Source organism: Hermetia illucens, chromosome 2, assembly GCF_905115235.1.
Source record: "Hermetia illucens chromosome 2, iHerIll2.2.curated.20191125, whole genome shotgun sequence".
Lineage (NCBI taxonomy): Eukaryota > Metazoa > Arthropoda > Insecta > Diptera > Stratiomyidae > Hermetia > Hermetia illucens.
The window spans coordinates 172,496,227-172,568,315 of record NC_051850.1 but is presented as its reverse complement, the minus strand read 5'-3'; the positions used below and the strand labels follow the sequence as shown (position 1 = coordinate 172,568,315).

At 45.1% G+C, this 72,089-nt stretch overlaps 2 protein-coding genes across 4 annotated transcripts; one reads left to right on the top strand and one right to left on the bottom strand.

The window, feature by feature from the left end:
• Positions 1 to 35,068: 35,068 nt before the first annotated feature.
• On the bottom strand, positions 35,069 to 54,339 carry LOC119648379 (dentin sialophosphoprotein). Of its 2 annotated transcripts, none has more exons than XM_038050111.1 (6): positions 53,955 to 54,339; positions 53,746 to 53,890; positions 53,620 to 53,679; positions 41,921 to 41,986; positions 35,573 to 36,765; positions 35,069 to 35,368 (listed from the first exon to the last, which is right to left on the bottom strand). In XM_038050111.1, exons 1-6 carry the CDS (start codon positions 54,135 to 54,137, stop codon positions 35,129 to 35,131), a joined length of 1,887 nt encoding a protein of 628 aa, XP_037906039.1. In that variant the 5' UTR covers positions 54,138 to 54,339; the 3' UTR covers positions 35,069 to 35,128. The 2 variants fall into 2 exon arrangements, with proteins under 2 accessions (XP_037906039.1, XP_037906040.1); XM_038050112.1 differs by having other exon boundaries at positions 35,196 to 35,348.
• Positions 41,962 to 55,895, top strand: LOC119648380 (ATP synthase subunit b, mitochondrial). Of its 2 annotated transcripts, XM_038050113.1 has the most exons (4): positions 54,398 to 54,555; positions 55,008 to 55,339; positions 55,403 to 55,591; positions 55,658 to 55,895. In XM_038050113.1, exons 1-4 carry the CDS (start codon positions 54,528 to 54,530, stop codon positions 55,835 to 55,837), a joined length of 729 nt encoding a protein of 242 aa, XP_037906041.1. In that variant the 5' UTR covers positions 54,398 to 54,527; the 3' UTR covers positions 55,838 to 55,895. The 2 variants fall into 2 exon arrangements, with proteins under 2 accessions (XP_037906042.1, XP_037906041.1); XM_038050114.1 differs by lacking the exons at positions 55,403 to 55,591; positions 55,658 to 55,895 and adding an exon at positions 41,962 to 42,564 and having other exon boundaries at positions 54,411 to 54,555; positions 55,008 to 55,126.
• Positions 55,896 to 72,089: the final 16,194 nt, after the last annotated feature.

Sequence of the window (72,089 nt, the reverse complement as noted above, 5' to 3'; positions counted from 1 at the left end):
TCCCCCCTCCAATTCGCCAGGAATTATTTTGGGGTTGCGATCTTTGCGTCTCTCGGCAATCTATTTAGTATGTTGCAATACTCTGGTATTGTCATACTTGGGGCGGCATAACAGCTGTAAATCTAGGGGTCCTCGATCTTAACCCTGACAAAATCGTGTTCCCAGTGCTTCGTTGCTTGCTCTAAGGGTTCATTATCAACTCAAGCCCACAACGCAGCCATTCCACTTATATCAGTTTCCCAAACGCCGTTAATGAAGGCTTTTGTATTGTTCGCAGACAATACCAACATCGATTTCCACTTTATACACTTGCTGTGCTAGCAGGTCCTGAGCTGCTTGGCAGTGATTTAGATTCAGCTGGATGACTCTCATTTACGTAGGGTATTTAAAGTGATCCTGTAGACTGGACACTTGGGACTACCCGTTATGTGGTTGCAATCGCGATCTTTGATTTCCCTACATAGAAGGTAGCGAGAGTTTTTACTGCAGTCCTCCACCAAATGATTTTCCTCTCCACATTTTCGGCACAGTTTAGATTTATTAGTTGTGTTAGTGCAATCCTTTTCCATATTTCGGAATCCGAGGCATTTAAAACACTTTTTTAGTGGAATTTGCTCTCGTAATCCGCACACGACCCAACCGATGCGGATTTTATCAGCAGACAGTGCTTTTTTAGCTAAGGTCATAGACATAGTTAAGGTCGCTGTCTGCTTTCTACCGTACGCTCTCCTTAGACTCTTGATGTTCGTTTCCTGCACGTCCTCCAGTTTCTATTGGTGTTCAAGCGCTATATCAATTTCTTTCTTGGTAGTGACCTCGTCAAGATCTTTACACTCTATCGTAACCATGGCCGACTTGAGCGGACGGTCACTTCTTCGCCGAGTGAAGCCTCTATATTCCTTTATAGGTCAACGCGATCCTTCTTTTCCTTCGATAGTTCGAACAGCAATATTCCCTTTTTGTGTTCGCCTAATTCGTATTACATTGCGATTGGATCAGCTCTAACCCTTCGTAAAATATCAACATAGGACATACCCTTTTTTGCTATTATTGCCAGCGCTTCTCGAAGGTTTCGTTTTGAAATCATTTTCCCTGCTTCACGCCGCTCCTCCCTTGATTCATCCTAGTCCAACTTAGGCTCGGATCCCTTTGGCTGTTGGCTCCTTTTACTCCAGCATTGTCCGACATTATGGCGGGGGATCCTTCTTTTTTTTCTCCGTCCATCTGGCTGACAGTCTGTCTGTCTGTCTGTCCATCACACGCATTTTCCAAAAAGAGAACCCCTTTTTTCGTGGGCCAAAAAGTGAGAGAAAGTTTCTCTCCAATTGGTCCAGTTCGGCATCAAATCGTTGGCGAACTCAGGACTCGCTCAATCCTAAGACAAAATTTCCAATTTCGAAGTCCTGATCGTAAATTTTTCGGCAAATCTATATGCAGTGAGTTCGAATAAAACGTTAAAATTTGAACGATAGTCTGGTGTCCAGTCAATAAATTCTGTAAAATATTTTCCCAGTTAACACATATTACCTACACCTCAAACTTCTACTCTCCCACACAAAAGGACCTTCGATATTGAAATAAACTTCCGCACACTCGCTACATCATTTCCACTGGCTCAAGTAATATAAAACATACAAACATCATTACAGTCACACGCCTTCTATCCGGCAGAGCCACGTTATAAGTAGGAATGCCCATTATGGATAAAATAAGAACGAGACGAGGGTGGTAACAAAACTCTCTCAATTCCGGGAAAAAAAAATATAAATGATATTTTGTAACTGGAACGAAAGGGGAGCCTTTCAGGCGAGAAATGTGTAATTTTCATCTTTTCTTAGTTCACTAATACAGATGCATATCCGCAAGGACTTCTGGCAATGAAGATAGAAGAAAATTTAATAGGAAAAGGCATGGCTAAATACAAGTGGGGTCGGATTGGGGAAAAACAAAAATTAAACACGTCGAGATCCTATTTTTGTGCTATTGAAAGTCCGTAGGGGTAGTTATGGTGTAGCTCCCTAATTTATAACTATCGATTTTTTCCATTTCTCTCGATTCAGCATCGTCCCGATCAGTTATATTAATCGACTTCCGGATCATCGGGCCTATATCCAAACCACTCAAATCTTTCGCCACCCTTACCCCACCCACATGGACTTTCTTTTCATCCGAAAAGAGAAAAAGAAAATCTAATGAAACAAAAAATTCTTTTAGTTTTCATTACATAAATTCAATATCTCATATATGTGGAAAGATATGTGAGTTGGGTTGGTATGATGATATATTGCCAGCTTATATGTTCCGAATTTATATATTACGTGGAATTTGTGTGAGGATATATTTGATGAAGTCGAGCTTCACCGACGTTGGCTAGAGAAAAGCAGGCAGAAATGGACGAGAAATTGTGCTCAGTTTTCGCCTGTACGGGCCGGCCAAGTTTGCCTGATCCAAACTTGTAGAATTTTATTTTGAAGAGTATGTACGTGTGTGTGTATGATGATGGTTATCCCAGAGTATAATAATCAAATATAATTTTTTTTTGCCTTATACTACGTTTCACGGTTATAGGTTGGTGTGGTGCTGTTATGCCCACATCACGTATAGACAGATACTCGCCACGGAGGCATGTTACAAGGTAGAAAATACATACCAGGTCTCCGCATCCACTATCTCCTTACTGATAGTTGAGCATTCCCTCATCTTTCTTTCTCTGTACAGAAACGACTATATCCAGTTGACCGAAAATAAGATATCATCTCGTCATTTAATATTTCGTTCATTATTTTTATGCTTGCTGAGAAGGGGGCTAACATGATAGCAGCCTACCTACCACCCTCTTCCATTCTCATATTTCTATTTTAATATTCCGCAACACATCTAGATACGAATTTGCGTAGAATGTCGGAAAATCCAGCAGGGTGTATTCGGCTATGAGATGAATCTTTACTATTAAGAACGGAGCGAGGAATATTTAGTGCGGGATATACTGACGTTGGATACTAAATCGCTTATCATCTTTTTTTTTGCAAATGCTTTGGCTTGAAGCTGTCGGTTTGGATCCTGTATCGGACTTATGGACATCTATCTACCCAAATGCTCAATCTGTGTTTGGATTTATTTTGGATTTTGCCTCATTAATGTTCGAAACATGCTTCAGTTAGTTTTCGTGTTCAGGAACATGATTTTCCATGTGTCCATTTGTTGAGTAATTATTATCGGATGAAATGAATACTAGTATGACTGGAGCTCACGAGGCAATTGTTACAATTGTTTTTATTAGAAAGACATCAAATGAAACCCACAAAAATAGCTCCCACTAATCGCTCCCACTTTCACTACCCTTAACCATCTCCTTCTATAAAATGAAGGGTTGATCAAGCTTACACATTTCAGTGGATTTGGGGGTAGGTAAGTAGGTATCAGTGGCCGCTCCGAGGAGCCCAATTAGTGCTTTGGTGCGCCGTTTTGATGCCACAAACTCCTAAGACCGTGACTGTTGTTATGGGAGCAGGGAGGCAGAGTCCAGCCGATTCAGATCTTCAGAGCCAGCCCGTAGCATTCACGAGGAAAAGTAGCTCTCCCACCCTGCAGCTAGAAATCTCTCTGAGGTCCCCAAAGAATGGTTTACCCAGTGTCCGCAGTCTGGCTCTAGTCAGATGTGGACAATCGCAGAGAAAGTTCCTGAGAGTTTCCCTTCCTTCTCCGCAGCTACGGCAATGCGACTTGTAGGGTATGCCGTGCCTAGCGGCATGGTCCCCTATGGGCCAGTACCCCGTGCAGACCGCCGTAATCTTGAATGCATTTGCACTTGTCTGGCACAGGAGCTCTCGTGATCGGACTATGTTATAAGCGGGCCAAATTCTCCTTGACTTGGCACAGCTTGTAAGCCTTTGCCATCTCAAGCCCGCGGCTGCTAGATAGTGCGAGTAGACTCGGCCCCCGAGAACCGCCAGCGGAACACCGACTGTATTCGCCGAGGGACTGCCAACAGCAGAGCCTTGCCTGGCCAATCCGTCAACCCGCTCATGTCGTCGTTGAGTACAAGGCCTTGATGGCCGTTCCACTGTCGATCAGAATGGCTATATTACGCTTGGGGCTCGAATCACGCTCCAGCCATCGACAGACTTCCAATATAGCCAGTACTTTCGCATGGAATACACTAGCGATACACCGTGTCTATTCGAGAAAACCCCCGCGCCGACTCCATAGGCCATCTTTGATCCGTCCGTAAAGAATACTGTATCATTGTCTTGCAATACGCCGCCGGTCCCCCTTTGCCCTGGTTGGAAGGTCCACAGCAAAGTTTCTCGTGAAGTTCAGTTTGCGTGTGACATAGTCCGTGGGGGATGCCCAGATTTCCCGAGGCATTTCAACTAGGATGTTGCTGTGGCCGTAGGACTTCGCTGCCCAGCATCCGGACTCACGTAGTCTGACGGCACTGCACGCTGCAACATATATATTGTGGAGGTCTAGGGGGAGAAGATGGAGGAGTACATTGAGAGCATCCCCAGTAGCACCCATACACGCGGTTCTTTGAATCCTATTAAGCTTCGTTCTATTGTATTTTTTTTCAAAGCCTGCACCATACAATAGAGCTGTACGTCAGGATCGGACGCAATACAACGGTGTACATCCAGAGAACCATTCTCGGCCGGAGACCCCATTTCCTTGCAACGGCTCTCTTACAGGCATAGAAGGCTATACAGGCCTTCTTAACCCTCAGTTCTATGTTCAACCTCCAATTTGGCTTAGGATCCAGGATTACACCGAGATACTTTACATTAGAGGAAAGAACCAATCTTTGTTCATTCAGCCGTGGTAAATGGAATTCAGGTATCCTTGTCTTGGTGGTGAATAGCATCAGTTGCGTTTTGGTTGGGCTTATGCTGAGTCCGCATCTTGCGGCCCACAGGCACACCTTTCACAACGCTCCTTCCATGATGTCGCTCATAATGGACAGATATATCCCTGATACTAATATCACCAAGTCGTCGGCATACGCCACCACCTTCACCCCGCTACTGTCCAATGTACGTAAAATTTTGTCCATTACTATTAACCAGAGCACCAGTGAGATGGCGCCACCCTGGGGCGTGCCTCTTTTCACAGCTTTGGTCAAGTGGTTGCCTCCCAGATCGGACTGGATTATCCTGGTACTCAGCATGGATAAAATCAAATGCGTGGGATACCCCTCCAATCCAATACCGGTCAAGACTTCCTTCACGGTGTTGGTACTGACGTTGTTAAAAGCTCCCTCTATATCCAAGAAAGCAGCAAGGGTATACTGCTTGTACTGCAGCGCCCACTCAACCGTGCCAATTACCTCATGTAGGGCGGTTTCTGTGGATTTTCCTTTGAGGTAGGCATGCTGGGACTTAGAGAAAGGCGTTCCCTCCATACTCGTCTTTAAGTGAATGTCCAGGACGCGTTCTAGGGTCTTCAGACCGAAAGAGGTCAAGCTGATTGGTCGAAAGTCCTTCGCGGACTCATGACCGCGCCTGCCCGCTTTCGGTATAAAAACCACCCGTGCGCGCCTCCAGGACTGCGGTACGTATCCTAAAGAGATGCAGCTCCCGTAAATATCAACAAGCCACGGTACAAACCTTTCCTGCTGCTTCTGTAGCATGACTGCCATTATGCCATCTGGGCCTGGAGACTTGTATGCGGAGAAGCTGTTTAGAGCCCAGCCGATCCTATCCTCGGTAATTACCGATTTGATAGTCTCGCTCAGCTGGGGTTGCCGCAAACCCTCCAAGCAAGGTTCTGACTCACCGTCCTCCTCGTTGGAGGGAAAGTGCGTTTGAATCAGCAGCTCCAAGGTTTCGCTAGAAGATTCCGTCCAGGAGCCTTCCGACTTTTTAAGAAAGGATGAGCTGTTATGTTCCTTGGGCAGAGTCTTATTGCGCCTCGCGGATCACTAGTGCTTTCGATGTTCTGACAATAGTCCAGCCAAGACCGCCTCTTGGCGACCCTGATGGCCGACTTGTACTTCTTCAGGCAGTCCTTGTATGGCTGCTATTATTTTTGCCTGTAGCAGATGTTGAAGATTTCTCTGATCAGCTTCCTGAGGCTAGAGAGATCTTCATTCCACCACAGTGGCAAGGTGTTTTTGCTGCACTTAGTAGGGCACAAGACTTTAAAGGCGGTACTGAATGCCTTCTCCAGAGCCCCGACCTTTGACTCCAGTTCATCTGTCGTGCCAATCTTACCAATTTGCGCACCGGAGAGTTTGTTCCTAATTACCTGACCAAACTTTCTCCAGTCGTCCCTCCTGGGGTCTCTGCGGCGAGATCTAGACTGAAGAGTATCCAACTGTGATCAGAGAAGGATGTCTGGTCAGACACTCTCCAGTTCTCCACCCTAAGAATCCCATTGTCGGTTATTCGGGTGATATCAATGTCCTCCGCTCAACCATCATAGTTATCCGAGCAGAGGAAATGGAAGGTTGGTGTACTGCCCCTGTTACACATCGATAGATTTGAAGTAATAATAAAATCAAAGAATGACTCATCTCTTTCGTTGATTTCGTGGTTGCCCCAAAGTGTATGCCTTGGATAAGCATCGCAGCCTATCAGCAGGTTGGCTTTCTTTGTTGCTATGGTGTTCGTCAGATGTTATAGTTCTTCTGGCGGAGCTGGTTGGTCATGAGCCATGTAAGTCCTCCTCGCGAGGAAATATACACGTTCTGTGCCCCCGCCTGCTCCAGCTTGACCACGACTAGGTCACTGGAACTCAGGTCCGGGCACAGGAAAGCGTGCAGACTCTTTCTCGCAAGAATACATGTTCTAGATCTATTCTGATCAGCGTCTCCTGTGCTGTGGAATAAATTCAAATATTTGCTTTGGAGCCCTTTAATAGTTCGGTCGCTTCCGACCCAGGGCTCCTGTATTAATGCGATGTCGATGTCTTCCTCTAATAGGAATAACCGAGGCGCACTTCGAGTGCTGCAGATTTATCTGCGTTCTCTCAACATGATCTGCTTGCGTGGGGAGTTCGTCAGTCCCCGTCGGACCGTCGATCGTCATCTCCTCCAACAGCTCGTTGGCGGCGTCGATTGGGTATAGGTCGTCGTCCGGTTTTGCAGAACGGAACACTTTTACCTTTGCATTCCTGACTCCGAATCACACTTTATAGTCGGCCTTTTTCAGTGCCTCCAGGCACTCCTCGTTTATACGGAGTAGTACAGGCTGGCTGTTTGTTTGAGGTTCCTCATCCTTGATAACAACCCAGTCGTCCATGGGAATCCCGGGGTTCTGAACGCGCAGGAATTGGACGAGCTTGTCCTTATCCATGCGGATCTTCGGCAATCAGATGCGAGCGACCGGTCTCCTGGGAATCTCGTCGTAAGGGATAATCTTGAGCTTAACGCCCTCCCAGGCGTCGCTGATCTTAGCGCCACACGTAAGCGGCTCCTGGCCACGTCGCTGGAGGGCTTCGCAGTACATGGTCCGTCGGCTGACGGTTGCTGTGCAATTTCCTTCGGATATTGCTTAGCGTCTGCGCTCTTGCCCACTCTACTCCGCTTCTTATCTTGCTCGTCTTGAGATCGATTGCTTTTTAGAGCGCCAGACGTCAGCCAGGCGTTTGTTATTCTATTCATCAAAAATCGCCTGGTATTTAGCGAGGTCTTTTTCATCCCGCTCGTCAATAGTACCGTCCTCCTTATTCTTAGTAATCTTGCTGAGAATATGCATGACCTTCTAGTACTGGCTCCTGAACAGGATACCCGTAGACCTTCGCTTCTTAGCCGGTTTCCGGCGACCGACATTCTTGTCGGTTTTCGCTTTCGAGGGATCCCCCGACGCTGAGGGCTTGGGGTTAGGAGTACTAGGACTGGTTCTCGCTACACCCAGCTTGACGGCAGTAGGTTCCAGGCTAGAAGCCACTAGTCCGTCTGCCGCCTCGCTCCGGGAGGTCCCTGCGGTTGGTTTCAGCACAACGGTGTTACGGCTGGCACCGAGTGTACTGCTCTCGACGGCTACTGTCTCCTGGCTGGAGACCAGCAGCTCGTTCTCCGATGATGCGCCTGGCATCACCCCCTCTTCTTCTATCGTCGTTTTTTGTTTTTGTTTTTTGATAATTGAGTCCATGTCTTGATCTTACGAGTAGTCCGGCAAGAATGTCCACCCTGGTTGGCCCGGCCACCAAGGTAAGGGTCTTATTTGAAACTGAAGGTGTCCAAAGTATTCAGAGTTCGCATACTAAAGACCAAATTCCCCATTGGCCACGCAGCTCTCGGCGTATACCGTTGCACCTTGGCTTGGGGTCCTATTAGCACCTTCTCCGGTGCAGGGAGGACGATCCCCGGGCTCTTGCTTCACTCCATCCCCCCGTCAGATCTACTGGCCCTTACACCTGACCAGCAGACAAGCAGACCCTCGTCAGTTGGATGAGCCTACTCCCAGCGTGGCCCTACACACTCTTGGCCCGCCCGAAGACGGTTTCCAGCGACCACCACGCGGAGGTCGTGTGAGGACTTGCCGAATTATGCAACTTTAACATGATTAACATGATTTTCCATGTGCCCATTTGTTTGTTATTATCGGATGAAATGAATACTAGTAAGACTAGAGCTCACGAGGCAATTGTTACAATAGTTTTTATTAGAAAGACATCAAATGAAACCCACAAAAATAGCTCCCACTAGTCGCTCCCACTTTCACTACCCTTAACAATCGCCTTCTATAAAATGAAGGATTGATAATGCTTACACATTTCAGTGGATTTCATCAGGATAAATTGTAGTAATTTATACTAAATCCAATTAAATGCATAGTACGGGAATAAATGCATTTAATCTTCTTTAGAAAGATATAATTGTTACTTCGCTTGTTATTATGCGTTCTTCAGAACGCCTGCCAACAATAAGTGACAAAAATCCGTTCGATAAACTTGCAATTTTTCCAAAAAATGGTAAATCCGGACGTAAATTCTCCCTTACTTTTACCCCATTACACAAAAACTGTAAAAATACACACCAGCTGTATCGATTCAATATATATAGTAACATTAATGCCTTAACGAAAAGCAAACATACCAAACGACAATACGAATAGTAAGAGAAACTTATTTAGAAAATAATAGGTTTTAAGGGAACGTGTTGTATTTTTCAGTTTCACCAATACCTTCTATTTTCCATTCAACAATTGTCGTGCTCCCAAAGTCCCCTTTCCATGTTGACATCAAGCGCGTCAACCCTGTCGACCTAGTGAACCCGTGCCAATGTGCACCCATAGGTCTAAATTAAGGGTGAATTTTACGTGAAGCGTGGTCAGCGCACAGTTTCAATCATGTAATACTTTAAATCCGCACCGACTTGTTAAATCCTTTCCCAAGCGAAGCGAATCAAACCATTGACAACCCCATAACCCATGTAATGTGCACCCCTATTTCGTAAATTGAAGTTTTTCCCAAAAAAACAAGAAACTCATAAATTGATTGGGACACTTTTTTGGGTGAAAAATTCCAAATTTTTAGAATAAAAAAAAATGAATCTATAAATTTCATTTCAGGACAGTACAATCTCACCGATTAGATTGTCTACGCACAATTTAATCAAAGGCAGATGTTTAAAGACCGAGCGAGGAACGATAGGGTTATGGAAACTCTAACAGAAATTCTATAGAAGGGGTTAATAATCATTAGTGTGTGCACGCACATGCATCGAACCTACCATTGAATACAACTTTTACAGATTTTTGGAAAATAAGTAAATTCGAAAATTTTAGGGTAGATTGTTTGGCTCAGGGTGCACAGCAATCACGCATTTTAACATGCGTTACGATAATATGGGGTGACATGTGCTCTTTGAGACATTGTGTATGAAATAAAATCCTTTCTAAATTTCTAGAGGGGACGTAAAGGCTATTGTTGGTTAAGATAATCCTTTACATAACCATTCAATTCGAAAAATTTTAGGCAAAATAGTGATTTTGTCAGAAAATTTCGGTTGATTTCGTTTCCCTAATTTTCAAGGTTTATGTATATGGACAGTGCGATAATATCCCTATTTACCGGTGTTCGAAAAGGAATAAAGCATGTGTACATCTTGTTCAACGATTTTCGTAGGCACGATACGTGGCCTTGTGTTTGGCCCTAATCTTCGGAAGCGAAATAAATTCAGCCGAAACACAGATCCCCCCCCCCTCCCAGATTAATAGACGGAAGTAAAATTCTTAAAAAGACGCTGCTACGCTTGGGTACAGTGTACATAGAATTCTCAACCACTAAAACCACCCCTACTCGTTCGCTCCTATCCCCATAGAGACACCGTGAAGTATCACTCAGTAACTAAGATGTCGATCTATTTACGCCGTTACATCTGGGCCACGCATTCGACGTGCTTTACGGGATAATTTAAGCGCCTAAACACCTCTAACCTCAGCATCCCCTGTACGAAGTTCTGGAGTCCGGCTTCTACGGTGAAGGCGTCGCTCAACCTTTTTCTCTTCTCCAGGAATCTCGGAGAATAGAATATAATGTGCCCCAAGTCGAGTATAACGCCCCATTCCAGACAACCGGAATAACCGTTCAATCCGAAGGGGTACAACCTATAACCACCGTATCCTATAAAGAATCTTGTGAGACGATGATTCAATTTATTGCATCTTCTACGGTTGTCATAATCCACTATTTGTGGAGATAGCACATCAATTACACGCAAGCGCCATCGCTGTTAGTTCCTGGCAATGTGATTTAACTTATCCTACAATTTACTGAAAAAGCTGCACCCCTGTTCCGCTGCTCTACACTACGATATTCTATGGCGACCTACTTACCGGCCATAATCTGCAATGGAGTTTTCGCCATTTCTCAATATATGACCTATCCACTGGCACTTCAGTCTCCTCATCAACCGCATCTTATACTTATTGTTTATGTCCAGAATTATTCGATGCCACAGCCTAAAGATAAATTAATGAAAGTTAGGACCTTCTACGTAAAGTTGGTGGCCATTTTCCGTGTACTACTCCCACAAAGCAACACAGAGCGAACATTGGCGTGGAGCTGGTTCAAATTGATGTACAATATCACCTTTAGAAAACCTTTGCTGAACTAGATCTCACAGATGCTCATGGAAACCATCGTTCTCCTCTATAATATAAATCTTCATTAGTGGGTTGCATTGCCGCAAGAATCAGAGGGTTGCTCCCCAGAATTCCACTATGTCACTTCACTTCCATCCAGAACGCTTAATCGACATCACCAGAGTTCTCTCCCTAGTTGGAAAAAATGCGCATTTTGGGGCCCTCGATAACGATGTCAAGAAATCGCACATTCTACAAATCAATCCTAAGCCACATTCGATATTCAAAGATTGTAGCCGTAACGTCATCCCTAATCGAGGTATTGCTGCTATTTCGGTTGCAATAGTTCGAGCGAATGTTTTGAGTGAATTCTCAAAGGGTGAGTGGTGCCTCCACTTGACCTATTTCTTCACATACGGGATCAGTGTATGAGTCAAACCGTCCTTTCCCGAATTATTTCAAAAATGTTGCCGTCTTCTGTACGTTCTCGTAAGTCCGCAGTCACTTCATGCCCATTCAACTTCCACTTCTAGTACAAATAGGGTGCGTCATTGGCTAGAAGATCTAATTCCCACGAAGTCTCACTCTGCTTGACTTAATGTTGTCCCATTATTCATATTCAGCGCGATGTCTATCGATCCCACTCAGGCAGGAGTCGCGTGTAGAGATAGACTTTATCACCCCTGTCAAGAGGAAACGGTATCGCTATGGTGACTTCCAAATTTTCAAACTTTCCCGAAAAGAATTTGTTGTGGATCTCATCTCCACTACACTATTGCCTCTAGGGTCATTAGATTCGTCAATATCCAAATTTCGCACTACTACGTGGATGTTGTATAATTTTTCCTGTGACACTTTTTCGTCCCCTTATGACGAAAATGACTTTACATTCAAATAGTTCCACGTCCTCGAGGTTTTTCACAGCTACTATCGCTGACATCTCATCTGCAAATACGAATCTCCGCTGGAACTGAACCCCCGAACCCTCTCCCGATTAGTTGAACTGTGTAGCCAATTTAGTCAAAGTGCCCTTAAGACAACCCCAGCTGGTCGAGTTAAAGACATTCCTGGCATATAGTATCACCATCACGCAGCACTTTCCAACAACTACACACTACGACCGTTATATCACATCAACGGTAGAACGAGTTCGAAAAAATTCAAATTGTCGGTCACATCCAAAGTCCTACAAACAGGAAGAGCCTGCCGTATATCGTTTTCTGCAACATCGTCCCAATGGTGCCCGTCGAAGAGATTGATATGAAAAGGGCACAGCAGGTGATTTCTTTATGGATGGAAAAGAAAATTTAAAAAAGCGCTACTACTCCAAGCTGCAGCAATACATGGGATTCTCACCCACTAAAACCATCCTCACTTTTTTGCCCATATCTACACGAATCACCGTGAAGCATTACTTCGTGGGGAGGATTCTGTTCTCTACCAACAAGATTAAATCACGCGTCTATCGCACTTTCCGAGCTCGATCTAGTTCCTGGAGCTTTTTTGTATTGCAGTTATTATCACGTTTGCCACACTCCAATTTGCTTCCAACCTCAGGATCTCCTCTAACCTTTCTGTTTCGTCCGGGAATCTCGAATAGTGGAACGGCCCATTGGGGATAGTTAGGGGACTCCCCTAATGTGCGGTGATGAAAATACTTCATGTAACTATTCTCAGTGTTCTCGCCATATTTCAATAAACGCGATCAGTGAATGGCTCCAACCACCGATCCCAGCTTTTCGGAAGTCAGCAAACACCTCGAGCGGATTCGCTGTCCTTGATTGTTAGAGAAAAAGGCCTCATTTGCTGGAAGATCCAAGGTGATCACCCGCTCGATAATACGTACTGACTCACCCAATGCTGGCCCTTATGCACTGCGCACCCTCAACGCCCGATCTACCGAACTCATCTTTTTCCGATTCAGCACCCAGACAGGAGCCGCGTATTGCAAGATATCATAGTTTCCCTGACACCTGTAATGAGGAGCCGGCGACTATAGTTTTACCCACGATATTAGACATCATCCTTTTTTGAGAAGAACTAGGCCTTGTTGGCTTCCCTGCTTCGTAGTATAAGCGCTCCTTAAAATTCAGGAAGACATCGATAATTATCTTCGGGAATTTAATGATCACTAACGCGTATTGTGTTGTTTGTTTTTCCTACGATTAATAATACAGACGGCATTTTCCTTTTCGTCCGCCAGATTTACTTCAACCATTCGTAACCATGGTTTGATGGCGTCAATAATTTCACTTCCATTAAGTTGCACATCCTCGGCGTGTTTGCAACTATAACCACCGCCAGTTCGTTTGCAAAGCCAACTATGCCATACGAATAATACGTGATGTTTCACAATATAGAACCTTAACAATGTATTATTTTGATACGCCGTCCATGTCTTAACAGAGAAACCTCACCAGCCACTACACTATTAAGCCGAAATGCCCAGTTGACCGAATTAAAGTCATTCTTGACAACTAACAACGCTACCACGGAGTACTTACCAGTAGATATTGTCTCCTAAATCAGATGATCGACTGTAGAATGGGTTCACCAAAACCCATACTATCGCTCTGATAGACTACCCGCACACCCAGCATAGGCATGTATCTTGGGTGCTTCTTATTGACATTCCTTGCTCATAAAACCTTATAAAAAACGCACCACAGATTCAAATTAACTTGAAAACACAACCACCTACAGGAATTCGATTTACTTTCAGGTATGGCCTTTCTAAGAGAAGAATTCGGTATCCATCATAATGAACGGAACAACAACTGGTACCGAATTTAAACCTGCCCTAATGAGGAGCTCCAAACGTCCCGGTTTTGCGCCCAAGTCCGTCGTGTCGATATTCCTAAAGCGGTCTGGTATCCTAGCGCACGCCCCATGTAGGGGACAAAAATTGTTTAGAAAACTTTTTCCTGGAAAGTGGCTAAGAGTTCGACAGGAACCCAAATTTCCCCAGTCCAAGGTCCAGGCATGCAAAACGTCGGCATATATTTTAGGGCTGTGGTCTCTGACACTCAACACTAAGTCGCCTAGCATATTCTCATATTGTGCTGTAGTTCCCTTAGAAGGTGCTTAAGAGCTTAATTTAATTTTTACTCCTAGAAAACTGGATCACAGAAATTCCATTGTTTCCCGTATGACTTACCTTTAAACATCCCTATATTCCGGCGATGCTAGACGTGTCTTCAGTACAAGCAGTGCTACCGCAATTTTAGTACGGTTCGCATATTACCGGCATATCTACATTCGACTCCTGAATGCTTTGCGAGTTATTTAACTGGCTCGCAATAATTGACATTCATTTGTATCAACCTCATTTAGCTGTAACTGGCGGTCGTCCATTCGCTTTTTCCATTTGCACATCATACAATAATGCATGAAGAGATGACCATCTTCTCCTTACTTCCTGCACTATTTCAACCTATCATATTGACTGGTGCATATTGTTGTTGCAAAATGGCCTAAATCGAGAGAGGCATCTGCTCCCAGACTCTGGTCACCCTTGCCTATGGTGATCAGTTTAACCACTCTTCCACAATTAAGCAAATAATAACGGTTTATCTATCCCCATATACAGAGCCGTAGAGTTTAAATCCGGGCCCAGGGTAAAAATTATGCAAAAAAACGGTGGCCAGGTTGGAAATTAAATGGATCTGGGATGAAAATTATGCGAGGCCCTTCTAATTACCCCTTTCTTTTATTGAAATTTTAATTCCGGGCCCCGAAGGAAACTCCGCACTTGAGGGGAACTTCCTCCTTTCCAACCCTCACTTGTCAGGCCTGCCCATATGCCTTCCGTGTCCCTTTTCCATATAGCACTCTTTTTCTAGTCCCTATGATTAAATTATTCATTTATCCCAAGACAGATATATTCCCACAATGTAATCCTGTCTACGTCCTTGCACTAGGTCAATATCTCTTGCTTCCAGGCTTTAACTTGCGCTTGCTCTCCTAACACTTTTCCACCTTGTTCTGAAAATTATCGACCGTAGTACTTCCTGAATCCAACAACAAATCTCGTCTAGCTGTGTTGAACGTATCCTCTCTAGTTGCCTGTCAAACTTCAAGTTCTTCCGAAAAGGATTTGGTGTGGATATTATGTCCACTCTTGTAGCATTAGGTGCCACAGTAGCCAAGTCTTACACCACTGCAACATTGAGGTCACTGGGGAGGGCGGGGTTGCTCATTTCCGAAAAACCACCTATACTAGGTTCCCGGAATCCTGTATGCCTCAAAAAAGACTTTCTTTCTCCTCCTTCATATATGCTTGATTATCGTAAGTGTCATTCTAATAACTAATTTTTATCCACAGGTGGGCGTTTTATTCCCACCTACCGACCCTACGCATAAGCATACTAATGTGCTTACATCTCCGGGCGCATACATGAGCATATTTATCCAGGAGTGTTCCCTTATCCGAACGAAGGAACGCATCTAACGACAAACCAGACAAGCCAGATCAATTGAAACCTTGCCTAAAAAGCGTTGCACATAAAATTCATACGTTGAACGGAACACCCACCATCTAGATGGCTTTTTCGAAGATCATCGGCCGGACGCATCATCACACTCGCGTGCCGGCTTGCTTAGCAGTCGGTGCAGTGGATCACCGGTCTCAACTGGCAAGCCTGGCAGAAACACCTGTTCCGACCACCGAATGCCTGTGGATTGTTTAGGCGTAATTGATAGGTCTACCGGAGCCTGTGTGGCTGGCTTAAAGATACAATAGACGGTTTTCCTGAATCTTTCGGGAAAATGCGCATGATAATCTATTCTGGAAAAACAAACTCCTTATATACCATACTCTTAACATCGAAAAGGACAAGCAGCTCTGCTGTTGCCCGTCTTTGCCTTGTTTTGTTTGGAGGACGGTGAGGTCTATCATTCAGCCTCGGGCGTATAATCTTATCTGTATAATAATTAGGTCTCGATTTAAATACGTTCCAAAAGTTAATTCGCGAACATCACTCAATCGATCCCTTGCTCGTCCTTTGGAGATCAGACTCAAGCTGGCACACCATTTCATAGTTAAAATCTCTGTTATGATGATTGCATAATCGCTACTTAAAGACAAATTGGGTGCGATCTTGCTAACCCAATGTGGCTACTTAATGGATATCCAGAGCGGCTAATTGATGAATATCCAAAGAGGGGGTTGCGGGACACCTCTACCCGGTCTTCTTTAGAATACTTTCAAAGGCCTTGTAAAGACAATGGAATAGAGACCCTAAAATTGTCTGTACCAATTGATGAGTATCAGTATAATTTTTACCTAGTTTGGTGCAAACTTATTCACGTGCTGTTGTTGAATCATATTCTCCATCGGGGATGAACTCATCCCACGATTTTCCGAGAGGCTTGCGCTGTTTCTCCACTCGCGAGGGATAGGATAGTGGGTTCCATTGCATGACATAGATCACGGCGGTGTCGTTCCCCTTTCTCGGTGTGTGACCTATCCACTCCCGCCTTTTGTTCAACAGTTTGAGTAAAACATATGAACAGAAAAAATCCAAATTCATAATAAAATCTACACTATTATCACCATTTTAGAAAAACTGTTCAATAGAATCAAAGATAACTGTTTTTTTTTGTATGTATATTCCCCAAGTAAAGTTATATAGATTTATTATGCTGATAATTTCCACTTTATCGGCTAGTCCATAATACTATAACTTTCAAAGTGAGAGATACAAGTGAAAGCAAGATTTGCGGATTGTAGAAACATTCTAAGATATAGAAAATCGATATGCAAAAAAAGAAGATTTTAAGAAAACAAAAATGCAAACATAAAAAACACAAAACACAAAAGCAACCTATTGAAAATTGCGAAACAAAAACCTCTTAGACTTAGTGAATGAGCATAAAATCAAAATTTGTTGACGAAAAAACATATATTTATTGAAATTATTATATATAACAAGAAAACCAACATGAAGTAAAAAATCCTATTTATAGTAATTCACTGTAACGAAGCAGCTGAAACATTTTCCAATAAAAGTTTTGGATGGATTATGGAAATTATACAATACCTTAAATTTGTAGTAAGAAATATTTCAAACATTAAGTGCGAGAATCTGAACAACACTACTCCAATAGTAAATAGGAAAGCAAACAAAAAAAAGTAAATTTGAGAAATTATATATATAATAGAAATAAATATATATATCGGAGGCACAAAATCAAAATTAGTATTAGTTACTTTTAGGCATAAAATATTATATATAGAGAAGATAAAATAAATTGAAAATCAGCGTGTTTTCGGAAAAGATACAAAATACATATTAGAAGACATGAAGAAGAGAATGGTTATAATGCGAGAAGATGTAATGCATACAATTTTACAACCAGTAAACAATATGAATGCAACAAAAAAAAAGACGTAATTTATAAAAAAAGACATTATATTCCTGCATACAATTATTAGGCATGGTGATGGAAACGTAAAGAAAAAATTTGAAAGATTTGTCTAAATAAAATTGTATTTATGGAAAATATATTAAAACTGCAGAGTATTTGAATTTAATTTCCAAAGGGTAGATGACGGTGGTGATGATCAGGTAAGTAAGCACAACAGCACCCATTCCAACTTATAGTTTAAACATGTTTGCAACAACTAGTATAGAATATTTCTCTATTCAGCAAGAGCGCATTAACTAGCAACCCCTATGATTGGTTAGCTACAAATACAAGATAAACCCCTTCTGTAATTCCTTTTTAAGGTGTTATGTAAAACAATACCTTATTAAAACCGGTTTACTGTCTCTCTGTCTGTCTGACTTTTTTTTTTTTGTGGAGGCGGAAGTCTTCAAAAGACACTGGTCTGGACACACCAGCGTGTGGGATTGTTACCCACTAAAAACACCCCGACTCCCTCCCTGCTCCGCGGAACCACCCTAAGGTATTACATCACGGGAGAGGTCTCCAACTTAAACCTGTGCAGGTATTGGTAATATCCTCCGTGCCCCGTGAGAAACTGGGTGAGATTATAAATTATCTCCAACCAATCCTTGAAGGCAGGAATGAACCTGTGAGTCCATCGAACCTTTCCCGAACGTTTCCACCGCTCTTGTCATACATTTATGGATCTATCAGCCTTCTTCGTCTGTGATGAGGGAGAGGTTGGCTTCGCATTGTATATGTTCGCCATGTCATCTGCCAAGATATCAATCAACATCATTCCAGAGATGACGAATGCTGCATCATATGAAACAGTCCTGAAGGCAGAGCATACCCTCAGGGCTGTCCTCCTGTAGACTGTACTCAGTTTGTTAGTGCTACCTGACATCCGCAACGCCGCCCTTCAAACTGGAGTCGCATAGAGCATGATTCAGGTCACCACCCTGGCTATAAGCAACCTAGAGGTATGCCATGGCCCTCCCATTTTCGGCATCATCCTCGCCAGGCCCATACTAGCAATGGATGATTTATAGCGAACATACTGTACGTGTTACTTATAGCTGAGCTTCCTGTCTATCACCACCCCCAAGTATTTGATGGTCGACTTGGAAGTGATAAGCTTCCCCATTCTAATACAGGCATAATTTCTCTTCCGGCGCTTAGTGATGAGGACCGCTTCTGTTTTTTCCTCCGCAAGTGTCAGACCACAGCTCTCTAGCCAACTTTTAACAGCACTGATTGCCTCGCTTGAATATAACTCAGCATCTTCGAGATGTTTTAACCCACTACTGTGACTTCCTCCGAAAGGGGAAGATTAAGTACATCGTTGTACATGATGTTTGACAGTAGTGGGCCCAATACGGAGCCTTACGGAACACCCGCGGAAACAAGGTACTCCTGGGGTCCGTCATCGGTGTCCTACCAGAGCCTCCTTTCAGTTAAATTACTATCGACGACAGCAGCGAGATAGGCGAAAATACTAACCTTCGCCAGGGATTTGCGTATTAAATTCCAATTGGCCGAATTGAATGCATTTTTCACGTCCAGGACTACTACCACGTAATATTTGCTGGTACTACCCTTTCCGTGGATTGCATCTTCGGCTTAGCCAGCAACAAATTTGATGGCATCAATGGTTGATCTAGCTTTACGGAACCCATACTGCCGATCTGAAAGGCCGCCTTGGCTCTCAACAACCGGGAGTAATCTATTATAGATTACTCGCTCTAACATTTTCCCCACAGTGTCCAAAAGACATATGGGTCGGTATGAGGATGGTTCAATTGGACGTTTACCAGGCTTAGGCAGAGGTACCAACTTCTGCCGCCTCCATACCGCTGGAAATATTCCCTCGGACAGGCACGCTTCAAATAACTCAGCAAACATGTCCGGTCTGGATTTCACCGCAAGCCTTATTCGGTACTCCGTCCAAGCCTGGCGCTTTATTGTCTCCAATTGTACCGCAGATGTTCAGCAGTTCGTCTCTGGTAACTGGAGGAATTGTCGTCACATTCAGAGGTGGTTGGAATGTGTTGGTGCCCTCCTCTTGCTGGGGGAATAACCTCTGGATGATTTTCAGCACGTCCGCTTCTGAGCAGAGCTCGTTAAAGCATTTCCTTTTGCTTCGCAGGATGGCAAGCTTGAGGGTTTTGCGGGCTGCCTTATAGGCGCACTCTTTCTGCCCCTGATCGACCTACTGCTCTCTAAGCCGCTCTTCTGGCTCGGTAGCAGGCTGATCGAAAGCCGGTTAGTTCATCATTCGACCAGTAGCTTGGTCTTCTACTGGGGAATGAGCACCTCCTAGACATGGACGCGTCACATGCTTTGGCGATGCATTGAGCCAGATGGGCGGCTCTTTCCATAGAGGCGCGTGCCATGTTGATCTAACCACACTTCTACGAAGGTCTGCTCATCTAAAGATTTTGCAGACCAGCCTGAAGTCTTTTTCGGTTTCGGTTTCGGATCTTTGCCCTCTGGCTGGACATATGTCTCAAAGAAGATTACGTGGTGATCGCTGTGGGTGTAACGTTTGCTGACGCACCAGGACATACCACGCGCCAGGGCTGACAAAGGTCGGGTCTACAACGGAGCCTGGCCCCCCTTTCTGTGTTTACAGCCCCTTCGTTAGTCAAAACTATATCCATCTGTACAAAAGCTTATAATAAACTGCGGCCCCCCTTTCTGTGTTTACAGCCCCTTCGTTAGTCAAACTATATCCATCTGTGCAAAAGCTTATAATAAACTGCGCCCCCTAGCAATTAATTCTCCCTACTACTACCCCTTTCTAGGGCCCAAGCATTGAAATCACCAGCAATCACCTTTGGACTTCGTCCCCTCGCATCGAGAACAAGATTGTCAAGCATTTGCTCGAATTCGGACAGCAGCAAATTTGGTGAGGCATAGTAACTGTATACATATACACACCTTATTTTCGCCCACACAAAGCCGCTGGCTACCTGACTTGCAGTACATTGTATGGCCTGTCGGCCGCAAGCTCATATCGCCGCTCCACCAGTCGAATCTGTGACCCATGTCTGTCTGTCTGTCCGTTACACGCATTTTTCTCGTAGACGGTTATAGCGATTGACACCAAATTCGGTAGAAAGGTGGGAACTGATGTAACTGAGTTACATCCTTTTACGTCGAATTCAAGAGGTCCCCATATATGCGAAAGAGGGATGTAAATTTTTTTTCATCAAATATAGTCATGCGGGGTATCAAATTGAAGGTTTCGGTTAGTGCTTTTCGTGGCCGGTATTAGTTTTGACATTTGTTGGAAATGTGGGAAGTGCGGAGACTTGAAAGTGATCATTTCTCTAAGGGGGCCATTCCCAGAAACTAACCAACCCAAAAATCTGAAAAAAAAATCAGGAGGCTGCCACTATATGGTGCCTGGGCTCCGAAGTACCTTCCATACCGATATCTGTTCAAATAAAGTTAATAATAGTGTATTACTATAATTTTTAGTAATTGGCTACAAAACCTCCCTTAAGTTCATTCTACTAACAAAGTTATAATAGGTCAAAGTTGTCACTTCTTTGCAAATTCAAGACTATGAATGTCAATATCACCCGAAAGTGAATACTCTCACATAATATGGAATGGGATATATTACATGCTACGTACTAAGAAATACACAAAACCTTTCGTACCTGAAGCGTCCAGCTTCCGGTTTCCCGACTTGTTTCTTTTTGAGGTAGAAATCTTCAAAAGACACTGGATTTTCGTTCACTAAAACCATCCTCGACTCCGCCGTGGCCCCTCGGAACCACCGCAAAATATGACGTCACGGGGCAAAATTAGCTCATTCTAGCTTCGTCTCCTTTCCTCTATTCACGGCATATATAACTGCCCTTTTCTCGTCTGCTCTATCTTTCGGAACCATGTAGACCGCATCCCAATCCTCCTGGAATGCTAGCATTCTACGTACCAATTTTTGTGTTACTAGCAACTCCTCAAGAATTTTCTCTAGTTTCCTCTTTTCTTCTATGAATCTACGACAGTGAATAATCGGGTGAGGTATCCAGGTTAAACCTGTACAGGTGCGGGCGATATCCTTCATACTCCGTCAGAAACTGAGTAAGATTATATTTGATCTTACCGTGCCTCTTTCCAACTACTCCTTGATGGCAGGGTAAGCACGTGTGTTCGCGGACCCTTTCTCGATAGTTCCCAAAGTTCTTGCCATCATCGTCTGCGATAAAGGAGAGATGGACCCGATATTATATATATTCGTCACGTCATCGCCAGGATATCAGTTGGCATCATTCCCGAGGTGACGAACGCAGTATCATCTGAGACAGTCCGGAAGGCAGAACACACCCTTAGGGCTGTTTTTCTTTAGACTCAGTTTGTTAGCGTTAAATTCGACCTGCAGTGCCTTTCCCCAAGTTTGATTTGCATGGAGCAAGATCGAGCTGGTCACTTTAGCTATTATATAAGCAATCTAAAAGTATACCGTGACCTTCCCACGTTCGGTATCATCCTTGCCAAGGACGATGAAGAAGAACTCAGCGGTCCGTGTCCGGTCTGGATGGTGACTGGTTGTATTACCGTAACATTCTGAAGTTGTCTTCTACTGGGGAATGAGCACCTCCTAGAGTCACCACGCTTTTCTGTTACGAACTTGAGTTCCAACAACCTAGCCGTGGTCAGGCTGAAGCAAAAAAGTAAGCCAACCTGTTAATAAGCTACGACGCCAATGCAAGGTATTCAGAGAACTGGAGAGTGTCTGACCAGAGATCCTTCTCAGATCATTGTTGGATACTTTTCAGTCTAGATCTCATCGCAGAAATCTCCAAATCCTTCACAGACCCCAGGAGGATTGACTGAAAGAAGTTTGGTTAAGTAATCTAGAACAAACTTTCCGTTGCGTAAATTGGTAAGATTAGCATGAAAGATGAACTGGAGTCAAAGTTCAGGGCTCTGGAAAAGGCATTGGATACTGCTTTTAAAGTCGCGTGCCCTGTTAAATACAGCAAGCAGACACTGCCACTATGGTGGAATGAAGATCGCTCCAGCCTCAGGAAGCTGACCAGGAAAATCTTCAACATCTGCAACAGGCGTAAATATCGGAGTTATATCTCCTTAGGATACGTATCACAGTCTTGGAGACGTGCACGAGTGGCTTTCATACCGAAAATGAGCAGGCGTGGTCATGAGTCCGCGGAGGACTTTTGACCAATCACCCTCACCTCTTTCGTATTGAAGACCCTAGAGTGCCTCCTAGACATTCACTTAAGGATGATTATGGAGAGAACGCCTTTCTCTAAGTCCTGGCATGCCTACCTCAAAGGAAAATCCACGGAAATCGCCCTCCACGAGGTAATTGGCACGGTTGAGCGGCCGCTGCAGTACAAGCAGTATACCCTTATTGCCTTTTTGGATATAGAGGAAGCTTTTAACAACGTCATCAAGGAAGTCTTGACCGGTATTGGATTGGAGGGGTATCTCACGTATTGAATTATATCCATGCTGAGTACTAGGATAATCCAGTCGGATCTGGGAAGCAACCACTTGGCCAGAGCTGTGAACAGACGCACGCCCCAAGGTGGCGCATCTCACCGGTGCTCTGGTTAATAGTAATGGACAAAATTTTACGTACATTGGACAGCAGCGGGGTGAAGGTGGTGGCGTATGCCGACGACTTGGTGATATTAGTATCAGGGATGTTTCTGCCCATTATGAGCGACATCATGGAAGGAGCGTTACGAAAGGTGTGCCTGTGGGCCGCAAGATGCGGACTCAGCATAAACCCAACCAAAACGCAGCTGATGCTATTCACCACCAAGACAAGGATACCTGAATTCCATCTACCACGGCTGAATGAACAAAGATTGGTTCTTTCCTCTAATGTAAAGTATCTGGGTATCCTGGATCCTAAGCTAAATTGGAGATTGAACATAGAACTGAGGGTTAAGAAGGGCTGTATAGCTTTCCATGTTTGCAAGAGAACATTTGCAAAGAAATGGAGTCTCCGGTTTGTAGTGCCTCCGATCCCAACGTACGGCTCTATTGTATGGTGGCAGGCTTTGAAGAAAAAATACAATAGAACGAAGCTTAATAGGATTCAAAGAACCGCGTGTACGGGTGCTACTGGGTCTCTGCAGTCCTGCCTGGCAAATGCTCTCAATGTACTCCTGCATCTCCTCCCCCTAGACCTCCACAATATATATGTTGCAACGTGCAGTGCCGTCAGACTACGTGAGTCCGGATGTTGGGCAGCGAAGTCCTGCGGCCACAACAACATCCTAGTTGAAATGCCTCGGGAAATCTGGGCATCCTCCACGGACTATGTCACATGCAAGCTGAACTTCACGAGAAACTTTGCTGTGGACGTTCCAACCAGGGCAAAGTGGAAGACCGGTGGCGTGTTGCAAGACTATTATACAGTATTCCTTACGGACGGATCAAAGATGGCCTATGGAGTCGGCGCGGAGAATTTCTCGCATCCAAGCCGTATGGTCTCGCAGGTTTCGCCAGTGTATTCCAGGCGGAAGTACTGGTGATATTGGAAGTCTGTCGATGGCTGAGCGTCGTTCGAGCCCCAAGTGTAACATAGTCATTCTGACCGACAGCCAAGCGGCCATCAAGGCCTTGTACTCAACGACGATGTCTTCCCGGCTGATGGGGCAGTGCAGAGACGCGCTGAACCATCTGGGCGGCACGCTCAAGGTCACTCTCCTCTGGGTTCCCGGACATAGGAACATAGAGGGAATGAGCGGCCTGACGGATTCACCGGGCAAGGCTCTACTCTTGACAGTCCCTCAGCGAATACAGTCGGTGTTCCGCTGGCGGCTGTCGGGGGCCGAGTCTACACGCACTACCTAGCAGCCGCGGACCTGAGATGGCAAAGCCTTACAAGCTGTGCTAAGTCAATGAAAATTTGTCCAGCTTATAACATAGCCCGATCACGAGAGATCCTGTGCCAGATGCGTGCAAATGCATTCAAGATTACGGCGGTCTGCACGGGGCACTGGCCATGCTGCTAGGCTCGGCATGCCCTACAACTCGCATTGCCGAAGCTGCGGAAAAGGAAGGAAAACCCTTATGCACTTTCTCTGCGATTGCAAAACTAAACCATTATTTGGGGACCTCAGAGAGATTTCTAGCTGCAGGGTGGGAGAGCTGCTTTCCTTCGTGAATGCTACGGGCTGACTCTGAAGAACAGTCACGATCTTAGGAGTTTGTGGCATCAAAGCGGCGCACCAAAGCGCTAATTAAGTTCCTCGGAGTGGCCACTAATACTTACCTACCTACCAGGCCTTATAAGGGCAAGATAACGCCTCAGATTCGATATTATTCTCAAGCTATTTGGGAGCGAATACTGAAGAGCAGGCATAGTCAAGAATTGGTCTAACCCCTCTAAATAGCTTGAGAGCTTCTCTAGAGTGAAGTCCCCAGCTGGCCCCATTGACAAAATTTATGACCCTGGTTGCCTTCATGGTCTTATCCGAGATGTATTTAATGTGCTCCTTGACTGTGAGAGAGGTAGAGATGATTCTTCCCACGAAGTGGATTGACTTTTTATGCTCAAGATAGACATTGTTGATGTTGAGCTTGAAAACATCGACCCGAGAGCGATTAATGCATGACATCTCCAGGTTGACGGGAAACTTAAGAAGTTACGCTGATTTATGAAGATATTTAACCTTACTTGAAGTATGTTTTCTGCATCCTCCGGAGAATCTCCTGAGGCTATAATTAGGAAGCCATCAGCATATTGGAAAATTTCCACCTTGCTGAAGCATTTCTTGTGAATGGAGGTCGTATGAACTTTGAAGATTACTGGGCTGAGGGCACACCCTTGGGGAATGGCGTCTCTTATCAGGACATGATGGTCCTGCATGGTTAACTTCCTATTGCGCATGATGTTCCATATCCATAGGGTGATGATTCTTATGAGGAGCGACATGCCCACCCTTTCGTTGGCTTTGCTGATGTCCAGGGATAGGCCAAGAACATGTTTTTGTGGCTCTTTTCAATGACGATGTGAAGTAGCAAATTATTGAAACACGAGGAGGTGGAACTGTGTTTCTTGTGAGCTAAACATTTCTCTGGGAGCAGGCGGAGATCCTCCAGAGCTACGACAAGCCTGGATTTGACCATGGCATTAGTTAACTTGGAGAAAATATTGAGGAGGGAGGTCGGCCTAAAGTTGTTGAGATAATTTTAAGATTTACCTTTCTTAGGGATCGGGGATAGTTTGACCTCACGCCACCATGGCATTAGTTAACTTGGAGAAAATATTGAGGAGGGAGGTCGGCCTAAAGTTGTTGAGATAATTTTAAGATTTACCTTTCTTAGGGATCGGGATTAGTTTGACCTCACGCCAGTTATGGTGCATTCTGAGATAGCCACACATCATTTAACGAATCCAGAAGAACTTCTCGTGCCGATTGGTTCAGCCACTGGCTATAGGTGTAGGTCCCATCCGTGCCTGGCACAAAGCGCTCTTTGTGTTTATCGAGAATTTCCTGGAACTCTTACAAGGAAAAAGGTTGAGAGGCAAAGGGGATAGATAGCTAAGTTAAGTGGAAGGAAACGGATCCATTGTTATGGTATCCTTTTATGAGGTCTAGAAAAAGAATAGACTTCCGTGTTGTCCAAAGCATCGAGATGTTCCTTTGGATCCTGAAGGGTTTTGAGCCAGTTGATCTGACACAGATCACTCTGCCATTAGATTTGAATGTGGAAAGCGTAACTTAATTTGTGATAATTCCAGCTATTTCTTTAATCTTAGGGGGAAAGGTGACGCTGGAGAGTCTGAGATGGAGATGTGTGTGCCCAATTTTGTACGCAGGTTTGGGATATCCTGTTGTTCTGAATAAGGATAGATCGGTGATGGCTGTTTGAGAACTCTTCCTCCAGAATGTCCCACAACCAGTTGATTTCGACTGAGTTTGGTATTGTGATATCAGGGACAGAACTTATGGGGTTAGGTCTGACAAAGGACTTGAAAAAAGTTGGTTTACCATTGTTGAGCAGGCGAAAATTTGAGTTGTTAATAACATCTCCGAGAGCGCGGCCTTTTGCAAGCTGAAATTTTCTCGAATAAAGAGGTTCAGCAGCAAACATTTTCTCCTTCCCATAACGAATGTATTTACATACTCACGCATCTACTGTTTTACTTTCTTAAGAAAGTATAAAGTAAACCATCTATTCACCACCTAACTATCATTATTTTCTAGTCATGACCGAGTTCATACATAGCCTATGAACAGATGGTGGGGGTCGGCACAAGATTCAGTAGCAATTGTCCATTTTTAAAGCAGAACTCCTGCAATCAATATTTCACGAATACAATTATTCAAAGCGTTAGTCAACTAAAACACCTAAGTTAGGTCCTTTAAAAATTCAAATCCATATATGTAATTTGAGTATCTCGTGCCGAACTTCACTGCTTTCCATTTGAAAATATTACCACCCCTTCCTGTTATTAACAAGAGAAATTAGTGGAAATATATACATATGTATATCCCTACTCCCATGCAATCAGGTTCATTTTTCCATTACTTTCAAACGAAAGGAAAATTCTTATCAAAAGTGAAAATCTATTAATTATTTTTGATGGTTATCCCTGTTTTCTTTTTTCTGGGGGTGTTGGAACCTTCCAAGCAATGTTGAGTACGTCGGCTAAAGGGAATAAGGAAGAAATAATCAACTGAAATGAAAACGCTAATAAAATTTCAAAGTATGTATGTAAATGACGATGAAATAAGGGTTGAGAATATTTAATGAATGGAAGAAAGTGAAAAAAAGCCCAAATATAAAATCCGCAATTTCTGATCCGTAAGCCAAGTATCTAACCCCACACACACCCTTTGCGTGTGCTCCTGTTATTTTTGGTTGTTCATTATGACTTTTGAATTTTAATTAATTTCATGTAGATGACGCGTTTGAGACTTAGAGCCAGGGAGTTGCTTTGAAAACAAATGCACGATACAGAGAGAACTCATTAAATATTTATTATTAATCGGTTTTGTAGTTTAGTTCATTAGTAGAATTAGAATTTTGTGTTTCACCCTTACCTTCAGGTAAAATATGGGGCTATGGAAGGTTATTCCTCCAATAAGTATGTAATATCTGAAAATATTCATGACAAGAAAGTATCTCAAGGATTTTTTTGATATTGATTTTAAACAAGATGGCAATTTACAAATTGGGAAAATTGGAAAGAAGGCAGAGAAAATTCACATTAAATCGATGATTAGAAGCTCTAGAGTTTCCCAGATTCTAATAAAAAAGATGTAATCAAAATTTTCAATTGAATTTTTCGAACATCTTAATGAACATAGGAAGGTCCTGTCCAACGAACTCTCTTTTTCTTCCTCTCCCTTTTTCACTTTCAGAATCGGGTCGGCTCGGTGTGATCGGTTGCCCCATTTTGCTCGGTCATGTGCCTGTTCTGGATGGAGTCAACAGACTCTCAAATCACATCCAGCGTATCAAGCCCCCGTTGTTTCGGACGGCTTTTAATCGTTTTCGATCAAATTCGATGCTTAGACCAATCTTGCCAAGAGAGTTTACATCAGTACGAGCTACATGTCCATACCATCGAAGCCGCCTCTCCTGCAATTTCTCTACAATCAGTTCAACCCCATATCAGTCGCGGATATCTTCATTTCTGATATGATCATGGCATTTTACGCCCCTGGTTCAACGCAACATCTTTACCTTCATTACCGCGAAGCGCTGTTCATCTTTTATAGTCTACTAACACTCAAAACTATAGACAGGGTTAGCGGTACTGCGGTAAATTTTGGATTTGAGAAGTGCATTGACAAGTCAATCATTGTCAATCATAAAAAATGCCTGTTTTGCAATATCACTCCATCCAAGTAATTTCAAAACGCAGTTCATCAGCTTTGATCCGAGATATTTAAATCGCTCAGTTCTGCGTGAATATTCCTAACACATTTTACTGTTTTGTAGGCGTCTATTGTCTATTGCACAAAAGGTGTCCAAAGTGTCCAAAAACACATGAAGATGGAAACAAAGGATTGTAATTCTCCAAGTGGTAAGAAGGAATAGACTTCGAATCCACGGATTTTGGAGGCCTCACCAGAATCATGTTCCCCCATGGAGAAATCTGTGAAAGACAGACTCTTCACTTCTGTGGAAAGCCCACACCCGGGTGTCTACAGTATGATCAGCCAGAAAGAATAGTACAGCAACTCCCTTAATGAGACTAACTGGAAACCTGACTACTGTCAGTGACACTGTTGCCTAACTATTGCAAAAAACGGGGGAGGAAGACCCGGCAGAAGGAAACTTCAGCCGCGAAGGAAAAGGGACTACAGGCTCGTCTGTCAGAACTTTTGCCTCCTCTACCAGGAAAAGCGAAAGAAAAAACAGCTGGTGATGTGGACGAAACTGGTCTAATTCCAGTATGTTGAAATAGATCCATGCCCCCCGGACACCGTAAACCTGGGAGGGCTCTCAGCCGACGACAACGGAAGGCACTGCAAAAGAAGTCGCAGTTTCTTGGGAATGGAAACATGAGTGTTGCTACACCACCAAGTATCGTGATATCCTGAGAAATTGGACGGAAGAAAGCGCTACTTTCGGCGGATCGTGAGGACAAGCTGGTAACCCCTGTGAGATCCATACTATCTACTGGCGGCAAGGATGGCAAAGTTGCAGGACTGTCCTTCTATATTTCTGGTTCAAGGGCCATGGGTTAGTTTTAACAAAATCTGTGGTATTGGATCAGTCAAGGGGACTCGAATCTTCTTCGGTGAGGGATCCTCGAGACTAATGATCCGCGTTCTGATGTCAAAATTTTTAAAGGCAACCATGCTGCGACAATTCTGTTCCCAGGACCTTGTTGCGGTCAACTTCCAATACCAGGTTAATGGTAAGAGGAGAAACCTCTGCTTACTTACCCTATGATTCTTTGTGCCCTCCGTCGACGCAAGAACTAAGGGATCTGGTAGTGTACTCAGAATCAAGTGGCCTTGAACTTTTAATAGGGTATGATGCGAACGCTCAGCATATTTGTTGGGGCAGTAACAAATGCAATCCTAGAGGAGACCAGCTGTTTGATTTTATCACTTCAGCTGGTCTGATGACCGCGATCGTGGTGCCAAGAAGAAGGAAAGTAATTGACCTAACAATCTGCACTTCAAAATTGTTAGAGTTGATTAGAGACTTGTGAGTGCAAGATGAAGTCTCAGTTCACCGTTACTTTGAATTTAGTCTGATTATTGCAGACGAACTGTCTGTAATACAAAGACGGAATTCTAGGAAAACGGATTGGACAAAGTTCGATGAGCTCCTTGGCGACAAAGCGGAGCTCTGTAGGAGGCTAAGGGCTCTTTTGGCTATAGAAGATCAATTGGAAGCTCTGAATCGCACAATTTTAGAGTACTTTGAAGAAGCTTATCCTCTTTCCCGAAGCCAATGGCGTAAAACGGTTCCATAGTAGAACCGAGAACTGCAAAGACTCGGAAAATCAATCAGGCGACTTTTAAATCGTGCTTACAAAAGCAATAAGGAAGAAGACTGGTTAAACTTCTAGAAGTCACAGCGTGAATATAAGAGGCTTGTAAAACGTTCGAAACAAGACTCTCTTAGAACGTATTGTGAGGAACTGGAAGGTGAAAGGGAGACTTCCAGGCTGTGCAGAGTCCTTAATAAGGTTGAGTCGGTCAAGTTGAACTCTCTTAAAAAACCCTATGGTACTTTCACGGACTCCAGAATTGAATCTATACAGACTCTTTGGAAAGTACACCATCCGGGAGCACAGGTCTCTCATCTACTCAGCGATGCTAAAGGAGAATATAGAGCACTTAGAGCGACTTCTAAGAAATATTTTTCGTGGATGTCTTGCTCTGGTCTAAGCCTCTTCCTCTTGGCTGAAGGTTAAGGTGGTCTTCATACCTAAAGCTGAGAAAGATGTCTATTCAAATCCAAAGACCTTCAGGCAAATCAGCTTGACATCATTTTCGCTGAAATATCTGAAGAAACTGGTTGAGCGTCACATTCGCTAGCCGCCTTCTCGCGTATGTGAGGTCGCACCCACTAAATAAAAAACAAACATGCTTACCAACGGGGAAAGTCCTGTGAGTCTACTCTTCATTCTTTGGTTTTAAAGATAGAGGACGCAACTCAGAAAGGCGACAAACCATAAGATTGGCCAACAAAGCACGTTCTGTAAGACAGTCCATAGATTTGGAAAGCAATGGTTTCCAGTCTAGAACTCATTAGAATCCTTGAAATAAACGACCTGGAATGTCTCACGAACACAGAGGAAGTGGGAGCTACATCTGTCAACTCCAGAGGACAAAAATTGGGCATTGTCACTGTCCCTGAGAAGGCAGTGAGTCCACTTCTTCCTTGCGGGAAAATAATGATCAGGTGGATCATTTGCAGGATAAGGCGAAGGGGTATTTCTAACCCACGGTTCTAAGTGCTATGCCTACGGGCAAATAGTAAGGGCTTGCAAAGGGCAGGACAGGAACACTTTGTGTTACAAATCTGGCGAACCCGGATACAAAAGGAAGTCTTATGAGGAAAAATTCTGTGTTCTTTACAAGAACCTCGGTCTACAGGAAGAGGATGTAGCTTATGTTTCCTGTTCCGGGCGATCCTTGATCTTCAAAGAAGAATTGCAGAAAATGGAACTCCAAGCACCGCAATTCACATCCTGCGAGCAAACATGCATATCAGTGAAAGTGCTCACGACCTAAAGAAACAAATGGTACAAGAAAGAAGAGCTAACTTGTTGCTCCTCAGCGTTCGTTGTGCGAAAGTGACTTTTTTCAAAGTTTACCTCATTTCGAGCGAATATATACCGGCCTTCCGGAATAGGCCCTCCGCCTTGGAAGCAGCAGGACGCAGAAGAAAAGGAAAAAGGAACCTCACCACGAAATCAACAGGCACTCTGCTGGCAGGAGCAAATCAGCGACGTTAACAGGGACGCATGGGGCATCGGAAATAAACTGTTCATCGTTCACCCTACTCCATGAAAACAGTGAAGATGGTAGAAATCATACAAGCAATTTTTTCAATTGACTGCATCCAAGCTGATGCTGCCTAAAAAATTGAAGTACTGAGGAATGCCCAGGCGGTCTTGTTCACCAGGACCGGATGGTATTCCCAGCGAAGTGCTGAAACATGTGTGCAAGCATAAGCCCCACATACTACTCAGTGCTTTCAACGCAAGTTTGACAACGGACGTTTTTCCCTCCCGCTGGAAGATTGCGTGATTTGTACTGATAAACAAGGGTTTAGGCAACCCCAAGATGCGTCAGCACACCGTCATCTGAGTATGTTGGACACAGCGGGGAAAGAGTGTGAGAAGCACATAAAGCCAAGACCGACTCACGCAATACCTGTTGCAGGAGCCTACTCGCCAACACAATATGGTTTTAGATCGACGCGATCCACAATTGATGCGATTGACCAAGTAGTCCAAGCGGTAAAACTGGGCACACATTCGCCACTGTTGGCGTGGGATGCTCCTTGGATATTTAGGGGCTATTTAAAAGACCACACGGGAAGGACAGCGCAAAATGAAAGCTACATCGGGGCGGCTTAGAGATCTATCCTTAGATGTTTGCAACGCCTTATGGATTACTGGACATGAATCTAGGTTGTTGTCCTGACCAGGAGCGGAATTCTCATAGTCCCTATTTAGATGAAGCCATGTTCTTGTCGAAAGTAGCGAAATACCTCGGCATCATTATAGGCACGAAGATAAGCTTCTTTAAGTAGATTCGGAAGACGACAGACAAAGCTGGGCCAGAATGTTTGCGATTTGCCGATTTGATAGCAGGAATAATTCCGATCGCTCCCCATGCTGTTGAGCGAAGGTTTATATACCTCAGAAAAGATGAGGGAAGAGAGAGCCAGCACTCTCTATGCATGGCAGCAATCATGGGAAGGAGACTCAATTATTAGAAAGACAGTACATCTCTATAAAAGCATGCGACCGTAGTTTAATCGAAAGCACGATGAAATTGACTATTACCTAACGCAGCTGTTCTGTGGACACGAGCATTTTCAGTTTTCCCTGGGCGTAATCAGGAAATCACGGTCACCTGATTGCATTTATTACAAGGACGTAATAGATGATGCCTGCCACACCTTTTCCTTCTACAAAAGGTGGGATGGCCATTGCCATCACACTTCGAGTCATCAAGTATCTCCGTGCAAAATAATTGAGACCATACTGCAAAACGAGGACGACTGGGACAGAATAGCATGTTACAGTCAAGGCATCATTAATGCAAAAAGAGGGAGATAGATAAGAGAGACAACAGGATAACTCAGGCTCCCTGAACCACGAGGTTTTGCTCCTACACTGAAAAAGCCTACCCTAAGGTAATGTGTCCAACTGTTCCGGGTTAGTATCCTTGACACAGCAGTGGAATGTTTAGCTGGTAGTCTTGAGACAGGCGTCCGGCACTTTAGGCATGAATGCATTTTACCTCCCTACCCAAAAAGAATCGTTCGTGTATATCGGCGCACTATTTTACCAGAAATTCTGCACCTGATCCTGGACCCCTCCACTTCTTCCAGACGTTTGTAAATCATCGAATCTCCTTTGACTTGCTAGTCGTGATGCACTAGGCGAATGCTCCAAGGCTTGTTTAGAGCGACCAGACCCGAGTCTGTACGGAGGTTTATCTGAAATAGCTTCGGCCACGAGACCTGAACAAAGGTTATCTGATACCATTGGGACAGGGAGAGCCTCGGAAGAATTCCTAAGAACACATGCCCAACCAGGTTATTAGCAGATCACCCCCTATTGAGAGTTTCATGGAGGTTGTGGTTGCATCCAAGCGGACAAGAATTCATATGACCTCAAACGTGGAGTTGATTTTACCAGTCGGGTATCGTACTTCTTAGTTCGGTAGAGATTTAGGCAGGTTTTGCATCCATCAGTTGTTGCTTACTAAAACGGGGCCCTAAACGACGGGTACTCACGTTAAACTACCAGGACGTAACTACTCCCATCACCGAAAACTGCACTGTTGAGATTTATTGAGTGATATGAAAAAGCTCCACTGGTACGTTCCATTCTGAACACGCTTAGAGTAACTTCCACCTTCGACTACATATTATACAAAAGAAAATTTCGCTTGAATGTGCCTTTTTTTTCCCCGATGGAAGGTGGAAAGTTTCAAAAGCTACCGCATGCTCCTGCCACCCGGTTATGTGGGACTCTTACCTACTAAAACCATCTCCTTCTCCTTCCACTCTCCCCGCGGGAGTCCCATTTGGTGTTACGTCGCGGGGCTGAATCAGAATTTATTCTGCACTCATGTTAATATTCGTGTTCCTCTCGCGTTCATTCTTTCGCATGACTTCTTCCTGCCTAAGCTTCTTTCCGATGGCTGCAATCACTTTTTCGACTTCGGTTCATATCCCCTTGGCTGCTATTTTCGGGTGTAAAGTGCTCCCCGGTTGTAGCTTCTAATGTAGTCCTTTGGGCTTCGAATCTGGGGCAATGAAAAAAGGCGTGTTCTGCGTCCTCTGGAATATTTGGACACTTTGGGCAATATGGCGAATCATCATGCCCAAATCGATACAGATATGCTCGATAGCCCCCGTGTCCGCTCAAGAATTGAGTTAGGTCGAAACCTACTTCGCCGTGAGATCGCTCGATCCATTTCCGGATATCCCATATGATTTTGTGAGTCCAATGGCCTTTTTCTGACTCGTCCCACTTTTCTTGCCATTCCGCGACAGTTTCAGCTCGTGCGAACTGTCGCCGACGGGCAGGAGATTCTCCGGTGAGATACGTTCGATCGTAAAGTCGTTGTGTCTTTCGCCAGGATATCAACCGGGACCATTTCTGCTATCACGCAAGCTGCTTCATTGGAAATTTTTCTGTAAGCGCAACATGTTCGGAGTACACTTATGCGATACTCGGCTCCAATCTTTCTCTTATTTACTATATTTTCCAGTGCATCTGCCCATACTGGCGCTGCATACAGTAGGATCGAAATTACCACCTTCGAAATAAGGAGTCGACGGCTCTATATTTGGTAGCATTCTCGCAACCAGCGCTCCGATGTTATATGCCTTGGTTGCTGCACCCTCCACATGCAATCTGAAATTTAACCTCTGGTCAATCATTACACCTAAGTACTTAAGTGCAGGTTTGCAATGAATTGTTTGCGTTCCAACTTTGATCTTCGTGGAAGTGCACTTTCTTCGCTTAGTAATAACTACTACTTCCGTCTTAGGCTCTGCGAGCTGTAGACCAGCATTCTCTAACCAGGATTTAATATCATAGACTGCTTCATTTGCATAAAGCTCGACTTCTTCGAGAAGGCGTGCAACAAACGTCACACCAATATCGTCTGCGAAAGCAATGGAGGCCACACCGGTAGGAAGGTCTAACGTCAGTACCCCATTGTACATAATAATCCACAAGAGTGGCAGACAGACTCTTGTGGATCTCCGCATGTCGTTTGGTATGACTTGAGCGTGTCTAGAATTTCAGCTACGGATGTCTCACTGGAGATGACATAGTTCCGGTAAACCCTCTGCACTCTTCATCCATCTGCTGACATTGCCAGCGACAGGCCTAACTGCAACCGAGAACCAATTTTATCATTGATTTGAGATAGAATTCTCGGAGAAAATTCTCTATATCAAATTTAAGACCCAATAGCTTTTCTCATAAAAATATTTATTTCAATACTTTCCTACATATATATACTACACATACATTTTCAAAGCTTTCCAGTTTTGTTTTTCTTCAAAATCTCCGCATACTGTTGAATAGATCCTTCCTCAAACTGTGACTTGAAATCGTCTGTTACCGGTTGCTCCAAATTTGACTCCTCTTCCACATTATCACTTTGTCTCTTTGATTTTTTGATTTTTTCTCGCAGTCGATTGCCCAAGCGAGATGTAGCCAAAATTTTGCTGACTCTGTTACTTTTTAGCCACCTGTGATTCCAAGATTGACTCTAAATAGCATTGATCTGGTTCTAGTAGCAATAAAGGTAGATAAATATCTTCAAGTTGTTTAGTTCGAAAGTTATTTCACATTTAGAAATTTTCAAAGCATTTAGATTGAACCAAGTCACTAATATAAGGGAAATATAATGAAAAGCAGCTCGAGGAAAAAAACTTGAAGATACGAACTTAAATTAAATGTTATTTGTACTTACCTGATTTGATTCGGAGAATTTACTGAGAGTAGATTCTTCATCGCTGGAGTTATCGAGAGTTATAACGTCATTGTCTATTTGTTCACTAGCGATTTCGCTTGGCTTTTGATCCTCCTCATGGCTATGAGTAGGCATGCTAGGTTTGTTGGAAGCTTCGTCCTTGCTCCTATCCTGCTCATCATGAAGATCTTCGAGGTCGTCGTTACCCAAAGAAATTACATCATCGCATTGGTGTATTGAGTCATCGTCTTTATGATCCTGTAAAACCTTATCAAGTTGGTCTGTGCCTTCCTTGCTTGAATCCGTTCCCACACTTCCTGATTGTTCAGTTTCTTTCGATCCTTCCGGTGTTTCCACTTTACTAAAATCTTTTCTCGCATTATCTTCAATTGGGGCAATATCCTCAGATTGAAGCATTTCTTTCTTAATTGCTAACGCTTCAGTCTCAGCGTTAGCTGTCGGCTGTGACTTCGCTTCTTCTGCTGTAGTGTCACATATCGAAGTGGCTGCTATCGATCCATCGTTATCAATTATCTCCCCGTCTTCAATTTCCTCCTGTTCTTTTTCCTTTGCTTCTGATTGTTTTAAATTATCTACTTCTGCCCCAATGGGTTCTTTCTGGCTACTGACGTCATTAGAACTGCTTTGTTTTTGACGGTCATCTGCTTCCTTTTCAATCCTCTCTGTACGAGCATCCTCACGTAACGAACTTTGGTATGACACATCATCATTTTCGTCACTAGAATCACTTATACACAACGTTTCAGGACTAGGAAGAATCGTTATCACATCCGGTGATGCAGATCTCTCTTGTTTGGCACCACCACCATCTTCCACTCGATCTTTCTTTTCACTTTCCACTTTGGAATTTTCACTTTTTTCAGTGCCGACGTCTTTCTCAGACTTCTTATTTTCAACATCTTCAGTATCCTCATCGTGATTAGCTTTCCGGAAGTTTCTCTTCAACTTTACAGATTTGGTTTTTCGGACTGCAGAAGGTTCAGCGCCATTGGTCATTTTTTTATCATTAGAGCGACTTGACGATGATACCTTGCTTGTTGATTGGGATGCGTCGTCGGTGGAGTCATCCGAATCGACTTCGATTTTTGCAACTGGTTCCAGAGCTAACTGAGATCGTATAGCGCGAGCTCGAGCCTGTAATTCGAGGAGCTCCAAAACACTCACGCCTTTATCTGAAATAAAGTGAAATAGCTACTTTATCGTCTAGTTTTTTCAACGCCGAAAATAGTAAACTAATGCCGCAAAAGTGTTTGGACTGAACTTGTAGCTGGTCACTTTTTACGGCTACTCCGATATCGACAATTTCATCTCAACCACAATTTACTCCACTTCGTGCGGATTATGAAAAAAACAGATTTTGTAGTGCAAAAGCTGCCAGCGGATCGGTCATGCGACAAGTGATGGTGCCTTCTTTCACACGCCCCTCCCTGTCTATCTCCGCTGCACTAAACCGCAGCAACTCAAGTTTCCCAACCCAACATACGCAAGAATCACGGCAGTTCATAATATAGTCAACACAATAATCAACCTTAAGGTAGCTCGGGATCATAGGTATACCCCCGAAGTGTACTAATCGAACGGAATTCACAAATAGTGCTCCTGTGTGAAATCCACTTTTCCAAAGGTCAACTTTTTGCGCCTAGACAGTCACCAATATAACTAAACTCCTACTACCTTGCCGAGGATACCGCTACACTAGTGGCCGATAAATTCCTCGGAATGAAATTCTTTCTTCCCGCCAATGCCCTCAAATCCCTAGAAGTTACCATCGCCTCAATTAAAACCACCTCTGATTCTTTTTATTATCCCAACCAACTCTTTAATCCAAATGACCCATCTTTCATCAAATCGTTTTGCAGGAACCAAGCTCATTTCAGGGGGCGACATCAAATTTTATCATTAGAACTTGCAGACCCGCTCTTCAACGAACCAGGAAGTATCGAGTTGATTCTTGGAGTGGAAACCTTCGAAGAGATTGTTAAAGAACACTTGATCCTTTGCTAGCTCTGAAAATCAAACTGGGTCGGATGATTCCCGAGAAAACTATGAGACCAGAGGAGTTCAATCAGTCAAAACGGAATCTAGTACAGCAGAAAAAGGATGTGAGGAACTTTACCAGACAACATTCTATCGAAAACCAAACGGACAATATGAAGTGAAGCTACCATTTAAGGACGAACTGGGTCTAACTAACTGAGACAATTCAAATATGACAACTGGCTTCACAAAATAAAGAGCCGGCTATACGGGTTTTTGGAAGGATATATCCAGTTGGGCATAAGCAAAAAGCACAATTCTGCGTTGGAAATACATGAAATGTGTCTAATTTGCCTAATCATCCCTTCTCTATGCACAGCAGTACCATGACTAAAGTACGGTTGGTTTTCGCTACCTCCGCCAAAAATGTTGATGGCTCCAATTCAAATGATCATCTTCATACGGGAGCGAAGATGGAGAAAACACAAGTATGTATTCACTGACGACAGCGAATTCTTCGGCGGAGGAACGTGGAAGAATATCGGTTGAACACTGCAACCTGTAGTATAGCCTGATGAAATTTGATGCAAGGACGAAGGTAGAAGATACCCACCTCATGTAAAAATTTTACAAAGAGATTTCTATGTTGACGATTCATTGACCGCTCATGACAAAGAAGCTGCTATCTTGATGTGTTAACTAAATGCCCCCACCTAATCGTAGTTCCAAGCGCTCATGCCTCTTGTTATATCAAGAACTGAAAGGTCTTCTTCAATGCGGTAATTTCAACCTACGCAAGTGGACAGTGGACAAGTGGCAACTATTCAAAATTTGGAAACAAGCAAGCAGGCTCCCTGTCGTCAATATCCCTCGACTGCAGTACCTCGGTGAGGGGGCCTTGGTCACCGGTACATTCAACACTACAAGCAGTTTGAAGAAAGAGGCGTTTAAAAGAAGTTCACCACCAAAAGACACGGAAGATGCTTCACAGACGGGCATTCGCCACCTCACATTGAGGTGGGGGTGGTGGGGACTACTGCTGAACCCATCTAGGAGTAGCCCAACGATCCCACAATCTCCCCAGAAGCACACTTTGGTGACACAGAAATGCACAGTTGGAAAACCAACCAGGTTAATAGCGTCCAAATACAGACGAATCATCGTTCTCCCAACTCGGAGGGAAAATAATAGAGTAGTCTGAATTCATAAAGGACAAACACAATGTGCACCACGCTATTAAAAACATGGTCAGAGCGATTCAATTTCTGTACAACAGCACCAGGGACGATAAAAAGACATCGAAGAAAGTAGACGTCACTCAGACAACACAAGTGATGCCTCCTTCAAAATTCAGGAGGGCGGTAAGCTTGAAAAGGATTCTTTTCGCCCCTCGCAAGGCAAAAAGCCCTCGCACCGGAAGAAAGAAACGCCAACCAAAAAGCTTGAATTGTGAAAATAGCGTTGCCAGCTTCGATGAATTCCAGAGAAGTAAGGCCAAAAAAAGGAACCGAAAAAGCATGGACCAAGGCTGGCAGAAAGAAAAATGCGATACACAAAAGAAAATTACGGTCAGACTTGATCATCGTCTCTAAAAAAGGTGATATGCCAAAAGCCGATATTCTCAGGAAGGTCAAATCGGATTCGGAACTGACGGAACTTGAAGAAAGTGTCAGCCGAATCAGAAGTTCCCAAAAAGGGGATTTGATGCTATAGCTAAAGAAGTCTCTGGGTAGGGCGACTGAAAATTGATTTAGCAATATGGAGAAGCCCTTAGGGGAAGAAGCACAAGTAAGGGTCAAAAAGCAGAAGATTGTGATACAAACTAACCCTAAATATCCGCAAGACCCCAGAAAAACTGTTAGGACCTACAAGAGTCCGTAATCAAAGGACTCAGAAAGGCGTGCGGAACGGTCGAAACAGCATTCAAAGTGCCCGTGGCTGCTAAAGTAAAAATAAATTAGAGTCGTTTGCCAATTCAGAGAGCAGATGTCCCTCAAGCGCTGTTCTAGACGCCATAAATTTGACCACATAGCGACAAGATACACTGGTGACTGTGATTGGTCAAAGAGATCCAGACAATGTGAATATATGTTTTGCAAGGCAAAAGAGCATCGCCTGTGGGCCTGTCACAGGCAGCAGCAGATGCCCAATATTTAGGAGGATCAGTCTCAACCATTGCGAGGCAGAAATATTCGTTTTGAGAATGATGAGGCAGCGCAGGACCTACTATCACAGAACATCTATTAAAAGGGAGTGAAAGTGGTCATCATCAGCAAGGCTTATCACAACAACAGAAGTGGGTCGTGAGCCCCAGATCCATCCAATAAGCGGTAAATGGCAACCATATATATAAGAAGTGATGGTGTTTCTGGAAGTTACACCACCAAACGCGGCGATGGCACAATACGAAGAAATGCAGTTTCGGATGCAAGAAGTCGAAACCCCGAAAATCCTAGGGGATAATTTCAACATGGATCGGGGTAGTCGAACTGCGGACACCTGGGGCCGTGTTTTGCTCGAAGTTTCCGCGGAGCTTGGTGCTTGCCAATTTTGGAAATGTATCCACTTCTCGGAGGACAGGCTCGGGCTCAATAGTTGATTTGAAGTATGCGGATACCACATTGATGAGGAGAATAGTCAGATTTGTCAGTGAACGCTATACTCATTAGCGACTACCAGTCAATTTTCCTCTAGATCGGAAATGGGCCATGTGACGATGCGCTTTCCCGCAAAGCTGGAAATCAGAACTGGTCCATGAAAACGTTTGAAGGGGATACATTCATAGAGATGCATGGTAAGATCTGATCAGAAAAGGCAGCACATATGATGAGACGCATAATGAGAGCATGTGATACTACCATGGCGAGCCGGCGATTTTTCACAAATATGCGCAAACTAGTGATGGAATGAGGAAATCACGAAGTTTCTGGCCACATGCTTTCGAGCAAGAAGGATTTGCCAACGATCTAAGGAAAGATCAGGCTTAACCTGGCTATATGCAGCAGCGAGATTACTTTAAGAAAATTTACGCCGAGACAGACCAAAGCCCCTAGGGAACAGCGTGCTGGGTTATTATGAAGAAGATAAGGGGCGAACACTACAACTGACCTGTCCACATTTTCTTCTTGATATAGTTGGTGATCACAGCATCACTTCCAAGCCGGTTTGCAAATTTCTAGGGGTGATGCGAAGATAAATTTCAAGGGTATCTAGACTATTCCTGTGAGAAAGCGGCTAACACCAACGTAGCTTTAGTACGGAAAATACTTAACCCAATGTTACTGATTTCTTGCGGATCGGAAAACACTAAATGTGATTTGCCAGTTAGTGGCGCTAATAATGTGAGGCACCTTCCGGAAAATCCCAGGCGAGACAACGTGTGTTATTGCAGGAATGGTCCCAATGAAGATTGTGAAAGTGGAATGGATCTACCTGAAAAGTATACAGAAGAACGACCAGTCGAGTGTCACTGGAAAAGTGCCAGCAACGGTAGGACGACTCGCAGAGAAGTCGGTGGACTCAGACTCTAATTCCCCGTATTGAGGAGTGGATTCAGTGGCAATAAGGCAAGATCAACTACCACCTGAAAAAAATCCTATCAGAACATGGTTGTTACAGGAATTATGAGCACCAATTCAGGTTGGATGATTCTCCTGTTTAACTTGAAGGTGGTTGCACATCTGAGGCCAGTGCATGTCGTGTTCTACTATTCACGATTTTGGTTAGAGAGAACGAGCCTGGAAGATTCCCTGAAAATTAACATAAGCGCTCAGAACATCGTCGGCGAAATGCTAAAGTTGAAGTCAAACTAGTGCGCGATGAACCCCGTAATCAAAAGGGTTGAAGCGGAACTTCTGTTACACTACCCCAACATCTCTCTGTAACCTTAGAAAACACGCTGGAGCAGGAGTTCTCACGATAATAGTCGCAATTATCATTTTGAGAGATCATGGCGAAGTTCTAAACATCAGAGAAGATTCGCGCAATCTGTTGCAGTCAACAAAACGAGCGGTTGTATGACGTTCGGATCATCCCATTGTGAGACTTCACCCAAGTTTAGTGGTGAAGCTACTAACTCAGTTGCAAATAAGATTGTCACCGAAGTTTGTTAGCTAAGTATCTTTTAAATTGCGACTGTTCATACTTATTAATACAAAATATCTTAAAAAAAACATTTCCTATCAATTGCAAATGATTTAGGAGAGCGTCTATTCTTTCCAAAAAATGTTAGCAGTAACACCTAACTTTGCGGCCATAAGCACACTTAAATCAACCTTTTAAAATGACATTTCTAATTTTATTCAAGCACATTTAATTTCTAACTTCATAAATATCTTGTAATTTTCTTACCTTTCGCATTGTCATTTTGCTGTTGTTCTTTTGTTATTTGATCTTTCTTAGCCTTTTTGGGTTTACCTATGGAATTAATCAAAATCAATTAATTAGCAAAATTAGAAATTTTGAACCTAAACTAATTAAAAAGATAGAAGACCATGTCAATCCAAGATGCAGAGAAAGTTGAGAACAACACATCTGAACCACATGACTATGAGGACCTATTTGGAAATAAGTTCACTCTCACCAATCTTTCCTTTGAGGAGAGGAGGGAAAAATTCGAGAGAAAAAAGAAGAGATGCTTGAAGGACCAGGAAATGAAGGAAATAATAAGACATCTCTTCACACCCAAGCCTATCGACTACAGCCCGGTAGAGGTGGTCTTTTCCAGCTATAAGCCGAAGACTGTTAAGAAATTCTATCAACCTGGATTAATCGTCCAAGTGGACAATCGAACCACGGAACCTGAATTGCAGAGGCTGTTTCATGTGGGGGCAAGAACGTTATTCCTCCGACTGGGTTATGCCACACCTGCCGAATGTAACCAGATAATGGCTGTGATGAAAAACGCAATTGGAGACTTCCATAAAAACAGACCATATTTGACGCCGATTGGAATTGCAGTGGAGCTGAGAGGGCATGGATTGAGGACTGGAAGGGTGAGAAATGACAAGCATATTGACATATGTGTAGATACTCTCATGGTCTTAACTAGCGATTCAAAGTATCAATACGTTTCTCAGCGGGAAATTGTTTTTGTATCAAATCTCCACAAGTACATACCCCTTGTTCAGATCGGGGACATTATCTTCATGAATAGGAGTAAGATACAACTGAAAGTTGTCAAAATCCTCAAAAACAATATTACATGCTGTATTCAAAGAGGGTCTGAAATCAGGTCCTATATGGATGTTGAAATGCCATACTACGTAGCTAATTATTTTGAGCAAACTTTGGAAGATATAGAGGACGTCCAATTTGCTATCGAAAATGAGGTCCAGTTCATAGTCCTGCCGAGCGTGTCCAACGTCGAATACATCAATCAATTTCGAATGTTTCTCAAAGCATTTCCTTGCGATTGTGACGTTTTCGTTGGAATAAACACTTGCATTGCGACCAACAAATGCATTACCAAAGAAATTATCAAAAACTGTGACGGCATCTGGTTAGACAAACTATACAAACGAGAACCTTCTAGATTCGTAGTAGAAAGCAATGTTGACTGTATCATCAAAATGGCTTGCAACCTACAGATTCCTATAATTGGAAAGATACCAATCAAAACTCGATACGACTTTTTCAAGTTGGGAAAAAATAAATACCTTCCTTATTTAGACTCGATTCTCATCGAGAAAAGTCCCCAGGCTCTAACCTTTCCCATAATAGCCAGAAAGCTCTTCTGTGTTCAGGCACAGACCAATGATTGTCCTGAGTTCCCGGCATATCCTAGCTCAACTGACGCACACGTCAATGATAAAGCCACGACGGAATCAATCAAGTTTCATATAACTATTCAAAAATGCAGTGCTATAATTATCAATTCAGACATATCCCACAGTACTGCCAAATTTCTATCAAGGAAGCATGTTTACTGCCCAATCGTCGTTGTGGCCGAGGACGAGGCAATAGCAAAGCGACTGAATATTTACAGGAACCTCAAGGTGGTCGTCTACAATGGCAAGCATAATTCGGAAGAGAAAAGACTTGAATATGGAATGGATTTTGGCATGTGGTCAAAATTGATCGCAGAAGGAGACTTCATCCTGTCGTTCTATGACAATGTCCACTATGAATGTGTCACAAGTAAATATCAAGGTCTGTACGTACCCAAAAAGGTTGTGAATTTAGAACAATATGAGAGAATCAACCCTTGCAAAAGAATGAATTTGATTTGAGATTTTAAAAACTAACGGACAAATTTCTTCACTTTTTTTTTCGGAAAACAAACAATTTTCAATTAGAATTTATTTGTCCGTTTGTGAGTTTAAGTGAATAGAATAAATTCTGTTTAAATTGGAAGCGTTTTCGATTTAAGAGACGAAGTGCATGTAACCTAAAAACCCAAATCAATCCATCGATTTATTTCCCACCCTTTAAAATTTTCTGTAAAACAGAGCCTTATTAAAGTCAATTCAGTATCTATCTACCTGTCCGTCTGTCTTTTTTTCCAGATGTCTAAATCTTTAGAAAACACTGGAGTGAGCACAGCAATGTATGGAGTCTTATCCACTGAAACCACCCCGATTGCTTGCCCGGTTGAACCACCATAGCGTATTGCATCACGGGGTGCGTTTAGCTCACTCTAACTTGGTCTACTTTCGTCTTTACGCGGGGCTGTCGAAACCGCGCTTTCCTGTTTTCCTCCGCCTTTGAAAGTTGGTCGCATCCCAATTCTCCTTCCGACACAAGGTTTTCCAAAGCCAACACCTCACCTAGAGTTCGTCTTCCTTCTAATACCCTAGGTCCTCCAATCCCAGACAGTGGTCTGAGTCCCCCGGGACTCCATCGTCGAATATAATGTAGAAATACTGGCGAAATTCTCTATGCCCCGTCAGAAACTGATCCCTCCTTGCTGTCTCTCGAACCACTCCTTGATGGTAGAGTTAAGCCCGGGGGGCCTTCCTAAACGTTGCAGCACTGTTGCCATCTATTTAGAAATCCCTTCTTTTCGGTGAGCTTTGTGTGCAATAAGGGAAAGATACACTTGACGTTATATGTGTCAATCGGCATCATTGCCGAGATGACATTGCTGAAGATAGAATAAACCCTTAGGGTTGTCTTTTTATAGACAGCACTCCATTTATATGCATTACGTGGGATCTGAAATGACTTTCTTCAATTCGGACTGCACAGAACAAGATCAAGTTTACCCCATTGGCTGCAAACAAGCTATAAGTATAGGCGGCTCTCGAACGTTCGCCATCACCCTTGCCAAATCCCTTCTCGTCATAGACACTTTGGACTTTGGTAAGTTCGCGACGCTTGGTAACGAAAACCGCTTCCATCTTTTCCTTCGCAAATGCCAATCTAGCGCTCTCTAAACAACCGATAATAAAAAAAAGCTATCGACAACGCTTTTACGCACAGAGTGTTGGACTCCCGCAACAGTACGCTGTCGCACTACCAACTAAACACCTCCCTGTCATCAGAGAACTAGCCTGGAACCGTTTGACACATTTCTTCGGGCTAGCCCTCCCGCTCTCCCGGCTTTGGGAGCCTTCAAGTCAGGGAATTCCTTTCACCAACGGGAGGGGAGGGGAGAAAGGGAATTGTTAGTGCAGGGGACCCCTTACCATCCGATCCCTCCGCCAGTCAAGTTCAATTTTCTTGGCAATAAAAGGAACCCGAACATAATGCGCAATACGATTCCAGCTGCCAGCGCTCTTCAGCATCTCTCTGACAATGTTGTCTGGAAAGAGCTTCCCCGTGTCTGCATAAAGCTGCTGACGAAAGCCGTTCCACCTCTCGCAAGAGAAAAAGGTGTGTTCACTGTCGTCCGCTACTCCATTGCAGAACACACAATCAGGAAACCGCGACTTCCCAATCCTGTGCAAGACTGAAAACCTCCATGGCCGCTTAGAAGTTGGGTAAGGTAATAATCAACCTCACCGTGCGCTTGGTTGAACTACGGGTCTAAATTGTCGATCAGCCGCGCAATCCATCTGTCCCTTGGCTCATTTTGCCAAGAAAGTTACCACTCGGTAAGGGTGCGTTGACGTTCTTCACGGGCAACCACCGCTCTTAAGTTCTCGCCCTTACGGTAGCTAGCTTTGCGCTCCTTGGCGAGGAGGGCAACGGGGATCAGCCCTGTGCGCTGTTGCTTTGATTTGCTCGAGGAAGCACATCTTCGAGTCGAGCATTAAACTAAGTTATTTAACCGCTGGTTTCGACTCTATAGTCAACTCGCCGGCGGAGCATCAGTTTGTAAACTTTCGCCGGGATGCCATCAGGACCTGTCACCTTCTTATTTTTCATAATGAGTACCGCTTCTTCGACCTTTCTCACTGTGAAAAGGGTGTAATCCTCGACGCAGGGCCTTCGCAGAGCCCCGATTTTCCGGGTGGCAAGCTTCTAGCCAAGTCCCCACGGGTCCTCATTCAAATCGTTGACAACGTTCTGTCAGCCAAGAGCTTTGCTTTTATTTATAGCGCTGCGGAGTCTCCTTTTTGCTGATCTATACTGTGGCTTGATGGGGCATCTCTCCTCGTTGGCGTGCAAACGTTGTACCAAACGGCGGAGCTTATGATACTCCCTCCGTAGGTCGGAAATTTCCGCCATCGACCAGTACATAGAAGGCTTGTCGCGGCTGGTTCCCCTCGGAGGTATGGAAGCGTCTCACGCAGTCTTTATAAGGTTCATCACTGAATTTACGACGGTGTCAGCTGCGATGCTACCACCCCTCGGAGCGCCCTCCAGCGCGGCTCTGGCTGCTCCAAGAGCTTCGACAAACTTCCCGATATTCTCCCTCGCGATATTCCGCAGGCAGGGGAAACGTCGCGTTGGTGTTCGCCGGCAAGTAGCGTCAACCACTTCGAACGCGATGTACCGATGGTCACTTGCCGGGAAGTCTTTTAGGACTCGCCACCCGTCCACCGACGATGCCAGAGATTCCGACGTAAAAGTGATGTCAGGAATGCTTCCTTCACAGCGTGGTCGCCGAAACGTTGACGTGGATCCGGTTTTTAAAACTACGAACCCGGTTCTCGCCGCCATTTCCACAATCCGTTTCCCTCAGGAGTCCGACTGACGCATGCCCCATTCAAGGGCCCTGGCATTAAAATCACCGCCTACCAGGATTCGTCCATCCGTGCTTGTAACGGCATCCTCCAGAGCATCAAGCCGGTGCCAAAAGTTCGGCATCGTCTCGTTCGGATCCAGACAAACCCGTTCTCTCGGCCTTCGGCAAGAACACGAAGTCGAACGTTGCCCTGAACCCAAATGGCAGCGGTGCCCGATAAGTCGAGATGCCATGCGGCCGGGTCCTTGTTTTCGGTATTGCTCGCTCATTAGTACTAGATCAGCATTTACTTCCGCAGCGAACTGTGCTAGCAACTGGTGTGCGGTTGCACTCCGGTGCATGTTAATTTGTTAAATGCGGATCATGTCATTCGCACCTTAGCCCTTTCCAATTCCACCCTCAAGATCGGACACCGTCCCGAGCGCGCAGTGTGTGCGACGCTTTCACCAGACGTGCCAATATCCCTGCAGAGAACGGAACTCTCGCTTTCATTCCAGGTCTTCGCTTGATGACCTACTGGGCCGCGTGTCCGCCATGCTGTATTCCTGTCCGGTCTCTTACAAGCTGCTGACGTGTGGCCATAGTCCAGACACCTGTAGCACTTGGTGGGGACTATCCGCCATCACATCCTGCATACTACACATGCAATTTTGATTCTCCCGCTGCTAAGGAGTTTCCTCGCATATTGCTCGAGGACTTCCACCACAGCGAGTTTTGGCCTCGAGCATTTACAAAGGTGATACCTATCCAGGCATTGGTTACCTCTAGACATTCACACTTTATCACCTCCTCCACTTCGACCTTTTCTGTAAGGAAGTCAAGATCCCAGAATGCTAGAGAGCACATGGGCTCTAGGCTGGAAACAACATCCTTCTCCCCCAATAACCCCTTGACCGCTTCGCAGAACGTACTCTTAGTAGTCGTATTTGAGCCCAGTTCGACGAGAACTCCGCCACTCTTCATTTTCCGTATGAAAGGCACCTCTGCTCCGTTGTCTTCGGGTTTCATCCTGTAGCGGATTTCACTAAGGACTTCCGCAAATGTTTTGTCTTCCGTACGCTTAATGAGCAGAGCCGGCGGTCTAGTCCTTCTTCGATTCCTTGTCTTTTCTGCTACTGGTTTCTGGTTGGCAGCCTCCCTGTCTTTGGACAGACATGTCCCTGGCAGCGTAGTCAGTTGTTTCCTTTTTTCCTTCTTCGCCTTCTTTTTTGGGCCCTGGAAACTATCAATTTCGTCGGGATACCGAATTCTCTCATGGCCGTGTACAGTTTTACCCTGGCTATGCTATCATAGGCGGCTTTAAAGTCAATGAGAAGATGGTGCAATTGATTTCCATATTCCAACAGTTTTTTCATCGCTTGCCGCAGAGAGAAAATCAGATCTATTGCTGATTTGCCTGCAGTGAAGCCTCGTTGGTATGGGCCAATGATGTTCTGGGCGTATGGGGCTGTCCGGCTTAGCAAGATAGCGGAGAATATCTCATAGATGCTACTCAGCAACATGATACCTCTATAATTGCTGCACTGTGTGATATCTCCCTTTTTATGTATGAGACAGATAATGCCTGTTTACCAGTCGTCAGGCATTGATTCGCCGTCCCACACCTTGAGCACAAGTGGATGAACCACTTGGTGTAATCGGTCCCCTCCATATTTAACCAATTCGGCTGTAATTCCATCAGCTCCTGGCGACCTATGGTTTTTAAGCCGATGAATTCCACGGACTATTGTTCTACACTTGGTAGTGGCAGTATTTGTCCGTCGTCTTCAGTTGGCGGGACCTGTAACTCGCCGACTTTCTGGTTGTTCAATAGTTCATCAAAGTACTCAACCCGTCGCTCCAATATGCCCATTTTGTCGGAAATCAGATTTCTCTCTTTGTCCTGATTTCTTCTTCATCCCTGCGCGCCTGGTGCGGTTGCTCCCTGCACTTTTCGAGTTCACAGACCTGTTGGTTCTCCCAGGCTTCCTTTTTCCGTCTGTGAAGTTGCTTGTCCGCTCGCCGGAGTTCGTTATAAGTCTCTGCGCGTGCCCGCGTCCTTTGAGAATGCAACATTACTCGGTATGCAAGATTCTTTCGTTCCGTTGCTAGCTTACATTCATCATCAAACCAGCCGTTCCGACTCCTTTTGTGACTGGGGCCAAGTATGCTTGTGGCCGTATCCATGATAACGTTCTTCAGGTGATTGTGAAGTTCATTTGTTGATGCTTCATCTCCAGGTCCTCTATTGACTGCGGTTATTGCGCCATCCACTTCCCTCCTATAGGTGTTTCGGAGGGCTGTGTTGTGGATGGCTTCAGTGTTGACTCTCACCTGATTGTCAGAGGGGATTCTGGGTGGTGTTGTTGTTCGAGCTCGGAGCACCATGCCAACGAGATTGTGATCCAAGTCTATATTGGCCCCCTGGCGCTTCCTAAAATTATATGAATTGATCGACGCCTTCGAGGCTCTGCAGATAGGGAGAATAAGATGAGCCGTCAGACTGAGAGCCTTCGTTTTATCGATTTTAGCTTCAGTCCAACTCTACTTGCCTCTCTTTCCAAATCCAGAGCGATTTGGCTAAGGTCCGACCCCATCAGCGAAGTCGAGTTGTTTGAGGAATGTCCTCCAAGCAAGGTGGTTTGACCTTTTGCTCACAAATTGGACAGGCAAATTGGGAGTATTTTCTCCAATGCCGACGGAAGCGGTTTTTGTGCACGGACACACCGTTAATGGACCGGGGATTTCACGGAATTTCTAGTTGAACTTTTCGTCCGTTTCTACAAAATTCCACAAAGTTTTGTTTCATTAACTTTCGCCCGTTCACTTCGTCACGGCGCCGGCGGTCCAATCCAAAAGGCCGGAAGTTTGCACACCGGCCTCGTGCCAAACCGCCTGCCACGGCGGTGACAGTGTAGTGGGACGGCAGCAGTACATTACGCCAAGTCGTGGTTCATGCCTGCGCCCTCAACTGAAACCGCGTAGGTTCAGCGGGGAAACCCGGGACCTCGTATGGTGGTTGCAGCGACCTTCGAGGAGCATCCATGCTAATTATGACCTGTGAATATGTCTCGAGGTCCCTGGGAGTGTCGACCTCCGGCGTTGTGTATCGTGAAGGTGAAGTCGGCCGCAGTTTCGAAACCGCGTCTCTGAGTAGGCGTAGCATCCCGGAGCCATTTAACCCTACTCTGATATCCAGCACAGGGTCCATGGGGTCGCAAACTCTTCCCATACCCCATCTCCGCGGGACTGGCCATAAACTCCTCTCTGTGATCAAAAGAGGGATGAAGACGGCTACGGTTTCGTACCAGGGCAGAGGCAACTCATTAGACGCCGCCTCACCTCCACCCTGGGAGCAACGTGATCGAAGCGGCTCGGATGTTGGAAGTGAATTGGCTGATGAAGTTGAGTTGCCAAAGTTGGCGAAGAGAGGCTTCGTCAAGCTTTTGTTTAAGTGCGAAAGGGAGGGGCTTGTGGTCCGTGAACACTATGGACGACCTGTTCTCAAGGGACGAGCGGAAGTATTTAATGGAGAGATACGTGGCGATTAGCATACGATCGCAGGCGCAAAACATCACCTATAACACGATTTGGACCACAAATTCCTCTGAGATTTTTCCTGAGTGCAATACATGACGTTTGATATGATAATAGCTATTAGTTTCTTCGAAATGCCTCGCATACGTAGAGCACGTCAGATACACTACCTGTTCACTCTGTCGAAAGGTTTCTCCGTATCGATCGATTGCAGGTGAAGCGAAGGTCGAAACTACGCGCACTGTTCCAAAATGATCCGTAGGGTATTAATTTGGTCAATTCAGGAGGATCCAGAGTGGAAACCAGCCTCTGCCGATCAAGTTTTCGAGATGTTCTTTGATGCGTTTCCAGATTATTTTAGCTATTATCTTTGCAGGGGGCACGCAGAAAGCCCTCTTGTGTGAAACAAAACCTTATTAGAATCGAGACGATGTCCGTCTGTCTGTCACACCCGATTTATTCGGAAACGACTAGACCGATTGTCATGAAAATTGGTAGGAGCGTGTGATCTGTTATTCCCTTTACATGCAGGAAGTGACGCCATTTTGTGTTAAGGGGGGCTCTCCATACATGTGAATGGAGGGTGCAAAATTTTTTTTCATAAAATGTTTCCATGTGCAGTATCAAAGGAAAGGACTCAATTAGCACTTTTAGAAACTGGTTCCATATTAGATATCGGGTAAGTGAGGGCTCAAAATATGACCATCAAAAAGTGTAACAGGTCTCGTTTTCAGAACCTATTTAACCGAAAAATCTGGAAAAAAAAATCACAATAGTGCATCTCTATGAAATCTAGGCCTCAAAATACATCCGGTTCCGATATCTTCACAAATAAAGTTAATAATAATAATCTTCACCAACGGTTCAGTTATGGAGAGCGGATCGGGCGCAGAGGTGTTCTCGGGGAATCTAATTATGGAACTGGGCCGACTCCTCGGAAAAATGACGACCATATTCCAGGCAGAGATATATACCGTTTCATTGGCAGCAGAAGAATGTATGCGACAAAAATGGAGGGGTCGCACCATTCGAATCTGTTCCGGCAGTCAGACGGCGTTATCAGCACACATATCAGGCCAGTTGGTGTGTAGTTGTCATCAGGTCCTGCTGAAACTTGGCCGACTTAACGAAACATTCCTGACGTGGGCGGCCAGAACCAGCTTTTGGAATCCGGTCATCTACTATCAAGTCTACTCTGAAGGCTGAAATTGCAAGGTTTCACGTGGCCGAGTGGAGAAATTTGAACTCTTGCCATAAGGCAAAAATCCTTGTGGAAGTAGGAGATGAAAACCCTAGTAAGGTTTTTAACGGGACACTGCTCCTTAAACTACCATACGGAAACGATTAGGGTGGTGGTTTCGGCTAACAACATGAAATTAAATTAATATTAATTGCCGCAATAGCCAATCTCGAAGACAGAAGACTCTCTATTATTTTCTTTGACGTCCTGCCGTCAAGTCATGGCACTCTGCTCGCCACTCCTGTGGCGAGGTCTAAACTGAGTGGAGAGCGCCGGTGGCGTCATCTGTCCGCTCGCATTCGCAACATTCGAAATAAATTTCGAATGCCGCGAATCCTGCCGCGCCACATCACTCCGCCCCCAGATGAAACCGAGGGAATTCCGCGACTGAATCCGGGACTGTGTTCCCCACCAGTTCTTGAAGCGAACGCGCGGTTGTTTTGGGGTGCACACGGGCTTCAGCCTGGACAGGGAGACCGCCTTTTTGTGTTCACCGATCTCGAGCTGGAAGAAATATTCTCCTGGAGGCTGCAGCGGCTTCCGGACGGCATCCGTCCTGACCAGGGCGTGCGTACACGTGTCCAGTTCCTTGGGCGCAAAGACAGGTACGGACGAGTATTGGGTGGGAGGAGTGGCCTTGATGCGTCGGAGATTGTCTCTCAGCAGACGCGCGTTTAAACCCCAGGAGTTTTCCTAACTCCGAGAAAAGGGTGGACTCAAATTGCATTCCCTGGTCAGTGGTGACCACTGCAGGGACGCCAAAGCGAGATATCCACTCTCGACAGAGGACTTCGGCACAAGATTGCACCGTAATGTCTTTCAGAGGTATTGCCTCAGGCCACCGCGTAGACCTGTCGATGATTGTGAAGCAATACTTGTAACCGTGCGAGTCTCCCAAAGGCCCTACTATGTCGAGGTGTATTGTATGGAACCGCTTGGTAGTGCGGGGGAATGAGCCCACTTCCTTCCTTACATGCCTGGTAACGTTACACTTTTGACATGCGATGCACTCTCTGGCCCAGGAATTGACATCCCTGTTCATGGAGGACCAGAAGTATTTATCGGTAACTAACCGATTTGTTGACCTGATGCCTGGATGCGCTACGTCGTGAACCGCGTGGACCACTTCCTTGCGAAAGGTGGCCAGAATGTATGGCCGAGGTCCCTTTTCCGAGTCTTCGCAGCAGAGAGAGAAATTCGAGCCGAAGATGGGCAACTCTCGAAATTGGTATTTGGGGTTGTATTTGAGGCTCTGAAGTACTGCGTCATCCTCCTTGCGCCTTGGCAATAGCCGAGAAGCCGAGTGAGGCGAGGATGTTAACCTCGGAGATACGAGACAAAGCGTCAGCAACTATGTTGGCCTTGCCGGACACGTGCTGTATGTCTGGCGTAAACTAGCTTATAAATTTCAGATGTCGAAACTGACGAAGGGACGCTTTGTCGGGCTTTTGTTTCAAAGCATATGTGAGAGGCTTATGGTCCGTGAACACTGTGAACGACCTGCCTTCAAGGGAGAAGCGGAAGTATTTGATGCTCAAGTACACGGCGAGCAGTTCACGATCGTAAGTGCTGTAGTTCCGTTAAGCGGGGTTCAATTGCCTAGAGAGGGGCATCAACAAAAACGGCTAGAGATGCATCTTGCAGAGGAAATGCCAAGAGTGTAGCTTCAGCCAGTTGCTGTCGGGATTTATCTCTCGTGTGTCCTAAGTTTTGGGGCCAGACAAGTACGCGTTCAAAACGGACTGGTGTTGAGCGGTCTTGGGCAAGAAACGACGATAGAAGTTTAGCATGCTCCAGAACCTCCGCAAATCCTTTACAGTTTTCGGACGCGGGAAGCTTGTAATCGCTTGCACCTTGTCTGAGTCGGGCTGTATTCCTTCAGGGGAAATGGAGTGACCGAGAAATCTCACCTGTGTTTAAAGGAACTTACATTTCTCAACGTTAAGGGCTAAGCGGGCCTCAAGGAGACGTTGAAAAATGCACTCGAGATGGGCAAGTGCTCAGACTCTGAGGAAGAAACGACCAAATCATCCAAATATACGAAACTGAAGTCGAGGTTTCGGATATCGGTCATGAACAGTCTGTGCATTTAGCCTCCTGTAATCCCCACATGGGCGCCATTCGCCGTTTGGCATAGAGACCATATGCAGTGGGGAAGACCAACAGCTGTTTGAGGGCCTTCACTGTTGGCAAAGCAAAGTATTTGTAGATAAAACTTACTTGCTCCATGACTCTTCTCCGTTTCACTGTCAGATGATATTTCTTCCAGGGAAATATGTTCTGCAAATAGAAAATAAAATCAGTCATTCAGAAACTCAAGGACTAGACCGGCATTGCGGCATTTACCTTCAACATTGTGAACATCCGAATCTGAGGAACTTTCGGTATCCGTAGGACACTTTGTTGAGTTTATGATCGACAGTAGCCGTTTCGTAGATAAGCCAAGCAATTCATTTAGGCAGAGCTCCTTGATCTCGTCTATCGGACTATCCTAAAATAGAGAAGAAAGACTTAGTCCAGGACGAAGGAGAACAAACAGATCACTGTGCACTTACCTTTAGGAAGCCGGGCGCTAAGTTTCTAATAGTTTTGGTTTTTAAGCAGGAGAAGATTTGTTTCACTAACTCAACACGGTCGTCCACGTAGTGAGCAAGCGGATGCAGTTCATCCTTTTCAGTTTTAATTTGTACTTTTTCTTGTTTCATTGATGCTTTTCGTGAGTTTGTTGAAGACTTCATATCAACACAATCAGGACTGCATTTGCTTTGAACTGTCAATTACTCTAGGAATATCCGTGACAGATTGCATATTTTCGTTATTGTAGCATAGACCTGAACCTTATTATCCAATTGTGTTTTTCCTTAAACACCCGCAATTAAACCGAATAATATTATTGAGAAAGATTTCCCACTCAAGCTATAAGTCCCACTTATGTTTTTAGTCAGTCCTAAATATTATTTTCAATAGCTTATAACCGCTTTTCATTTTTCACTTCCTCCATTTTGACTCAGGTGGTACCAGTGAACTGTCATCGATTATCTGAACGCCGAACGAACGAGACGGTCCGTGAGAGTGCTGGACGTGAACCAAACGTCAAAAAAGAATCAGAAATAAATTTGTGATCAAAAATGCTGTCGAGAGCTGCCCTCCTTTCTGGTAAATATCGAGTCGGGCCCATTAAAAAATTTGTCCGTGTAATTTACTGGGAAAGCGGCGATCCTGTTGGATTTGAACGTGTGATGTGAATTGTGACCTAACCAAGATCCCATTCGCCGTTTATGTAATCGCAAGTTCTAGGCGATTTGCGCAAAGAACGAACAAGTGCGGGGAGAATATTGCAATTTTTAAACCATTGAAAATGTTGTAGACAACACAGAAGACGTTCTCACCCTGTGAGCCTTTCAGATTTTATTAACTTCCCTTCATTCGATGAACCCTAGGTCCGGAGATGGAAGCTTACATGGCATCCTCCTTAACGAAATGAAGGGACAATTCTCTAAGTTCCGCAGCGTTACAATCCTATTCCTCCACGCGCACTACCCCCACACTTTCTAAAAATTCCTATAGAGCAAATCGTCTCAATTTTATACAAATCTTCTTTCTTCCAGTTCAAAGGCCAATTGGAGCCCTTGCCGCCCGCTCGGCCGCTTCCTCTGCCTCTGGATCCGATTCACAGTTCCCCCGGCCAGTTCGTCCCGAGTTCCCAGGCAAGGTTCGAATGGGTTTCATTCCAGACGAATGGTTCCAGTTCTTCTACAAGAAGACCGGTGTCACTGGACCATACGCCTTCGGTGCTGGTCTCATCACCTATTTGTGCTCCAAGGAAATCTACGTCATGGAGCACGAGTACTATTCCGGCTTGTCACTGGCCATCATGGCAATCGTAGCCGTAAAGAAACTAGGTCCAGCCGTCGCCGCCTATTGCGACAGGGAAATTGACGTGAGTAGACTTTAGCTTTGATTGTAATCATTTCTCTGCAATTGAACACGGTTCCGCTGACAGAGAATCGAAGGCGAATGGAAGGAAGGTCGCGAGAATCAATTGAAGAGTCTCATGGACTCCATCGAAGCCGAAAAGAAGGAACAATGGCGTGCGGAAGGCTCACTTATGCTCATCGAAGCCAAGAAGGAAAACGTCGCCCTCCAGTTGGAAGCTGCATTCAGGGAGCGCGCTATGCAGGTTTACCGCGAAGTAAGTATACTAGCTTCCTAGTTCCAAGCTACCTTGTCAGACTAACCATCTCTGTTCTCTTCCCAGGTTAAACGCCGCTTGGACTACCAAGTCGAATGCCAGCACATTGACCGCCGTGTCAACCAGAAGCATATGGTCAACTGGATCGTGAGCAATGTCTTGAAATCAATCACTCCCCAACAAGAAAAGGAAACACTGAGCAAATGCATCGCCGATCTGAGTGCACTCGCAGCTCGCGCTAAGTAAATTCCATCTCACGTGCCGTCGGTGTTATTGGTCTTGAAAGAGATGATGGGTTTTAGCGTTATGTCTTTCATATTTAAATTGTAACGTTAATCGGAAGGATATAAACTGAAGACTCTTCTGTCCGGACAAACGGACGGGAGAGCCTTAAATTAAATTAATTTGGTTGTTTTATTCTGACCCTTGCATCATAAAAAGTAGCCGGAATTTAAATAAAACGAAAACGGTTCATTTATCAATCGCTGTCTGGTCGTAAGCAAATCAGCCAGGGGCATACTAACACCTGCTGGCACGTTAAATATTGGTACTCTCACTGGATGGTGCGGTGTCCATAGACCTAGAATACGAAACTTCTCTATTTTGGCAGCCCAAACACGCAATATGATGTTGACATTGCCATCTCTGAAGGTTCCCGTAATGTCATTAAAAAAGTCAAGTGATCACAATCATATCAGCTGATCGCGCGATTCACTTCCTCACCGCATACGGGCCACAGGCAGGTCGACTCGATATCGAGAAAGATGACTCCTGGCAACTACTTAACACGAAGACCTGTAACAATGTCTGCCGATAACTCTATTGTCATTGCGGGTAATCTTAACGGTCATGTCGGGGGAAAGGCAGACGACAGCAGGTGCCATGGTTGGAAAGAGTTTGGAGCCCGGCGGGCATATAGTCGATTTGTTGAACATTCACAACCTTGTATGTACTTGTCAATACTCGGCTTATCAACTGATTGTCTCATCTTCCTACATTTTATAGAGGGAACAGTAAAAAGTAAATCGACTTTATTCTCATCCTCGCCGCCACTTTCTCAACGTCCCTGACAGCAAAATCATTGTCTACAAAACTATTACGCCTCAACTTCAGCCGTTGATTGCTGCTTTATGAATCAAACCTCGGTTGACCTCCGGAGCAAATTACTGGTCATAATTTCGCAAGAAAATAAAAGAAATAATCTCACCTGCATGACTACCAACCACTAAAAGCGTTGAAAAAAGGTGAAACTAAGTTAAAAATATGATCCACAAGGCGGCCTATGTAATCCCTCGAAGCTTTCAAACCCGGTTAGCAATTCATCAACCGAAACGCTTGACTTTGGGATAATAATGCGCAAATCAAAGTTCATGAAAATAAATGCCACAGTGGTCAAAGGGTAGTATAAGTCCCAGGGTGAAACGTGGATTGGTACCCACGATGGACCATAAAACCTGGGAAACGCCTGCTGAACCAAAACCAACAGCTCTGCTGCAAAACCTTACCTCCACCTCCAAGTGGTGACCGCTGAGAGCTCTTTCTTAACGAAAAGTTGCAGATGGAGAAGAATGAGGCGAAGTCTCCCGCATCTAAAAACGGAACAAATTGTACCAATTGTTCCTCCAGGTTGGCCGATACCCTGTCCCAATATATGACTGATGTAACAGCGTTGCAGGAGATGCGTTGGACAGGAACCGGTTTCCTGGAGAAGAGCCACTTCACCATATTTTATATCTATATCCAGTAAATGATCTGCTCGGAATTGGTTTCGTAGTCAGCCAAAATATGAAACCCCGGTTCTGAAAGCATAAGCGAACGGCTGTGAACTCTACGCTTGCGAGGCAAATTTAGAAATATAAGCCTCAATAACGTTCACGCCCCTACAGGGAAGACTGCAGAGTCGGAAAAGAATACCTTCTACTAGGCAGCAGAACGAACCCTCGAAGCCTGTCCCAGGTATGATATCAAAATGGTAGTTGAGAATTTTAACAGCGAAGTAGCGGCGGAGCACCTATTCAGACGATACGTTATATAAAAATACAAATGATAACGGCTTGTGGATTATTCAATTAGCAGTGTCAAACAAAATAGTTATTGGAAGTACCTGGTTTGCGCGGAAAGCGGTCCACAAACAAACGTGGGCCTCTCTAGACGGGACAACTTTCAACCAAATTGACCACGCGTTGATCGAACGCCGTATCTCTCAGCTTCGGGCTCGAATAATAACACCGCTCAGAATCCCCTCTGACAATCAAGTGAGAGTTAACACTGGAGCCATCCACAACACAGCCCTCCGTAACACCTATAAGGGGGAAATGGATGCCGCAATAACCGCATCTAACAGATGTTCTGGAGATCAAGCATCAACAAATGATCTTTACAATCACCTGAAGAACGTAATCATAAATTCAGTCACAAACATACTTTGCCCCAGCCGCAAGAAAAATCGGAACGGCTGGTTTGACGATGAATGTAAGCTAGCAACGGAACGGAAGAATGCTGCATACCGAGTAATATTGCAGCAATTGGGCAGCATATCACGCGCAGGGACTTATAACGAACTCCGTCGAGCGGAAAAGCGACTTTACAGACGTAAAAAGGAAGCCTGGGAGAACCAACAGGTCTGTGAATTAGAAAAGTACAGGGAGCAACCGAAGTTTTACCAACAAGTCAGCAGGGTGAAGCCTTACATACTTCGATAGTCATCTTGCCGATACAAAGAGGGAAATCTGATTTCCGACAGAATGGACATATTGGAGCGATTGGTTGAATATTCTGATAGATCTAGAACATCGGCGAGTTGGAAACAGTCCGTGCAGTTCATTGACTTAAAAATCATGTCGCCAGGAGCCGATGAAATTACAGCCGAATTAGTTAAATATGGAGGCAACCAATTACACCAAGCGGTTCATCAACTGATGCTCAAAGTATGGGACAGCAACGATGACGACTGGCAACGAGGCATTATCTGTCCCATACATAAAAAGGGGGATATCACGTGGTGCAGCAATTATAGAGGTATTACGTTGCTGGATACCATCTACAAGATATTTTTGGCTATCTTGCTAGGTCGGATAGCCCCATACGACCAGAACATCATTGGCCCATACCAAAGGAGCTTCACTCCAGGCAAATAAGCAACAGATCAGATTTTCTCTCTGCAGCAAGCGATGGAAAAACTGTTCAACTAGGCTGACCCTGCTGCGAGGCCGGATAAAAACAGTAGGATCACTCTTGAGACCATTCGACATAAACAACGGTCTACAACAAGGGGATGCCCTATCATGCGTCCTCTTTAACCTGGCTCTGGAGAAAGTGATCCTTCATGCTAAGGTAAATGCGACGGATACCACCCTCTTTAAGTCCACCCAACTACTGGCCTATACTAACGATGTCGGCATCATGGGAAGAACGACACAAGGCCCTGAAATAATGGCCTGAGGATATCAAGGAAGGGTGGGAACCTCAGGGGCCGCGGCTCAATCACGATCCAAGGCAGAAGAAACGATGATCGGGATTGTGATCCGTCGTTTATCTTCCTTCTTGATCGCGGCACTCGGGTCGGGAGACTTACGACTCCACGCGCGCGGTCGAGCCGTTTTTTTTTTATTTTTCAATTTTAGCTCACGTTCTGGTTTTTATTCATTAGGCCGTCGCAAATTCGTTCATTTATTTTTTTTTAAATCCGGTGCAGACCCACCTATCGGAAGAGACACGTTAATTTTATAATAATGAGATAATAAGGAGACGTGAGGGAACAAGCATAGAGGCGTGCAAGAGCGTGTCGACTGAGCATTTTGATGGAGCTTCAATCTTTGCGGGCGGACCTTCACGGTCAATTTCGCCAACTTTTTAGATTTCTGGTATAGCTCTGTCCTCTAGGTCGTTTTCGGTCACTGAGGATGATCGTCTGATCCTCTTATTCATTTAAGTTCATTACAAACTTCTCTATTTTGGTAGCCCACACACGCAATACGGCGTTGGCATTGCCATCTCAGAGGGTTTCAGTAATGCCATTAAAAAAACGAGGGATTTGATGATCGGCTGATGAACTCGCCATTATATCAGCTGATCGCACTATTCATTTCTTTACCGCGTACGAACCACATACAGGTCGACCTGATACCAAGAAAGATACCTTCTGGCAACTTCTCGATGAAAAGACTTGTCATATGCTCGCTGCCGGCTATATCATCATTGCCGGCGACCCTTGTGGTCATGTAGGTGAAAAGACAGACGGTAACAGGTGCCTTGGAGTAAAGTGGTTCGGAGCGCGCAAGGAAGGTGGCGAGCGTATAATCGATTTTGCGGACTCCCATGACCTAGTACTTATAAATATATGATTCATCAAAAGATTTTCTCATTTTCCTACATTTTATAGTGGGAACAGTAAAACGCAAATCGACTACATTCTCATAAGAGTTACCACCGACACTGACTTCAATGTCGGCTATTGATTGCCGTCCTGCACACTGGCCCGCGGCGCATTAAATGGTGGCGATTTGGTGAGAAGAAAGAAGAAACGATCTCACTCACACGATTACCAACCATTACGAATGTGGAAGAATCGTCGAACCAAATGAAAGACACGATCCACAAAGCGGCCTCTGCAAACCTCGGCGTCATCAAGCCGGGTAAGCGGTACATCAACCGAGATACTTGGCTTTGGAATGATGACGTTGAAATGAAGGTCCGTGAAAAAAAAACGCCTCTACCACAAATTTCTCGACGATAAAACACCGGCCAATTGGTAAATTTATAAGAATGTCAACCGGGAAGCAAAGAAAGCAGTCGCTGTCACCCGAGCGGACCATTACAAAAATCTTTACGATAAACTAGACACTCGGGATGGCGAGAGAGATCTGTATCGACTTGCTAAAAGCCGTAACGAACGTACACAGGATAACGAACACTTCTGTTGCGTTAATGACAAGAACGGGTTCTTTACTTACCAATCGTCGAGCCGCAACGATTAGATGACGAGAATATATCGACCAAATTTCAACTGAAGAATTTGCTCATCCTCCGCTTCTACAATCATTCCCGACATTTGGACCAGTTCCACCTATCAGCGCAACTGGTGCTCAGAGGTGGCGGTGAGGAAGACGGGGCGGCAACCCTGTCGGCCAAACCAAAACCAAGTGGCCGAGGAGAACCTCCATAGTGGTGGCACTGGGAGACGCTGTACTCACTTTGGCTTGCTGGCCGTGATGCAGTAGGCGAATGCTCCAAATGCCTAATCAGAGCGATCAAACCCGAGTCTGCACGAGGACTCATATGAAGTGGCAAATTAGTCATGAACCTCAATAGGGGTATACTGGTACCATGGGAACCGAGATAACCCCTGGACTCTCATACATCGGGTGAACTCCCGTCGTATGTGAGTACAGCTCGGTTGGCCCCTTAGTGGGAGTTTCATGAGGGTTGTGGTTATGCTCAAGCGTTTCAACACGGGTGCCGTACTCCTTAGTTCGGTAGAGATTTAGGTAGGTCTTGCATCCACCAGTATGTATGCTAAGCCATGCACTTAGTATAGACTGGTACCGTTGTTGCTTGTCACAGTGGGGCTCTGATTGCGGTCACAAAATCAATCCGTGTCCTAAGAAGACCGTGGGATTAAGCCTTCCCGACAGATGCTCACGTAAAACCCTCAAAGACTTAACTGTCAGCGCAACTGAAGTCGAGGAGGCAATAAAACGAATGAAATCGGGGAAAGCCAGAGGACCTGATTACATCGCATCTGAATTCTGGAAAGCGGAGAGCTGGAACCCAACACTGAGGCTCAGTGAATTCTTTAATCGGGTTATTCAGGAAGGTAGAACACCATCTGACTGGCAAGAAAGTACCACAGTTCCAATATGGAAAAAGAAAGATAGTCCAGCAGAATGTACGAATTACTGTCCGATCCGGTTACTTTCTCATACCATGAAGATTTTTGGACGCATTCTTGACAACCGTGTTTGCGAAATCGTTGAAATAACCGTGAATCAAGTCGGATTTGTCAGAAACTCCGGAACTACTGACGCAATACACGCTGCGCGGTTACTCATGGAGAAAAACCGTGAGAACCATCGCCCTCTTTACATTGGATTTCTGGATCTAGAGAAAACCACACAAACTCATCTGGTATGCTCTACGACAACACCTAGTGTCAGTAGAACTCGTGCGCTGGGTTCAATTGCTCTACCACGATCCGAAAAGTAAAGTTCGAAGTATGGCGGGTGTATCAAAGCCGCCTCGTGTCTCTGTTGATGTTCATCAAGGAAGCGCCCTCTCACTACTCCTCTTTGTTCTTGTTATGGACACCGTCATACGGAACATCCAACATCCAGCGTCCTATACACTGCTTTATGCTGATGATGTTTTCCTAGCGTCCAATAGCAAAAATGGTATTGAGCAACCTGTCTAAAAATGGAATGATCGCCTCATGCAACACGGTCTCAGATTGAATCTAAACACAACTGATTTTTTGACGACCGATCCCCATGAAACAGGCACAATCACTGTCAGCGGCAGTGATCTGCCCAGAACTGAGTAATTTAAATACCTCGGGTCAACGCTATCAGCCAATAGAGAACTGTGTTATGAAATTGCTTCATGCATTAACGCAATCTGGATGAAGTGGCGTTCCACAGCTAGTGTTCTTTGTGATCGACGTATTAACGAGCGTCTCAAATCTAAAATTTACTGCAATGTCGTCGGTCCTGTCGCCGTCCATGGTTCTGAGTGTTGGCCGACTGTAAAAGGCAATGAAAGGCGTCTTGCGGTAATGAGGTCGAAGATGTCGCGTTGGATCATCTGTGTGACACGCGCTGATCACATCTGAAATGAGGGTGCCCGCGATCAATATGGGGTTAGTTAGTTAGTCGATGGTAAGTGAGCCAAAGGCCGGCCGAAACAATGGTGGTTCAATACGCCAGAGAGGGATTTGAAAGTCTCACGATTGCTTCCAGATCAGGCTTTTGTTCGAAAAAAATGGCGCAACCGATCACGCCGGGCCAACCCCGCTTGTGGACGGGACAAAGGCTGAAGAAAAAGAAGAAGAAGAGAATGCGATACAGACGTAGGACATCGATTAGCCATGTATTCGGTACACTGTCGAAAGCCTTGGCATAATCGATATAGCAACTAAAGATGTTTCTTTGGCCTCTAGTTGCCTTTCCTACGCGGGGTTCTCCACTGTGTCCTTCTTAAGGATAAAGTTACCTACTATTCCCGAAGTGAGGAAGAGCGGAAATCCCTCTGGCCGACTAATGAGCTGGTTAATGCTCTGTGCCAACCGACTGTGTACACTGGTAAACATTTTATACCAGAAATTCTGCACCCGATCCAAACCAGGGTCACTCCAATTTTTCGAGCTGTTCATGACTGGTCGAACCTCCTCTTCGGTAACATCCACAAAATTCATGCCAGGCGTAGTGGTATAGCGAGTTCCTTCGGCGGTGATCCTCTCAGCGTGCTCAGCATGCTGAGCGGGTAATTCCACCTCAATATTCTCTCGCTTCCATCACCGCAATCTGTACTGTCTGGATGCTCGGTTGGGATTTGTTGAATGATCTGAAAAAGCTCCGCTGGTTCCTCGCGTAAGTTGCATTCTCAACACGTCTGGAGTGACTTACCCCATACCGTGGTAACCGTCGTAACTTTCTGTCATATAAGTTTCTGCTTTATTTTTCACCCTTCTGCTGGCATTGCCAGTGTAGTTCCAGTAGTTGCGGTAGCGACATATCAGCACACAATCGCGATGCAATCTAATCATTGATTTGAGATAGAATTCTCAGAATTGCTGGAGATGCATAGAGCCTGGGAATACTTGGTCTATGCAAAGGATCCATTTCCAAGAATTCATTGTACACACCCTTTTTGGAATTCGTCCCGAACTTCAGCGAAGACCTCAGCCGCACAGTGAAGGAGAGTATCTCGGCGAGTACGGAAACTGTTGCCTGCAGTGCGGTCTGGTGTTGTTGATGCCGCTGCCTCTGCCCCATCAACTCTCGGTCACCAATTTCCGCGATGACTTCAAGTCGAATACGTTCCCTGATGGTAGCCGAGATTGTATCACTGCGAGTTATAAAGCGGTATTGGTCAGCGACTCGCTGCAGAGTCCTATGCGCGAATCGCGGGAAACGCTCGACGAACTTTTGGTTCAACAAGGGACGGTAAGATGTTGTACCCGCTCCTGCTGTTATTTCGAGGTATGAGCGGATGATGACGAGGTTCATTTCCTCAGTTCACTTTATCCGCTGCCTACGCGAATCTGCTGAAATGGCTGCCACAGATTGTGGCGAAACAACTGCAGCGGACAGAGCAATGCTCCTGGTCGTTCTGGCGCCAAGGCGTCGAACCGCCCCACGACTAGCGGTTTCGACGCCGTGCTGTCCATTATGGGAGCCCGACTCAGTTACTAAATCAGACGACTCCCACTGGTTATCCGTACCGGACCTTTCTTGTTCTTCTCATAGATGAATTTGCATTTTATACCTAAGTGCCAGATGTGGTTATAGCTTACTCAGTAAGTAATCTGCAAGACTGGAAAGTTCCTGCAGTTTCCTCACCTACCCACTGAGACGCTTCGGTGGGTCACAACCATTCAGACTGAAGCTATCCATCCCTCTTCCTTTCACAACCGGGCTTGGGACCGACTACGTGCAAGTTTATCTTTATTTAGCCAGGTGTATTATTAGTATACAAGTTGTCACAATCTCGGCAGATGCCGGATTTTACCTAATACTAGCACTAAGTGCCAAGCATTTAGGTTCGGACGATCCTACCTACTTAAAAACTAAAGGAGCGCTGGTGGTGGTGGCCGGGGGTAGGTTAGTGGAGAATCCGTGGAGAACCCCCTCATCATCAAGCACGTACGCAGAATGGTTGTACTTCTGCATGGTTTGAACCAGACAAAAGTCCCAGGACATTAAGGAAAGCCATGAAGGATTGAGATGTAACACCTGCAGCTGACAATATTATGGGAACTTCAATCACCCGCTCGAGAGTTTCTTTGATTTTACGAGCCAGTAGGCTGATAGTTCACCTTCTTCTCCACGTATTTCGGTTCGATGTTGCTGTTATGGGGGATAACAACATTAATAATACACGCGAAGCGACCTGTCTTGTCAACTAACAGTACGTCATGCTTGTTATATGGAGAATGGCGATCAGTCAGAACTTGCCGAACCTCAGAGGCTGCGTATCACTGAACATCTGAGGCAGAAAGAACAGTGATCGAGGATGTGATCTGTCGTGGATCCTTCCTTTCGATCTCGGCACTCGGGTCCGGAGATTTACGGCTTCGAACTGTCAATTTTGACAATTTTTTTCTTTTTGTTAGGTCTTTGAGATGGCTCTTCCCTCTAGGTCGTCCTCGGCCACTCTTGATGGCCGAAGCGTTACTCATTTTAAAGAAAACGATCCAATATTTCCCACTGTCGACCGCTGCGTGTATAAAATTCAAACTTCTCCTTAACACTGAATAAGCATGGACGCACGACAGCCGCGGGATCCATCACCGAAGACGCATCGGTTTAATTGGACATTGTTAGTTCCAATTATTCCCGCTTTCATCGTGTTTCCTCACCATTTTTATAGAACCTATCATTTCTCACAACCGCTTCTCAAAACGGTTTCTATTAACAGCGAATATCCTTTGAGTGTTATCAAATCCCACAACCTTCTCGTGTTACCATCTGCTCCCACTACCATCATTCCCAACTCCCAGCACCACCTGGCGCAAACACTCGTGACTATTCAGTTTTCATTCCTCCTCGAAAAGACTTTCCTCCGCCGTGAATTTACACGAAACTTTGTAATTTCCGCGTGACAACAGCCCATGTGTTCATTAAACCGTTAATTGGTCATTGTAGGCCCGCAGTGAGCGAAATTTTCCCGAAGAATTTGTTAGGAAATCCACGAAAACAAGTTTTTCCTTCGGCTCGGGAATCGGTTCAGCGAAAATTCTTGCATTCGAAATCGGTTCGCTTACGTTCGGTACGCGTCCGTGTGTGCGTGAATCCGGCCAATAGAAGTCAGAGTCCGACAAGCGGCGTTTTCCATAGAGATTGGCTGTGGCGTGGATGTGTGCGTTCGCAAGGCCGGCACCGGTTATGTGTGAGTGATGGTCTCTATTTTGAAAGTTTTTCTTCGGGACATTTCCATATTTTGCTGCTAAAAATCTTCAATTGGTAAGTAAATGTTGGCAAATATGCATTTGGGCGTTTAACGCGCTTTCGTCCTGGGCACACGACCTGTACCGCAGATGCACCACTCACCGTAGCCAAGGGAACTTGGCCATAAAAATGCAGACCTCCCTACTGAAGCCATAAACCCGGCGACAGTTGAAAAGCTAAAACCCAATTGGCGTCGGAAATCCGCAATCGCCTTACATTGCGAGGAAATTGGTAGGAGGCCGTCAAGAGTTAGGTAAGGTCTCAGAGGGTTGGGGTCAGCACGTTTCCGCTTCCGACCTGCTTTTGGGGGCAGAAAATCGATGCCGTGAATGTCACAATGAACGAATGCCCCCCATCTGCCGAGGAAACTGCGATCCCCGGTCAAATTTGAGTGAGGTCAAGGATCCCACAGTGCCGAGTAGCCAACGCGCTACTCCCCATCGAATGGAAAACTCCGTGCCGGCTGTGAACGGCAATTCGACTTGAATTGGGGCCAGCGTCGCATCGTCGGTTTGTTTGCTCGCTGTCTCGTTCTATCTTTAGAGTTAGTGATGATGCGGTCTCTATCAGGTGGCAATGGATTCAGTACAATTGTACTGGTTTTAGTTGTGAGTCCATAAATGTGTTCTTATTGGAGACAATTTTTGATTAATGGGTGCATCGAAGTCTAGTAGAGATTGCAGTTGAAAGGCCGGTACAGATTGCATTGCTTGGCAAGATTCCGATGGTACTGATGGTAAACAGACAGCGATTAAAGGTTCATAGACTTTTCTAACTTTCACCGCCCCCTCATCAGAGGATTAGCCTGGAACCGTTTGACACATTACTTCGGGCTAGTCTTCCTGCTCTCCTGACTTAAGTAGGGAAGGAATTCCTTTCATCAAAGGGAGGGGTGAGGAGAGAAATAGGTAGGTATCAGTGGCCGCTCTGAGGAGTCCTGTGGAGTGCTATTTTGATGCCAAAAACTCCAAGGCCATGACTGTTGTGATAAGAACAAAGAAGCAGAGTCCAGTCGTCTCAGATCGTCAGAGCCAGTCCGTAGCAGTATTCCCGCCCCTACAACTAGAGATCTTTCTGAGGTCTCCAAAGAGTGGTTTACCTACTGTCTGTAGCCTGGCTCGAGCTAGAGCTGGGCAATCGTAAAGCAAGTGCCCTAGGGTATTCCCCTCTTCTTGTAGGGTATGCCGAGTTTGGCAGGAGTGTCCCTTATAGGCTACTGCCCCCGTGCACATCGGTGTAATCTTGTATACACTTGCACGCGTCTGGCACAAGAGTTCTTGCGATCGGGTTTTGTTACAGGCGCATCAAATCTTCCTTGAATAGGCAGAGGTGGAGAACCTTTGCCGCCTGAGGTTTGCGGCTGCTAAGTAATGCGAATAAATTTCACTCTTGACAGGCGTCAGCGGAACATACATTGTACCCGCTGAATGATTGTCAAGAACAGAGCCGCCCCTGTACAGTCCGTCAGCCTGTTCATTCCCCACTATGTTCCTATGACCGGGAACCCAGAGGATAGCGACCATAAGTGTGTTTCCCAGGCTGTTCAGCAGATTTCTGCGCTGCCCCACCAGCTTGGAGGATGTCGCCGCTGAGTACAAGGGTTAATGACCGCTTGGCTGTCGGTCAGAATGGCTACGTTACGCTGGAGGCTCGGATCATGCTCCAGCCATCGACAGGTTTCCAATACCGCCAGTACTTCCGCTTGGAATACACTGACGAAACCTCGGAGATCATACGACTCGAATACACTGTGTGTATTCGAGGGAACCCCCGCACCGACTTCACAGACCATTGAAGAGAGAGGAGAGAGTCGACGAAACAGTCGGCAGAGAATACTGTATCGTGACCTTGCAACACACCACCGGTAGTCCACTCTGTCTTGGTTATAAAGTCCATAGCAAAGTTACTCGTGAACTTCGGCTTGAATGTGGCGTATTCTGTGATGAATGCCCAGAGTTCCCGAGGTAGTTCGTTAAGGATGTTACTATGGCCGTAGGGCTTCGCTTTTCAGCATCCGGACTCACGTAGTTTGATAGGACTACACGCTACAACGTATATGTGGAGGTCTAAGGAGAAGAGATCCAAGAGTATACAGAGAAAATCTTCCGGGCAGGACTGCCAGCCCTGGTAGCACCTATATACGTGGTTCCTTGAATCCAAGTAAGATTCATTCTATTATACTTTTTGCTCAGAGCCCGCCACTATAAAATAAAGATATACGTTAGGATGAGACTTACTACAGCTGTGTACATTAAGAGAACCATCCTCGACCGGAGACTTTCTTCGTAAATTTTCTCCTTCTATGTATTGGTGGACGGCGGAAATTGCAGAGCTCTGGAAGGAGTGTCACAGACTCCGCTGCTTAATACAACGTTTTAACGACCGGGAGGAAGTGTGCACCATAATGAGAGAGTGCAGATCAGCCAAAAGGAGACTTCGCAGCGCAATAAACAGGAGCAAAACTCGCTGCTAGAAGGATCTGGTCGACGAGGTGGCTCTGTTACAAACTGGTAACCCGAAAAATCGGGGCTCTGCGAAAACCCTGTTCACTTAAGGCCGAGCAGATGGACCGCATTGTACGAGCACTATTCCCTGCGCCCTTCGTACGCAGTCTTCTCTATGAAAAACAAGAAGGCCCCAGGACCTGATGAGCCGCGCAGTTCATCTGCCTCTCGACTCGCTAAGAGAGGTTCAGAAATAGTGCGCTACTCACTTCCCGTTTCTGCATATGGGCAAGCCGTTTACGATACACCTCTTTGCCAAGTGGATAAGTCTATACCTCCGCGTCGTATAACAGAACTGCGTTTCCACAATAAAGGGACGTCTCCTGGTGGTTGCAGGGTCCAACATTCGTCATAAGTCGACTTAAGGTTGAGACTCCAGCGCTACCGCTCCGATGCCGCTTCAATTTGCTGGAAGAAGCTCATGTTCGAGTCGAATGTTAACCCAAGGTATTTAACCGTCGGTTTTGATTCTATAATGAACTTGCTAATCGCTATAGGATGCAGGTATTCTCATTTTGGTCAAGATGACTACATTAGTTTCTTTCAGTCCAAGGCTGGAATCGACTCTAAAGCCAGATTACCCTGGGGGTAAGTCCCTGGCAGCACGTATCGCATCAACGAGTCTGCTCCTGATGAGCTTTTCGAGCGTTTTCCCGGCCGTGTCAAACATGTACAGCAGTTGCTATGCAAACGGTAGCTCATGGTCTCTTTTCCCTTTCCTGATCAGCGCGAGCATCGACGCCTTTCAGCAGCAAGGAAAAATGCCCTTCTCCAAGCAAATGTTGAAGGCGTCGAGCAATAAGTTCGACCGATGGGGGAAAACCAGTTTATATATTTCTTGGGGGTTAAAATCAGTACCTGGCGCCTGCTTATTTTTCATAGTAAGAGCTGCTTCTAGCTCTTTTATAGTGAAAAGCGGCCAGACCTCGATGCATTTTGCGCTGTTGCCAGTTGGTCTGTACTAAGTACGCAAAATTTCCACAGAACCTCGATTTTCCGAGTGACAAATTTATGTTAGATAAACGCTAACAAGCGGTATCCCTAAACACCAAATCCAGATAAATCAATTTTCTCAGCCTTGGGCTAGAACTCAAAGTCAGATTCCGCCCCAAACCCAGATGCCAGCAGTACCCGATGAGTCGAGATACTTTGAGGCTGGATCCTTTTTACGATATTCTTTGCTGATTAGCACTAGATCAGCTTTTACCTCCGCAGCGAATTGCGCTACAATTCGTGAGCGGTGTGTAGCACATCATCATCATCAACTGCGCAACAACCGGTATCCCGTCTAGGCCTGAACTCCAGACACCTCGGTTTTGCGCCGAGGTCTACCAATTCGATCCCTAAAAGCTGTCTGGCGTCCTGACCTACGCCATCGCTCCATCTCAGGCAGGGCCTACATTGTCTTCTTTTTCTACCATAGATATTGCCCTTTTAGACTTTGCGGGCTGGACCATCCTCATGCATACTGATTAGGTGACCCGGATTTAACCACAACCACATGGTCCTGGTATCGCTCATAGACTTCGTTATTATGTAGGCTACGGTATCGTACATCCTCATGTAGAGGGCCAGAAATTGTTCGGAGGATTCTTGTCTCGAACGCGACTAAGAGTTCGCAATTTTACTTGCTAAGAATCCAGGTCTCCGAGGAATACAGGACTGACAAGATCATAGACTTGTGTAATAAGACCTTTGACCCTATAGTGAGACATTTTGAGCGAAATAGTTTTTGTAAGTTGAAATAGGCTCTGTTGGCTGCCAACAACCGTGCGCGGATTTCATCATCGTAGCTGTTATCGGTTGTGCCGCATTTACCTCAGCATCACGGATCACTTTCTCGAGGGCCAGCTTAAAGAGGACACATGATAGGGCATTTCCTTGTCATATACCGTTGTTGATGTTCGAATGGTCTGTGAAGTCGCTTCTCCACTCGACGGAGTTCGTGATAAGTCTCTGCGCGTGTCCGCGTTCTTTGAGAATGCAACATTACTCGGTATGCTTCCGCTCCGTTGCTAGCTTACATTCATCGTCAAACCAGCCGTTCCAACTCTTTTTGCGGCTGGAGCCAGGTATGTTTGTGGCCGTATTTATGATAACGTTCTTCAGGTGATTGTGAAGATCATTTATTGATGCTTCATCTCCAGGTCCTCTGTTGACTGCGGTTATTGCGGCATCCATTTCCCTCTTATAGGTGTCGCGGAGGGTTGTGTTGTGGATGGCTTCAGTGTCCACTCTCACCTGATTGTCAGAGGGGATTCTAGGTGGTATTGTTATTCGAGCTCGGAGCACCATGCCAACGAGATAGTGATCCGAGTCTATATTGGTCCCCCTATATGTTCTGACATTCATCAAGGCTGAGAGGTGGCGGCGTTCGATCAACACGTGGTCAATTTGGTTGAAAGTGGTATCGTCTGAATACGGGCTCCTACTTGGCTGTTACAATCCCCAAGTATGATTTTGATATCATGTCTGGGACAGGCTTCGAAGGTTCGTTCTACTGTCTCGTAGAAGGTATCCTTCTCCGACTCTGCAGTCTTCTCTGTAGGGACGTGAACGTTAATGAGGCTTATATTTCTAAACTTGCTTCGCAAGCGCAGAGTGCATAGCAGTTCGCTTATATTTTCAAAGCCGATAACAGCAGGTTTCATTTTTTGGCTGACTAAGAAACCTACTCCGAGCACATGGTTTGCTGGATAGCCACTATAATATATAGTGTAGCGACTCTTCTCCAGGAAACCAGTCCGCATCTGCTGTAAGGCTATTACATCAGCCCTATATTGGGACAGGGTGTCGGCTAGCTGCTCAGTAGCTTCATCTCTGTATAGGGAGCGCACGTTCCATGAGAAAATGCGCAAATCGTTATTCCTTTGTCGTTGCCGGGTTCGTCGTTGTGTAATCCGTCCAGTCCGAGGCTCCTGTTGTGGCTTCGTAACAAGTTGTTTTCCGTGTAGGGTTGTCAGCCCTACCTAACCCCCAACCTGGAGGACCAGTTGGTACAATTTGTCCCGTGTTTAGGCGCGGGAGACTCGCCTTCATCCTTCTCCGTCTGCAGCTTTTCGTTAAGAAAGAGCTCCCAGCGGTCACCACGTGCTGGAGATAAGGTTTGGGATTATAGCTGTTGGTGTTGGTTCAGCAGGCGTTTCCCAGGTTTTATGCTCCATCGTGGGTACAAATCCAGGTTTCGCCCTGTTACCTATACTACCCTTTGACCATCCAAGCATCACATAGCAAAAATGATTCGAGTCACTTGTCAAAAATGGAATGATCGCCTCATGCAGCACGATCTCAGATTGAATCTAAACACAACTGATTTTTTGACGACCGATCCCCATGAAACAGGCACAATCACTGTCAGCGGCAGTGATCTGCCCAGAAATGAGCGATGCAAATATCTCGGGTCAATGCTACCAGCCAATGGAAAACTGCGTTATTAAGTTGCTTCACGCATTAACGCAACCTGGATGGTGGTGTTCTTTGTGATCGACATATCAACGTACGTCTCAAATCTAAAATTTGTCGCAATGTCGTTCGTCTTGTCGCTCTCCATGGTTCTGAGTATTGGCCGACTATAAAAGACAATGAATGGCGTCTTGCGGTAATGGAGACGAAGATGTTGCGTTGGACTAGTGGCGTTACACATTTTGATCACATTCGAAATGAGGATATTCGCGATCGATATGGAGTTGCACCGATCGTGAAAACATGGCGAGAGAGGCGTCTTCGATTGTATGGTCACGTAATTCGCACTAACAAGAATTCACTTGACAAGATGTGTCTGAACATCGAAGTAGATGGTAAACAACTATTAGTATGGCTGAAACAGCGCTG

What these genes read in the sequence shown, in the direction of transcription:
- LOC119648379 (XM_038050111.1), bottom strand. Translation starts at nt 54,137, where the DNA reads ATGAAGTCTTCAACAAACTCACGAAAAGCATCAATGAAACAAGAAAAA. An exon ending in GCAAAATGACAATGCGAAAG is followed by an intron (nt 36,766 to 41,920) that starts GTAAGAAAATTA and finishes ACTTTATTTCAG; the next exon opens with ATAAAGGCGTGAGTGTTTTG. An exon ending in AATTCTCCGAATCAAATCAG is followed by an intron (nt 35,369 to 35,572) that starts GTAAGTACAAAT and finishes AATGCTATTTAG; the next exon opens with AGTCAATCTTGGAATCACAG.
- LOC119648380 (XM_038050113.1), top strand. Translation starts at nt 54,528, where the DNA reads ATGCTGTCGAGAGCTGCCCTCCTTTCTG. An exon ending in GAGAGCTGCCCTCCTTTCTG is followed by an intron (nt 54,556 to 55,007) that starts GTAAATATCGAG and finishes TCTTTCTTCCAG; the next exon opens with TTCAAAGGCCAATTGGAGCC. An exon ending in CTATGCAGGTTTACCGCGAA is followed by an intron (nt 55,592 to 55,657) that starts GTAAGTATACTA and finishes TTCTCTTCCCAG; the next exon opens with GTTAAACGCCGCTTGGACTA.